Source organism: Nicotiana tomentosiformis, chromosome 11, assembly GCF_000390325.3.
Source record: "Nicotiana tomentosiformis chromosome 11, ASM39032v3, whole genome shotgun sequence".
In the NCBI taxonomy this organism is placed as follows: Eukaryota; Viridiplantae; Streptophyta; class Magnoliopsida; order Solanales; family Solanaceae; genus Nicotiana; species Nicotiana tomentosiformis.
Genome location: NC_090822.1, coordinates 85475442 through 85547530, shown reverse-complemented (window position 1 = coordinate 85547530; position 72089 = coordinate 85475442). Strand labels below are relative to the sequence as shown.

The 72089-nt window shown below is 36.2% G+C and overlaps 3 protein-coding genes across 5 annotated transcripts; 1 reads left to right on the top strand and 2 right to left on the bottom strand.

The window, feature by feature from the left end:
• The first annotated feature begins 30068 nt into the window (after window positions 1-30068).
• Window positions 30069-36073, top strand: LOC104109946 (serine/threonine-protein phosphatase PP2A-2 catalytic subunit). The gene is made up of 6 exons (XM_009619348.4): window positions 30069-30645; window positions 32810-32924; window positions 34238-34346; window positions 34427-34504; window positions 35102-35293; window positions 35423-36073. Exons 1-6 carry the CDS (start codon window positions 30393-30395, stop codon window positions 35594-35596), a joined length of 921 nt encoding a protein of 306 aa, XP_009617643.1. The 5' UTR covers window positions 30069-30392; the 3' UTR covers window positions 35597-36073.
• A 1035-nt stretch (window positions 36074-37108) lies between these two features.
• LOC104109944 (uncharacterized) lies at window positions 37109-49662 on the bottom strand. 3 transcript variants are annotated; one of them, XM_009619346.4, is made up of 9 exons: window positions 49281-49662; window positions 48474-49177; window positions 43936-44035; window positions 43656-43712; window positions 42280-42397; window positions 39900-39979; window positions 37943-38004; window positions 37762-37858; window positions 37109-37533 (listed from the first exon to the last, which is right to left on the bottom strand). In XM_009619346.4, exons 2-9 carry the CDS (start codon window positions 48833-48835, stop codon window positions 37477-37479), a joined length of 933 nt encoding a protein of 310 aa, XP_009617641.1. In that variant the 5' UTR covers window positions 48836-49177; window positions 49281-49662; the 3' UTR covers window positions 37109-37476. The 3 variants fall into 3 exon arrangements, with proteins under 3 accessions (XP_009617641.1, XP_070044724.1, XP_070044725.1); XM_070188623.1 differs by having other exon boundaries at window positions 48474-48859; window positions 49281-49661; XM_070188624.1 differs by having other exon boundaries at window positions 48474-48819; window positions 49281-49659.
• Window positions 49663-59712: 10050 nt separating this feature from the next.
• On the bottom strand, window positions 59713-60174 carry LOC104104395 (uncharacterized). Its single transcript, XM_009612466.2, has one exon. It carries the CDS (start codon window positions 60172-60174, stop codon window positions 59713-59715), a length of 462 nt encoding a protein of 153 aa, XP_009610761.2.
• Between the last annotated feature and the right edge of the window lie 11915 nt (window positions 60175-72089).

The window sequence follows — 72089 nt, the reverse complement described above, 5'->3', positions numbered from 1 at the left end:
ATATACATCTTATATACTATATATAAGATGTATATATAGTATAGTATATATATTAAATGTATATATAGTATATATATATATATAAGTTATATATATATTTTATATATTATATATAAGATGTATATATAGTATAGTATAGTATAGTATAGTATATATATTAAATGTATAAAAAGTTTGGGTATATATATATATATAAGTTATATTCGATAAGCTATATATACATCTTATATACTATATAGATGTATATATAGTATAGTATAGTATATATATATATATAAAAGTTATATTCGATAAGCTATATATACAACTTATATATTATATATAAGATGTATATATAGTATAGTATAGTATATATATTAGTCTAAAGACAAAAGGATGTTAAAAATAATATCTAAGTCTAAAGACAAAAATATTGTAAAGAGATATGCCTTGTAATTTTATTATAGCATTAAAAAATATGGCAATATCTTTCTTAGTCTTCATCCCCCTATGGAATGAGCACAACAAGGTGCTAATACCACTATTGAGAAGAAAAAAAAACTAATCAAGATGTGCCAAAATATAAGTTACATAATACATACTAAATTTTATTTATACAAGTTACATGGTATCTCTTACAAACTTCATAAATCTATCAAGGTCCGGAGAAATTTCCGTTGGTGGTGGCGGAAAAGTTGCTTGGTCATCGCCACTTCCGGGCGAAGCAACATCCTCCGAAAAATGAGCAAACAAATTTGCAAGTTCTGCAATATAAACTAAACAGTTAGAAATAGTAGGATAATATTACCCAGAAAATTCATTTGTAGCAATATGAAATTTTTCTAAAAAATCTACAAGTATTTTAACATTAGCCCAATCCCCATTTGTAAGGTGCTCATCATCATCACTTACATGTGCATTAAATGTTGAGTTTATGGGGTTTCTATATTCATATGCAACAACCAAACTTTCATACATGTAATTCCATCTAGTTGGACAAGGTTTAGGAACCTTTCTTTCTCTTAGGCCAAATTCATCGCATCTTTTAAAATATTCTCTAAGTCTACTTCTACGGTTTGAATAAAAAAGCCAGTTAAGAGCCATTTTAACCTTTTCAATTTCAATATTTAAAATTCTCATACCATCACCCACAATTAAATGGTAAATATGACAAATACATCTAACATGAAAAATATCACTAAATGTAGGATTTAGCGTAGTGGTAAGCAAGGCTATAGCATTTGTGTTACTAGTAGCATTATCCATTGAAATTGACATTATTTTATCACTAATGCAAAAATATCTACAAATATCTGTAACTGTGCTAGCAATAAACTGCCCTGTGTGACGTGAATTAATTATTCTATAAGAAATAATGCGCTTTTGCATTATCCAATCCTCATCAATCCAATGACTGGTAACAGTAAGGTAATCACAGTCGTTACCACTTCTACCAATATCAGTTGTAATAGCAACACGATAATTTATATGAGTAAATAAATAGTGCAAATATTGTTCATATTCATATTTATATTTATAAATATCGCTCTTTACGGTTGTGCGAGGAAAACCTTTATAAGTAGGATTAAAAAAATTCTAATATAATGCACAAAGTTAGGATCAGAAGGAAAACTATAGGGTAAACACATAACAGTTACTATTTTTGCCAATTCTTTCCCATCTTTTTTTGGATCATAATATAAAATACTACCAGTAACAGTGTTAATTCCCGGTTGAAATTGATTTGAACCGGTACTAGAGTCAACCTGACTAGGAGTTGGTAGACTTTTTCCCTCGGCCAAAGCTTTCAGACGAAGATATCTCACTTTATCTTGAGGGTGTTTTATTATGTGTGTAGCCAAAGTCCCCCCCCCCCCCCCCCCCCCCCCCGCGATCCAAAATATTTAAAAACTAACTCCGTGCCACAAGTTTTACACTTAGTCTTATTTTCTGGAATTAGTTGAGTAAAAAATGGTCAAACGGGAGATGTTTCCGTCTGTTTGCTAGGTTATCTAAAAAAAGTAGGGGTAGTAACAGGAGTATCAAATGGGGCATAATTTGGATTAGCAGGGTTACCACTAGTTGGGTTAACATCAGGAGCAGGACTAGTTGATGTATCATCATCTGGTTGAGTTTCATCAAAATCTATTTTCTCGTCATCATTTTCATCAATAGTTGGATTAGAATAAAGAGCATTCATTAATTCATGGTCTAATTGTTCATCAGATCTAATATTATGGCAAAATTGACTTTCAGTAAATTGTAATAAACTATTATCGCTATCAATAATAGCAGGTGTAAGACGTATATGGAGTTTGGTTCGGGGAGCCCGGGGCAGTGGGGGTGGAACAGATTGAGCACTACATTCGTCACTCTTGGATTTTTTCTTATTTTTACCAAACAGTTTTTTTAAGGAAGCCATCTTAATTAATAAAGTAATAAAAAATAAATAAAATAAACAAAATTATAATATTAAAATTTAAGAGTTGGAACGAGTTTACTGAATTGACGAACAACTTGTTGGAAATTGATTATCATTGAAGACTTCAATTTACCAACTTCACAATTGTTTCACAAATTGTAACAATAAAGTAAGCAATAGTAGCAATTATAGAAGAAAATTAGAGAGAGATTGTGATAGATTGATGATTTTGTAAGAAAAAATGAAAGAATGATGGGTATCTATAGTTGAAAATAGGGAAAAAGTATAATTATAAAAAGTTTGGGATTAAAACAAAGTTGGGGGGTATTAAATGGCTATTTTATAAATAGCCAATGGCTATTTTATAAATAGCCAAGGGCTATTTTTGACAGCCCAACGGCTATATTTTTTTTTAAAAAAAAAAAAGCCGTTGGGACCGTTTGGCCCGCTAAGATCCCGGGCCTGACGGGCCTAAATCATAGGACCGGCCTACGAGACCGGCCCAGGCCCGCTAAAATCGGGCCAAACGGTCCTAGCCCGTTTGGCCCGCGGTCCCGGGCCTGGACCGGTTCTCTTGCCACCCTTACTGTGAACCATGCTGATTTGAATAATTATAATTTATTCCAATTATTATTATTGACCCATAGTGAGTGTCAAAGTCGGCTATCTCGTCTCTACCACTTCGAGATTAGGCTTGATACTTACTGGGTACATGTTATTTTCGTACTCATACTGCACTTGATGCACATTTTATATTACGATCCGCAGCTAACAGAGTCTCCTTCATAGTTATTATATTTTCCTGTCTAATTTGTATTCTGGACAGATGCTGTAGTTTATTTTTAATTCCCTAGTAAATGCTCATGCACTTGTGACACCGTATTTTGGGAATGGTTGTGAATTGTTTAAAAATTTAGTTGCTAAAAATATTTATCATTTACTCTATGAGTTTTATCTTTACAATTTCATTGAAGAAATTTTTATTTCAAAAATACTAAAATGGGTAATTAAGTTAATTGATTATGGTTGGCTTGTCTGACAGTGGTGTCCGGCGCCATCACGGCCTTTAATTGAATTTTCGGTCCTGACACCTTGCCTTCTCCACGTGTCCATCCAAAGTCGACCAAAAATAACCTATTTGACTTAAGTTATATCGAACACTTTGGTCTGAAGACAAACCATCTCTATTAGGTCTTCTTCTTCATCTCATCTTCTTCTCTATCGGTAGATGAACCACCATGAAAATCAGAATTATGAGGGGGCTTTTTCTTCTCAACACATTAATATATTGTCGTTCTCTTAGTTAGAATTCAAGATAATTTACCAATAGCGAAAAAAGGATCAAGCCATTTATGGGACCCATGATTTGCACATGATCCAGTAAGTGAATTCTCTTGTTAGAGTAGACAAGATGTATATTGCTTTAAAAATATAAGATCTGTTAATACTTCACCTTATATGTTAGAATTCTTTTATTCCAATTGATAATAGTAAACAACGGATCAGGCCATCTATGGGACACGTGATTCGGCCGTGATTTAATTTGTTTGTATAAGTGGTAATCTTGTTAGATTAGACTGGATTTATATGGCTTTTAAGAACATAAAATCTAAGGATTTTTACCTTCTTACACTACATATGAAATTTATTTACCCTTCCTAATCAAGTTTTAACTTAATTATATAGGCATATATAATTTACCAATTATATACAAATTAGTATTAATGAGTATCCATTTATATTAGGAATTGAATAGGGAATCAGTTATTTTCACATCCCTATGCTCTCTCTCTCTCTCTCCGTCTCTCTCCTTTTCTGTTCTTTCCCCAATTTTTCTTCCTTCGTTTTTTTCTACTTTTTATCCTCTTTTCTTATCAATGAATTTCAAATGTTTTAATATAGATTTTTAACTTAGCAATTTCTTTTATGTTGCATAATTGGTGTTCGAAGTGAAATTATCAATCAATTAATTATGAAGGTATTTGATTCTCCATCATTGACATCGATTAAAAAGCTTCAAAACTTTGAATTCGAATTTGAGTTTTTAAAAACTATTATTTGTTTGGATATGGTGTTGTTGCAAAAAATTAGAAATATTCTTTGGGGTTTGTATCTCAATTTTGAGGGTGTTTAGTGAAGATTAGACTTGATTTTGGCTGAATTTCAGATTAAAACTCGGAGAAGAAGAAGAAGAACACATGACATACAATATACTTACGAATTGTATTAAAATTTTATATAAATTGTATTTAAGTTATATTCTGTTGTAATTATATTTTTTTTTAATTTGAATGTTGTATGTAAGTTAAAAAATAGTTGTATAATATATGAATCATTGTATGAAATTTGTATTTAAGTTATAAATACTATTTTTTACATAAAGTTGTTGATATGTATCAAAATTATTTTAAGAGAGGAAGTTTTGATTGGAATTTCAGAGAGGAAGAAGAACACATCACTTATAAAATATATACAAATCATATACAAAATATATACAAAAGACATATTGTATAAAAATTATATGAAAATTGTATTTAAGTTATATGATGTTGTAGTTGTATTTAGCTGATAGAAATTATGTATGAAAGTTATAGATAAATTGTAAATAAGTTGTATATTATATATCTAGTTGTATGAAATTTATTTTTACTATGTATGTTGTTGTAGATATTCAAATTTGCATTAAATTTGTACGAAATGTGTTTTTAATTTGTATGTTAATGTACCATACATTGTTCATTTCTCAATTGATTTATTAAGGAAAGAAAAGTAGAGAATTAATTCCAAATCGACTCATGCACATTGATTCAGACTGTTTGAACTGAAAAACTTGAATATTGATGGGAACTGAATGATTTGGGTGAAGAAATTCCGAGTTTTACATTAAAAGCGCCATCGCCACCCGTCGGAGAAACTAAGTTTTATGTGAGATTTGAATTTTGTGTGAGAAATTAACTGGGTAGCATAGATTCTTGTTGGAAATACTAATACAAAGTTGAATCTGGAGTTTGGAGGTGATCGAATTTAATTTGAAATCTGCTAAAACTTTGAATCTGCTCAAATTATGCTTTTTGATTCAACTGCGATTGGTGATGTAGTTTGACATTGTTGTTAAGAAATTATTCAGTAAAAGCAGAGTAGAGCAATCGGAGAGATGAAAACAGGGATAAATTTTAGTGACAATTGCGTTCAAAGCCGTTGTCATATTGTAGCGTATCTTTTTTTTGTAACTGAAGTCCCATTTGTTATGGCTTAAAATAGTACTACCTCTGTTCCAATTTATGTGAACCTATTTCCTTTTTGGACCGTTTCAAAAACAATGACCCCTTTCTAAATTTGGTAATAATTTAGCTTAAACTTATAATTGTACCCTTAATGAGAAGCTTTTATAGCCACACAATTATTCTGGGCCCATTTTTGACTTGTTTAGGACCACAAATTCCAAAAGTATTTTTTTTCTTAAACTATGTGCCCAATCAAACAGGTTCACATAAATTGGAACGGAGGGAGTAATACACAACTGGAAGGACTCTTATTAAAAGAGGAGTGGAGAGAAAATAGAAAAAAGATGTAACTAAATTACCTAATTTAAGGCACTAATAATTGAGAAAAAAGATATAACTAAATCCTCTAATTTAAGGCACTAATAATAGATTGTATATAATTTGTAAGTATCCTTGTTTAGGGGGGTAATATATAAAATTAGGACAATTTCGATAAATAAGTTTTAAATATTATATAGGAAGGAAAAAATCTACTACTTCTCCTTATATATTAGCATTCTTTTAGTTACGATTCAAGATCAGTGCAAAAGAAAAAAAAAAAAATCAAAGTCATTTATGAGACGTGATTTGCACGTGATTCAATCTATTTATATGAGAGTGTCAGTCTTGTTAGATTAGAGGATTCAAGATCTATTAAGAAAAGCAAAAGAACAATCATGCCATTTATGGGACATAAGGGTGGTAAGTGGGCCGGTCCGAGACCGGGATCGGCCCGAAACCACGGTTCAAACATGCCAAACGGGTTAAGTGGGACGGGACTGGTAGGACCGGTATATGTGGGCATGTGCCCGTTATTGGCTTTGGAACCGATAGGACCGGGACCGTTTGGCCGGGACCGGACCGGTTCCTTGGCGGGCCAAACGGTCCCAACGGTCAGTTTTGTTTTATTAAAAAAATGGCTATTTAGAAAATAACCGTTGGGCTGCCCAAAAATAGCCGTTGGCTATTTAGAAAATAGCCATTTAAGCCCCCCAACTTTGTTTTAACCCCAAACTTTTTATAATTATATTTTTTTCCTCTTTTCAACTATAAATACCCCTTCATTCTTTTATTTTTCTTACAAAATCAATATCAATCTATCACAATCTCTCTCTAATTTTCTCCTATACTTGCTACTATTGCTTACGTTTTTCCAAAAAATAGTTCAAAAATATTGAGGTTATTACAATTTGTGAAAAATTTGTGAAGTTGGTGAATTGAAGTATTCAAGTCTTCAACGATAATCAATTTTCAACAAGTTGTTCGTCAATTCGGTAAACTCGTTCCAACTCTTAAGTCTAAATATTATAATTTTTGTTTGTTTTATTTATTTGCTATTACTTCATTAATTAAGATGGCTTCCTTAAAAAATTATTTTTCCAAAAATAAGAATAAGAAAAAATGCAAGAGTGTCGAATCTAGTGGAATTGTTGTTCCTCCTTCTCTGCCCCCGGCTCCCCGAACCAAACCCCATATCTGTCCTACACCTGCTATTCTTGATACCGATAATAATTTATTATAATTTATCGATAGTCAATTTTACCATAATATTGCACCCGGTGAACAATTAGACCATGAATTAATGAATGCTCTTTATTCTAAGATGTTATTTCTAACTGTTTAGTTTATATTACAGAACTTGCAAATTTGTTTACTCATTTTTCAGATGGTGGGGAAATTTATAAACTTGCTATTGATTCTATGAGAAAAAAGTTTTAAAAATATTGTTTTCCTATTCCCCCTATGTATGGGGTGTTGCTGCTTTATTAAATCCTTGTATGAAATTAGGAGGTCCTCAATTTTAGTATGAAACTGTTTACAATGGTTTAGCACTTGAAGATGATGAGTTGGTTGAACTTCCGAAAGCAATAGCCTCAATTAGAATAAATGCTCAAACTATTTATAATGCTTATCAAGTTGCATTAAATCATGTTAGATCAAATATTCCAACTCCCTCTTCTTCTGATTCTCAATCATCTAAAAGAACTGCGGAAGTAAGAGCACTTAGTGCTTGGGCCGGGTTTAGGGGTTCTCAAGGTTCTAGTAGTAATGATTTTTCACAACTAAATGAGCTTGAAGTTTATTTGTCGCAGCAAATTTAGGAAGTGAATCTCGGCGGCTCCTTTAATCTTTTGCAATGGTGGAAGGACAAAGAAAAATACTTTCCGGTTCTTTCAAGGATGGCCAGAGATATTTTAACTATTCAAGCTTCAACAGTGGCATCGGAGAGCGCTTTCAGTCAAGCAAGACTTCAACTCAGTGATTATAGAGTGTATGTGAGGGAGAGCTTGCAAAAATTAGTACTTTTCAGAGATTAGATCCGTTCGGAAAGAAGAAATTTTGTACTTGCTGAATCACAACCAGAGGAAGACGAAGCTTACGAAGAACTGCTAGCTGAATTTGCGGAGGATATTGCTTCACCCGACAATGGAAGCGGCAATGACCAAGCTACTTTTCCGCCACCACCAACGAAAATTCTTCCAAACCTTGAAGGATTTATGAAGTTTGTAAGAGATACCGTATAACTTGTATGAACAAAAATTAGTATGTATTATGTAACTTGTATTTTGGCACATCTTGATTAGTTTCTTTTTCTTCTCAATGGTGGTATTAGCACCTTGTTGTGCTCATTCCATAAGGGGGAGGAAGACTAAGAAAGATATTGCCAATGCTATAATAAAATTATAAGATATTGCTTTGAATATCTCTTTACAATATTTTTGTCTTTAAATTTTGAATTAAAAAGTTTAGTTCACAATTCTATAATAAAATTTACAAGGCATTGCCTTAGATATTTTTTTTACATCTTTTTGTCTCTAATTTTAATTCTAATTTTTTTTAAAAAAAATTAATATTTTAGCCGTTGGGCCCACTTAGCCCATTTAGCCTGTGAGCCCGACCCGTTTAGCCCGGAATCATGAGTTTGTGGGCCCGGTTCCGGGATGATTCCTAGAAAAAGACAGTTTAGCCGGGACCGTTTGGCCCGTTTAGTTAGGGACCGGCCAGAAACCGGGACCATGACCGTTTGGACCGGCCCACTTGGCCCGTTTAGGGCCTGGACCGGCCCACATACCACCCCTAATGGGACATGTGATTGTCATGTTAGATTGCATATTATCAATTTTCAAAACAGAAAAATTATTATTAAAAATAAAAAAACAATCAAGTCATTTATGAGACATGTGATTTGCACGTGATTCAATCTATTTATATCAGAGTGTTAGTCTTGTTAGATTAGAGGATTCAAGATCAATTAAGAATATCAAAAGAACAATCATGCCATTTATGGGACATGTGATTGGCAGGTTAGATTGCATTTATCACTTTTCAAAACAGAAAAATTATTACTACTTCACCTTATATGTCATGATCCAATTCTGGGTTAGGCTGTGATGGCGCCCAGCACCGTTGCTAGGCAAGTCGACACTGGACAATCTAGTGGTTTTCATTTTTTTATAAGTTTTTAAAACAACTAACTTTCCTTAAATTTAAAGAATTTAACAAATAACGGAATTTAAAGTGAACAAAACGAAAGCAACTAAATGAAATCATAACCGTAGAAATACAACTCAAAAATCATAAGTCTACTAGTGTGTACCAAGATCCGGTGTTACAAGTATATGGGCTACTAGTAGAATATACAAAAGAATTCTAATCTACTGCCTGAAATTGAATAGACAGAATAAATAAACAAAAGGAAGACTCTGGCTGCTGCAGAACGGCTCGGAAGGGTAGCTCACCGTATAGTCTCGTAGAGGGAATCAAATATGCACACCGAACTGGTAACCAGATGTACCTACCTCAGATCCTACACGGTCAAGTGCAGAAGTGTAGCGTGAGTACATAAACAACATGTACCCAGTAAGTATCCAGTCTAACCTCGAAGAAGTAGTGACGAGGGGTCGACTTTGACACTTACTATGGGCCAACAATGATATATCAAATTTTATACTAAGCATGGATTTCATGAACAATACTGAAAGCTCAAATATCAGGAAATGATAAATTCTTCTTTCGCAAATATTAAATCCCAAGTTTAGTTTCATTATTTAACAGCTCGTATTTCAAGGCATTTTAAGCAATATAAATCATGAATAGTTTCAAAGATTTTCATGCGCATATTATGACGAGGTCGTACGGCCCGATCCAACTTAATATTTAAATTGTGCATTGTCGAGGGTCGAACGACACGAACCATATATGTATTTATCTGCTATCGAGGCATTCAGCCCGCTCCACAAATAGAAAATATTTCAAATAACACACAAATTCTCATTTATAGTCAAGTGTTCCATTCGCAACTTAAGTAAATGAGTTTACCCTTTTACAATTCTTTTATCAACTTCCAATATGACTTAAGAAATTAACTCAACAAGCACGAGTGCAAACATTTCAAGTATGGCATGGTATGGGTCCTAGACTACCCGGACAATAGCATAATTAGTAGCTACATACGGACTCTCGTCACCTCGTACGTACGTAGCCCCCACACATAGGAGCACATATTAGTTATAATTTACCTATGGGATTAATTTCCTCTTACAAGGTTAGAAAAGAGACTTACCTCGTCTCAAGGCCTACTTTCCGGTCTAAGATTTGTGCCCCACCCTCAATTTGGCGGCAAACGACTCAAAACTAGTCAAATATTATATGAAATAATTAATACATGCTTAAAAATTCATACCCTAACTATCAGAAATGACTTCCCAAGCCTATTTGAAAAAAATTCTAAAACTCACCCCCGGGCCCACGTGCCCGGATTCCAAAAATGTTTGAAGAAAGTTGTTACCCATTACCTTATGAACTCAAATATATGATTTTCACTAAATTCTATAACAAATTTCGTAGTTAAATCTCATTTTATCAAAAATCTAGGTTTTCACTTAAACCCATAATTTTTCACTAATTTACATATTATTAGCTACCCTTAATCTATGTCTTTAACTCAAAATTGGTAGAAATCACTTACCTCCAAGTGCTAGGTGAAATCCACTCCTTAAAATCTCTCAAATCGCCCAAGAGTGAAAGAGAAATGTGATAAAAATGCCCTAAGTCCCGTATTAAATGAACCCTCACTGCCTAGCGATTTTCGCACCTGCGATGCCATGGCCGCATCTGCGGTCTTGCACCTGCGGCAATTGCCTCACATGTGCGTTTTTCCCTCACCTGGCCTTACTCCGTATCTGCGGACAGAAGGGGCCGCTTCAGCGAGCCTAGTCGCACTTGCGGTCACGTAGGTGCGCCCAATCATCCGCATCTGCGGTTCCGGGGCTGCCCTCGATATTTCGCTTCTGCGGCTCGAGGCTCGCATATGCAAGCCCGCACCTGCGGCTGGCCAAGCGCAGGTGAGATTATAACAGATCTGGGAGCTTCAGTTGTTTCTCTAAGCTCCCAACTTGGCCCGAGCCTTGTCCGATCGGCACTCGGGGGGCCTGGGGCCCCACCCGAACATACCAGCAAGTTTGAAATCATAAAAGAGACTCGCTTGAACTCTCGAAACGCCCGAAGCAACATTAAAACTAAGAATCGCACCCCAAAACTCATTGAATCAAACTTATAAACTTTAAGTTCTTCAATTTACTCCAAATACGCCAAAACGTACTTAAACTACCTGGATTGACACCAAAGTTTGCGTGCAAGTCTTAAATGATATTACGGAACTATTCCCAATCTCAAAAATTCTATTTGGACCTCGATATCACCAAAATCCGCTCCAGACCAAATTTAAAGAACTTCTAAAACCTGCAAAAGAACCAACCTTCACTATTAGGTGCCAAAACGCTCCCGGGTCATCCTAAATCCGATCAGGACATACGCCCAAGTCTAAAATCATCATACGCACCTATTGGAACCGTCAAATCTTGATTCCGGGGTCTTTTACTCAAAATATTTACCGAAGTCAAACTTGACCTTTTTAGCCAACCTTAAGGAACCAAGTGTTCCGATTTCAACTCGAACTCTTCCAAATCCCGAACTAACCATCCCGCAAGTCATAAAATAGTAAAAGCACATACGGAAGTCTTATTTAGGGGAACGGAGTTCTAGAAAGAAAAATGACCGGTCAGGTCGTTACATTATATGTTAGAATTCTCTTATTTTAATTAATAATAGTAAAAAACGGCCCAGGCCATAAGACACATGATTCGGCTGTGATTGAATCTATTTATATAAGTGGTAATTTTGTAAGATTAGACTGGATTTATATCGCCTTTAAGATCATAAAATCTATTACTTCTTCACCTTATATATTAACATTTTCTTAATTACGATTCAAGATCAATTGAGAATAGCTAAAAAAATCAAATCATTATAGGACACGTGATTTGTACGTGACTCAATCTATTTATATATAAAGGATTTTAATAAGAAGAATGCAGTATATTGTATTCAATCTCAAGGCATGTATATATATACAAGTATAGATGCTGAAAGAATAATATAAAATAAAAATTAAAGAATATTCTCTATACACTTGTCATGTTTTCATTCCCTACTCCTATAACAAGATAACTAATTTTATTCCTCTACTATGTATTCACATGTGTGGGCACGTGTAGAGAAGCTTCCGGGCGTATCATTCTTGTAAGCTTAGTATGCCATATCGACGGCTGAGATTAAGAGCAGCTGAGGGTCAAGATGCTTCCATGTGTCACATTATTTTGATGAAGTTAAAAGACCAAAACTATACACTACATAGACAAATCCTAAATCCCTAATGTTCTTATCTGAAACCCTTCTCTTTCCCTTTCTTTCTTTCATCGATTAAAATCTTGATGCCCTCCTTCTTCTCTACATCACCTCTCAAGTTGGAGGGGAGAAAATAGACCCCCAACTTGTGTAAGAAAAGGTTATGCGAAGCTCACGATAATGGTTTGGTAAAAAGGTCGGTGAACTGCAGCTGCGATGGTACAAAAGAAAGGGTTATCAAACCGGAGAGGTACTGTTGGCGGACGAAGTGACAATCGAGCTCAACGTGCTTCGTTCATTCATGGAAGACATGATTGCGGGCGATGTGTATCGCTTCTTGGCTGTCGGAGTGAATCGGAACAGGAAGAGAAGGTAGAGATGACATATCTGCAAGAAGGCGTACCAACTAGGTAATTTATGCGGTAACTCATCTCATAAACCTATATTCTTCCTCTGCAGATGAAAGTGAGATTGATGCCTGTTTTTTCGATTTCCATGATATCGGAGCACCACCAAGAATGATGAAAAGCCCACTTATGGACCTCCTAGAGTCTTTGCAAGCTACCCAGTCAACGTCACAAAATGCGATCAAATCAAAGGAGGGATCTGAAGATAGGAAGATTCCTTGTGAAGGATTTGCAAATAAGTAGCGTAAAACATACAAGCCAGCTGTGAAATGGGAAAGGCAGGGCCTTTGCATGAATTGAGTGAGGCAAAGCACTGCAAAGGACAAGTTATGGTAGGTGTTTGTGAGGTAATTAATCTTGCCTACCAAATGCCTGTAAAGACTAGGGTCTAAAATAAGAGGCTCATCATCAGCGCAGAGCTTGGAATAAGGATCAAGTGGTGAAGACACAACCGAACAGAGTAATCAAATTCCTTCAAAAGGTCCAAGGTAAATTACCTATGACTAATAATGAACCCCTGTTTGAATTTCCATGCCTAGGAAATAGTGAATATGTCCTAAATGTTTGACCTTGAATTCTGTATTGAGGAAATCTATAATTTGATTGTTTCCTTCAATGCCATTGCCTGTAAGCAAAATATCATCGACATAGACTGCTATGATAAAAATTAAAAGCCCAGATTGCTTATAGAATAATGAATGGTCATTGAAGGAAACTAGAATAACCTTTGTAGCTAAGTGCCCCAGCAAGCCTCGCATACCACTGCCTAGAAGCTTGCTTTAAACTATAAAATGATTTTCTCAATAGACACACTTTAGTAGGATCGGAAGGAGATAGGCCAGTAGGAAATCTCATGTAGACTTCTTCTTGCAAGTCTCCATGTAAAAAGGCATTGTTCACATCAAGTTGTGAAGCAAGCCAACCTTTCTTGACCGCTACTGTTAAGAGGCACCTGATTGTGATCATTTTTACCACAGGGGAAAAGGTCTTTGAATAGTCAATTCATTCTCTTTGTATATCCCCCCCTCTCCCTCTATCCCTTCCACTAATCCGGCCGTCAGCCTTTCTATAGTACCATATGACTTATGTTTTACTTTGTAAACCTACTTGCATGGTAGAGCCTTCTTGCATGGTGGCAAAGCCACCACATTCCAAGTATGATTCAGCTCTAGAGCTGCAATTTCTGCTTGCATTGCACTTCTCCAGCCTGTTTCCCTACAAGCTTCATGATAACTTGTTGGTTCTGAAATATTGGACACACTCTTTAGGACATTATGATTATTCAGTGTTAGTGCTCCAAAAGAAAAAGCGGTAGGTTTAGATGACTGAGTAAAAACATGAGTTAAGGTTAGTGAGAAATATGTTGTTGCACACATAATCATTTAGGTATATTGGTTTTTGACTAATCCTTTCAGATTTTCTGATTGGAGGTGATGGAATAGGAAAAGTGGGAAGAGGAGATGAGATTTTCGGATTTTCTAATTGAGCATGTTAGGGTCATAGGTTGATGGTGAACTAGGTGAGAAATGTGGTGAGTTGTTTAGACTAAAATTTGGTGTGATGACCCGATAGGTCATCTTATATTTTAAAACCTAATTCTATGATCCGAATTCTTAAAAATCATGTTTTACCCTTCCTCGATTTGTGTAAACAGTCCGTGCATCTTCCCGGAAAGCTTTTATGTTAAAAACTGAGAAAAATAAGATTTTTTTTGCCTAAAAACTTCATTTGAGTTGACTTCGGTTAATATTTTGAGCAAACGGACCCGGATTCATATTTTGACGGTCCTAGTTGGTCCATATCATGATTTGAGACTTGAGCGTATGTCCGAAATCGAATTCGAAAGTCCCTAGCCCGAGATATCGGACTTTGTTGAAATTTGAAATCTAAAGGCTTACTGAATTTGAAATGTTTGACCCATAGTTGACTTTTTGGATATCGTATCCGTATTTTAGTTCTGAAACCCGGTATAGGTCCAATACCATATTTATGACTTGTCTGTGAAATTTGGTGAGAAACAGAGTTGGTTTGACGTGATTCGGACATCCGGTTGAGAAAATAGAAGTCTTAAAGTTTTCTTGAAAATGTCCTTTGATTTGGTGTCCGATTCATAGTTCTAGGCGTTATTTTGGTGATTTGATCACACGAACGAGTTTGTATGATATTTTAGAACTTGTGTGCATGTTTGGTTTGGAGGCCCGAGGGATCGGGTGAGCTTCGGATAGTCTACGGAGTGAATTTGGACTTAGAACATTTGCTGGTGTGTTTTAGTTTTTGTTGCAGGCCTCAGATCTCGCAATTGCGAGACCAATCCTCGCATTTGTGACCACTGTTGAGTTCGCATTTGTGATCTACTCATCGCATTTGCGAAAGTAGCTGGGGAGGCCAGAGTTTGCATTTCGAACAATGTTTCGCATTTGCGATCACCGAGTCGCATTTGCGATCTAGCCAGAGTTCGCATTTGCAAACTATTCTTCGCATTTGCGAAGAAAGCGGAGGTGTGATGGTTCTTGCATTTGCGATGAATTCTTCGCATTTGTGGGGCTCGCATTTGCAAACCCCAGGTTGCAAATGTGACATCTGCAGCTGAACAAAGTATGACTTAGGCGGGATTTTTGATTCATTCTTAAAATTTTCAAAACCTATAACCTTAGAGGCGATTTTTCCAAGACTCCTTCTTCCCTAAATCATTGGTAAGTGGTTCTAACCCATTTAATTTCAATCTTCCACTACATTTCATAAGTTTTCAACCTAAAATCTAAGGTTTCCATGGTGGAATTCGGGTTTTTTGGGTAGAAACTAGGGATTTGGTAAATTGGGGATTTAGACCTCAAATTGAGGTTGGATTCCAAAACAAATTACATAACCGGGCTCGAGGGCGAATGGGTAACCGAATTTTGGTCCGAATTTCGGGTTTGGACCAGCGGGCCCGTGAGTTGACTTTTGTTGACTTTTTGAATAATGACCTAAATTGAATTTTTTGCAATCGTGGATAATTACTAAGGCTTATTTTGAATCATTTGATTGGTAATTTGTTAGATATTATTGGTTCGGAGGCTGGTTTGAAAGGCAAAGCTGTGGTTGAGCTTTGAGTGGTCTTTGGAGCGAGGTAAGTATTGTGTCTAACCTTGACTTGAGAGAATTGGGAACCCTCGGACTATTTGCTATGTGAATTTCATGTGAGTAGTGTATATGTGAGGTGACGAGTGCTTATGTGCCGCCGAATTATCTATTTTTTTCATGTTTCCCCGTTCTTTTTATATTATCTCTTTCCCTATCTTAGATGTTATATGCTCTAAATGTGTTTCCATGCCTAATTGCTACTTGTAGTCATTGTTTCCTCCTGTTCATGATATTATTTCTTTCCATAGTTTCATAATCTCCTACTATTTGCTCAAGTTGGTTTTTCTGTACTTTGTAGTTGTAAATTCTGGATTGGTCTCGCTGTGTAGTATTACTTATTCGGATTATCATATTGTACAAGGTTTCCTATTTGTTCAGTTTGGTGTCTTGGAATTTTAAAAGGGTTCTTCTATGATTTGAATTGTGAGTTTTACTGTGCTTATTGAGTACGTGATATTGATATGGTAGGATCGGGTTGCACGCCGCAACAGGTGAAATAAGGGTGATATGTTGAGGTGGAATAAGGGTGAATTTCTACTATACGATGGGATCGGGTTGCACGCCGCAACAGGTGGAATAAGGGTGGATTGACATGGTGAAAAAAGGGTGAATTATGATACTGATATTGACATATATCGGGTTGCGCACTGCAATATATATATATATATATATATATATATATATATATATATATATATATATATAAACTACTGTTGATATCGTTACGGTGAAATAAGGGAGGAATTTCTATTGTCTGGTGGGATCGGGTTGCGCGCCACAACAACCTATATGTTTCCATTTCTTGAGATGTGTTGATTTTTTTCGGTATTTATATCTGAATTTCTATTGTCTGGTGGGATCGGATTGCGCGCCGCAACAACCTATATGTTTCCATTTCTTGAGATGTGTTGATTTTTTCCGGTATTTATATCTGAGTTATTAAAGATTGGTAATTCTGGACGACACTGGTTTATTCTTGAGGCTGTGGTTATTATTTTCAGTTGGCTGTTTAATTCTGTCCAGTAATTCCATTTTCTATCATTATTATATACTGCATTCAGGTTGTAGTGTAGGTGACCCGCCTTAGCCTCGTCACTACTTCATCGAGGTTAGGCTCGACACTTACCAGTACATGAGGTCGGTTGTACTGATACTACACTCTGCACACTGTGTAGATTTTGGAGACGGTCCCAGTGGCGGCTACTAGAGAGCTCGGATTGGATGGCCTGCAGAGACTTGAGGTACAGCTACTCAGCGCCCGCAGCTCTTGAAGTCCCCGTCTTCATTTTTATTTAGCCGTGTATTTTCTTTCAGACAGCTTTGTATTTATTTCAAACCCTTGTATGTATTACTCTAGGAGCTCATGCACTTGTGACACCTGGGTTCAGGGATTTGTAGCAGATGTTTTTACGGTTTTAGCTTCTGCATTTATATTTGGAATATTGCAGTTAAATCAGTTCTTCTTCATTAATTAAATTAAAATTGTTAAAAAGGATAAGTTATTCTAACGTTGGCTTTCCTAGCAAGTTAAATGTTAGGCGTCATCACGATTCTGACGGTGGGAATTTCGGGTCATGATAAGTTGGTATTAGAGCACTAGGTTACATAGGTCTCACGAGTCACGAGCAAACTTAGTAGAGTCTGGAGGATCGGTTCGGAGACGTCTGTACTTATCTTCCGGAGGCTATGGAATTAGAAACAGTTTCACTTGTATTCTTCTCTATCGTGCGATTTTATTCTATCATTGCTTATTGGACCCTTCTATTCTGTTCTCTCGCAGATGGCGAGAATGTGTACCACAGCTTTAGCTGAGTAGCAGCCAGAGCCCCCAGTGGCAGCTCCTACGAGAGGCAGAGGTCGAGGCTGAGGCAGGGGTAGAGCTCAGCCCAGAGCTCGAGCAGCAGCACCAGTAGTGGAGCCTCATGTAGAGTTTGATGAGGAAATTCCAGTCCAGGCTGTGCCTGTCGGACCAGCTCAGGTCCCGAAGGGGTTCATTGCCACCCGAGTGCTTCAGGATGCTTTGGTCCGTTTGGTAGGCCTTATGGAGAGTGTGGCCTAGACTAGCGTATTCTCCATGGCACCAGCCGTCTCTCAGGCTGGAGGAGGAGCACAGACTCCTACTACTCATACTCCAGAGCAGATGGCTCCCCAGTATCAGACTCCAGCAGCTCATCCAGTCGGAGTAGTTCAGCCGGTTATTGCGACACAGGCTGGTGATGGGTCAGCTATGTCTTCCGAGGCTTTCTGGAGATTGGACAGGTTTACCAATCTCTTCCCAGTTCACTTCAGTGGTGCTCCTTCAGAGGATCCCCAGGAGTATATTGACAGTTGTCATGAGGTGCTAAACTTCAGCTACGGAGATCAGGAGTTTCTTGGGTTTGGCGGGCTATTACCGTCAATTTGTGGAGGGGTTTTCATCTATAGCGGCCCCGTTGACTAGGTTGACCTAGAAGGGTGCCCCGTTCAGATGGTCAGACGAGTGTGAGGTGAGCTTTCAGAAGCTCAAGACAGCTTTAACTACAGTATCGTTGTTGGTGTTGCCCACAGGTTCAGGATCTTATACGGTATATTACATGGGTATAGTGGAGAGCAATGGGGTCGATTTTGCTGCATTTCAGATGTCAGGTTCAGCCAAAAAATGGTGGAGAGATTATTTGTTGACCAGACCATATGGATCGCCTGCTCTTACTTGGGAACAATTCTCTCAGCTCTTTTTAGAGAAGTTTCTTCCCATCACATTGAGAGAGGAGCATCGTTGTCAGTTCGAGCGTCTTTAGCAGGGCAGTATGATTGTTACTCAGTATAAGACCTATTTTGAAGATTTAGCCCGTCATGCTCTTCTTCTGCTTTCTACTGATAGAGAAAGGATGAGGAGGTTTATTGACAGACTTTCTCAGCCTATCAGATTGCAGATGACTAAGGAGACTGAGAGTGAGATTTCTTTTCAGGCGGCTACCAATGTTGCCACGCGAGTCGAGATGGTTCTTGCACAGGGAGGTTAGGGGTCTAACAAGAGGCCTCGCCATTCCGGTGGGTTCAGCGGTGCCTCATCTGGAGGCAGGGGTACTTTTGGTAGAGGCCATCCTCCTAGGCTGTTTCATTCAGTGCTCCAGGCATCCCACAGTGCTTCAGGGAGTCGTGGTCCTTATGTGCCTCATTATGGACAGCCAGCTTATAGTGCACCACCATCTCCTACAAGTGCACCCCCTATTCAGAGTTACTACCGTGGTCATCCAGCTCGTTCAAGTCAGTCTCAGTTTCCACTGCCACAGTACCAGGATGGATGTTTCGAGTGTGGTGGTTATAGGCATATCAGGAGGACATGTCCGAGATTATTAGGCATCATGCCACAGCATCAGGGTTCTCGTGCCATGATTCCGGCACCAGTTGCTGCACCACCTGCTCAGCCAGCCAGAGGCAGGGGTCAGGCAGCCAGAGGTAGAGGCCAGACTGTTAGAGGTGGAGCTCAGGCTGTTAGAGGTGGAGGTCAGGCCGTTAAAAGTGGAGGCCAACCAGCTAGAGGCCGTCCCCTGGACGTGGTTCAGGGTGGTAGGGCCCAACTCCGATGTTATGCTTTTCCAGCCAGGCCTGAGTCTGAATCATCTGACGTCGTTATCACAGGTACTGTTTCAGTTTGCAGTAGAGATGCTTCAGTTCTATTTGATCCGGGTTCTACTTACTCCTATGTGTCATCCTATTTTGCTTCATATTTGGTTGTGCCCCGTGATTCTTTGAGTGCTCCTATGTATGTGTCCACACCTGTGGGGGATGGCATTATTGTAGATTGTGTTTATCATTCGTGTGTGGTTACCATTGGGAGTCTTGAGACTAGTGTAGATCTTCTACTTCTCGATATGGTTGATATTGATGTTATCTTGGGTATAGATTGACAGTCACCTTATCATGCTATATTGGATTGTCACGCCAAGACGGTGACCTTAGCCTTGCCGAGGTTACCTCGATTAGAGTGGAGGGGGTCTCCTGGCCATTCTACCAGCAGGGTTATCTCTTATGTGAAGGCTCGACATATGGTCGAGAAGGGGTGTCTAGCTTATTTGGCTTATGTCCGCGATTCTAGTGCGGAGGTTCCTTCCATGGATTTAGTACCAGTTGTTCGTGAGTTTCCAGAGGTGTTTCCTGCAGACCTGCCGGGGATTCCACCCGACAGGGATATTGATTTCTGTATTGACTTGGCTCCGGGCACTCAGCCCATCTCTATTCTACCATACCATATGGCCCCGCAATAGTTGAAAGAATTGAAGGAACAGTTATAAGATTTGCTTAATAAGGGCTTTATTAAACCTAGTGTCTCTCCCTAGGGTGCGCCTGTGTTGTTCGTAAAGAAGAAGGATGGATCGATGAGGATGTGCATAGATTACCGGTAGTTGAACAAAGTCACCATCAAAAATAAGTATCCATTGCCGAGGATTGATGACTTATTTGATCAGCTTCAGTGTGACAAGGTATTTTCGAAAAGTGATTTGAGATCTGGCTACTATCAGTTGAGGAGTAGGGCATCTGATGTCCCTAAGATAGCTTTTCGGACTCGGTACAGGCACTATGAGTTTCAGGTGATGTCCTTTGGTTTGACAAATGCCCCAGCAGCATTCATAGATTTGATGAACCGAGTGTTCAAGCCTTATTTAGAATCCTTTGTGATCGTGTTTATTGATGATATCTTGATCTACTCCCGCAGTTGAGAGGACCATGAGCAGCATATCAGGATTGTACTTCAGACTCTGAGAGCCAGCCAGTTGTATGCTAAATTTTCAAAGTGCGAGTTTTGGTTGGATTCAGTCTCTTTCTTGGGGCATGTTGTATCAGCAGAGGGCATTCAGGTAGATCCTAAGAAGATTGAGGCAGTTTAGAACTGGCCTAGACCTATGCGTCCCGTGTTGGGCTCGGTGCGGTATTGATACATGAGGGTAGGGTGATTGCGTATGTGTCACGGTAGTTGAAGGTTCATGAGAAGAATTACCATGTCCATGACTTAGAGTTGGCAGCCATTGTTCATGCGCTAAAGATTTGGAAGCACTATCTTTATGGCGTGTCGTGTGAGGTCTTCACGGATCATCAGAGCCTTCAATATTTGTTCAAGCAAAAGGATCTCAATTTGAGGCATAGGATGTGGTTGGAGCTATTGAAAGACTATGATATCACCATATTGTATCATCCTGGAAAGGCCAATGTGGTGGCCGACGCCTTGAATAGAAAGGTAGCGAGTATGGGCAGCCTTGCGTTCATTTTAGTCGGTGAGAGGCCGCTTGCATCAGATGCTCATACTTTAGCCAACCAGTTTGTGAGGTTGGATATTTCAGATCCCAGCCGTGTTCTAGCTTGTACAGTCGCTCGACCTTCTTTGTTTGAGCGCATCAGAGATCGGCAATATGACGACCCTCATTTGTTGGTCCTTAGGGACACAGTGCGGCACGGTGGTGCCAAGCAGGTTACTGTTGGAGATGACAGAGTTTTGAGGATGCAGGGTCATGTTTGTGTACCTAATATGGATGGACTTCGTGAGTTGATTCTTGAGGAGGCCCACAGTTCCCAGTATTCTATTCACTCGGGCGTCGCCAAGATGTATCAGGACTTGCGGCAATATTATTGGTGGAGGAGGATGAAGAAGGATATAGTTGCTTATGTAGCTCGGTGTCTAAATTGTCAGCAAGTAAAGTATGAGCATCAGAGACCTGGTGGTTTGCTTCAGAAGATAGAGATTCCTGAGTGGAAGTGGGAGCGTATCACTATGGATTTCGTTGTTGGACTCCCACGGACTCAGAGGAAGTTTGATGTCGTTTGGGTAATTGTGGACAGGCTGACTAAGTCAGCACATTTCATTCCTGTGGCAGTTACCTATTCTTCGGAGCGGTTGGAAGAGATTTACATCCGCGAGATCGTCCGTCTTCACGGTGTGCCCGTGTCTATCATTTCTGATCGAGGTACGTAGTTCACCTCGCACTTCTGGAGGGCAGTACAGCGTAAGTTGGGCACACACTTTGAGTTGAGCACAACGTTTCATCCTCAGACAGACGGATAGTCCGAGCGCACTATTCAGATATTGGAGGATATACTCCGTGCATGTGTTATAGACTTCGGAGGATCGTGGGATCAGTTCTTGTCCCTTGCTGAGTTTGCCTACAACAACAACCAGTCGAGCATTCAGGTGGCTCTCTATGAGGCATTATATGGTAGACGGTGTCGATCGCCGGTTGGGTGGTTTGAGCCGAAGGAGGCTCGCTTATTGGGTACAGATTTAGTGCAGGATGCCTTGGATAAGGTCAAGATTATTCAGGATAGACTTCGCACAGCTCAGTCTAGGCAGAAAAGTTATGCCGACCGTAGAGTTCGTGATGTTGCATTCATGGTCGAGGAGAGAGTGTTGCTCCGGGTGTTACCCATGAAGGGTGTAATGAGGTTCAAAAAGAAGGGCAAGTTTAGCCCTAGGTATATCAGGACCTTTGAGATTCTGGAGAGAGTGGGAGAGGTGGCTTACGGGCTTGCGTTTCCACCGGGGTTATCATCAGTTCATCCGGTGTTCCATATGTCCATGCTTTGAAAGTATCACGGCGATCCGTCACATATGTTAGATTTTATCTCTGTCCAGTTGGACAAGGATTTGACTTATGAGGAGGAGTCGGTGGCTATTCTAGTTCGGTGGATTCGTCAGTTGAGGTCGAAGAGTTATCCTTCAGTCCGAGTGCAGTGGAGAAGTCAGCCAGTTGAGGAAGCTACTTGGGAGTCTGAGTCGGACATGCGGAGTAGATATCCCCATATTTTTACCAGTTTAGGTACTTTTCTATGTTCGTTCGAGGACTAACGGTTATTTTAGAGGTGGAGAATGTTATGACCCGATAGGTCATCTTATGTTTTAAAACCTAATTCTATGATCCAAAGCCTTAAAAATCATGTTTTAGCCTTCTTCAATTTGCGTGCGTAGTCCGGGCGTCTTCCCGGAATGCTTTTATGTTAAAAATTGAGAAAAATAAATATTTTTGCCTAAAAACTTCATTTGAGTTGACTTTGGTCAACATTTTGAGCAAACAGATCCGGATTCGTATTTTGACGGTCCTGGTGGGTATGTATCATGATTTTGGACTTGGGCGTATGCCCGGAATCAAATTCGGAAGTCCCTAACCCGAGACATCGGACTTTGTTGAAATTTGAAAGCTAAAGGCATAATGAATTTGAAATATTTGATCCCTAGTTGACTTTTTGGATATCGAATCCGTATTTTAGTTTCGGAACCCGGTATAGGTCCAATACCATATTTATGACTTGTCTGTGAAATTTGGTGAGAAACGAAGTTGGTTTGACGTGATTCGGATGTCCGGTTGAGAAAATAGAAGTTTTAAAGTTTTCTTAAAACTTTCCTTTGATTTGGTATACGATTCGTAGTTTTAGGCATTATTTTGGTAATTTTATCACGCGAGCGAGTTCGTATGATATTTTAGAACTTGTGTGCATGTTTGTTTTGGAGCCCCGAGGACTCGGGTGAGTTTCGGATAGGTTACGGAGTGATTTTGGACTTAGAACATTTGCTCGTGTGATTTAGTTTTTGTTGCAGGCCTCAAATATCGCAATTGCGAGATCAATCCTCGCATTTGCGACCACTGTTGAGTTCGCATTTGTGATCTACTCATCGCATTTGCGAAGAGTAGCTAGGGAGGCCAGAGTTCGCATTTGCGAACAATGTTTCGCATTTGCGATGGGAGCTGGGAGGGGGATTCTTCGCATTTGCGATCACTGAGTCGCATTTGCGATCCAGCCAGAGTTCGCATTTGCGAATTATTCTTCACATTTGCGAAGAAAGCAGAGGTGTGATGGTTCTTGCATTTGCGATGAATTCTTCGCATTTGCGAGGATCGCATTTGCGAATCCCAGGTCGCAAATACGACATTTGCAGCTGAACAAAATATGACTTAGACGAGATTTTTGGTTCATTCTTCAAATTTTCAAAACCTAAAACCTTATAGGCGATTTTTCCAAGACTCCTTCTTCCCCAATCTCCCACTACATTTCACAAGTTTTCAACCTAAAATCTAAGGTTTTCATGGTGGAATTGGGGGGGTGGGGGGGTTTGGGTAGAAACTAGGGATTTGATAAATTGGGGATTTAGACCTCAAATTGAGGTCGTATACCAAAACAAATTACATAATCGGGTTCGGGTTGAATGGTTAATCGGATTTTGGTCCGAATTTCAGGTTTGGACCAAGCGGGCCCGGGAGTTGACTTTTGTTGACTTTCTCCATAATGACCTAAATTGAATCTTTTGCAATCGTGGGTGATTCGTAAGGCTTATTTTGAATCATTTGGTTGGTAATTTGCTAGATATTATTGGTTCAGATTCTGGTTTGAAAGGCAAAGTTGTGGTTGAGCTTTGAGTGGTCTTTGGAGTGAGGTAAGTGTTGTGTCTAACCTTGACTTAAGGGAATTAGAAACCCTTGGACTATTTGCTACGTGAATTTCATGTGAGCGGCATATATGTGAGGTGACGAGTGCTTATGTACCACCGAATTATCTGTTTTTTTCTTGTTTCCCCGTTCTTCTTATATTATCTTTTTCCCTGTCTTAGTTGTTATATGCTCTAAATGTGTTTCCATGCCTAATTGCTACTTGTAGTCATTGTTCCCTCCCGTTCATGATATTAGTTCTTTCCATAGTTTCATAATCTCCTACTATTTGATCAAGTTGGTTTATCTGTACTTTGTAGTTGTAAATTCTGGATTGGTCTCGCTGTGTAGTATTACTTATTCGGATTATCATATTGTACAAGGTTTCCTATTTGTTCAGTATTTTAAAGGGTTCTTCTATGATTTGAATTGTGAGTTTTACTGTGCTTATTGAGAACGTGATATTAATATTGTGGGATCGGGTTGCACGCCGCAACAGGTGAAATAAGGGTGATATATTGAGGTGAAATAAGGGTGAATTTGTACTATACGGTGGGATCGGGTTGCACGCCGCAACAAGTGGAATAAGGGTAGATTGACATGGTGAAAAAAGGGTGAATTATGATACTGATATTGACATATGGTAGGATCGGGATATATATATTGTTGTTGATATCGTTACGGTGAAATAAGGAAGGAATTTGTGTTGTCTGGTGGGATCGGGTTACGCGTCGCAACAACTTATATGTTTCCATTTCTTGAGTTGTGTTGGGTTTTTTTCGTGGTAATTATATCTGAATTATTAAAGATTGGTAATTCTGGACGACACTAGTTTATTCTTGAGGCTGTGGTTATTATTTTCAGTTGGCTGTTTAATTCTGTCCAGTATTCCCATTTTCTATCATTATTATATACTGCGTTCAGGTTGTAGTATAGGTGACCCGCCTTAGCCTCGTCACTACTTCGTCGAGGTTAGGCTCAACACTTACCAGTACATGAGGTCGGTTGTACTGATACTACACTCTGCACACTGTCTAGATTTTGGAGACAGTCCCAGTGGCGGCTACTAGAGAGCTCGGATTGGACGGCCTGCAGAGACTTGAGGTACAGTTGCTCAGCGCCCGCAGCTCTTGAAGTCCCCGTCTTTATTTTTATTTAGCTGTGTATTTTCATTCAGACAACTTTGTATTTATTTCAGACCCTTGTATGTATTACTCTAGCAGCTCGTGCACTTGTGACACCGAGTTCAGGGATTTGTAGCAGATGTTTTTTCGATTTTAGCTTCCGTATTTATATTTGAATTATTGCAGTTAAATCAGTTTTTCTTCATTAATTGAATTTAAATTGTTAAAAAAGATAAATTATTCTAACGTTGGCTTGCCTAGTAAGTGAAATGTTAGACGCCATCACAGTCCCGACGGTAGAAATTTCCGGTCGTGACACTTGGCAAGGGGGAAGAGACATCAGAATGGTTGGTGGTCTAATTTACTGTCGTAATTATCCTTCTAGGTGTAGAAAAGGAAAGAGATTCAGTTGAATATGCTCCAGGTGTAGAGATAGTGCTGATGGGTGGTTGAACATATGGTGGATTGTCAGAGGATATGGTAGAAAGGAAAAACAAAGGCTGAGGTGTTGTGGTTGTCAAAGTGAATGGAAAATGATCCTCATGGAACTTTACGGACCCGTTTGGCCATAGATTTTGCCAAATATTTTCCAATTCTTTTTGGCAAATACATATTTGTTCATAAATTTTATCCATATGTTGATAAATTCCCAAATTTCAAAACCATTGGCCCAAAATTTTACTATTATATTTTAAAAATATTTTAGAAATTGCACCAAACTTTTGTATTTTATAAAAGAGCCCACCATTTATTATTTTTTAATAATGTTGCTTCGTCTTCTCGGTCATCTGATAGTGTATTATGTAGTTCATTACAAATGATAATTTTGTACCAAATTTATTTATGTTCAAGACTATGGTTTGTGATAATGATAATGAATGTTATTGATGAAGGTACTGTTGGGTATTTGTGATTGTTATTAAAACTTGCGGGTATAAGTCATATTTCATATTTATTTATTTTTTAAAAGTGAAAAATATTTTAAAAACTGATGTTCAAATACATTTTCATCTTCAAACCAAACTTCACCCAAATCAGATTTTTCAAAACAAATTTGGGAATCTATGGCCAAACGTTAGCTACATCCCTGAAAATAGACACCTTTCTTGTCTCAATTTCTAGAACTTTATAACCTTTTTGACCTTGTGCATAGCCCAAGAATACACAACTCTTAGCTCTTGGCTCTAACTTACTCCTGTTATGAGCCAAAGTAGATGCATAACATATACATCCAAAAGATCTAAGAGATTCATAGTCAGGTGATTTCCCAAAATAGAACCTCATAAGGTGTTTTCCCTTTCAAAACTCTATAAGGTATTATGTTGATGAGGTGAGTGGCTGTCAGTGCACATTCTCCCCAATATTGAATAGGGATCTTAGACTGAAAAAATAGACCTCTTGCAACCTCTAAAAGATGCCTATACTTTCTCTCAACCACCCCATTCTGCTGGGGTGTTTCCACACAAAATGTTTCATGCAATATCCCTTGTGATTCAAGAAAAGCAGCTTCATGTGATCCTTTGCCTAATTCGCATGCATTATCAGACCTTATCCCTTTTACCATCATGTCAAATTGCCTCTCTACCATGCTCAAGAAGGATTTTAGAACTGTAAAGGCATTACTCTTGCAACTCAACAGAAAAGTCCATGTAGCTCTACTGTAATCATCTACAATAGTTAGGAAGTATTTATAACCATTGTATGTCACAGTCTTGAATGGTCCCCAAGTATCAATGTGAATTAAATCAAAAATTCCCTTTGTTTTAATATGACTTAAAGGAAAAGAAAGTCTAGTTTGTTTGGCTTGAGGACAAACGTTACACACATAATCAAAATTTGAAGGAAAATTAATGAAACTAAGATTCTTCATTACTGAAAATGGAAGATGACCCAATCTGACATTCCATTGGCTTACATTAGAAATAACATTAGCCACTGATCGTGTTTAAAAAGAAATAGAACTAGAACAATGATTGAAATTTCTTCCTTTTAGAATTGAAACTACATCTTGACAGGGCAGAATGCCAGAAACTACACTAGTGGCCCTGAGTAGATATAAACTATCTCTTACTTTACAAAAAACATGTCTCCTCCTCATTAAAGGGACCTGCATTAGGCAACCATCAGAAGTTAGATTTAAAAAATATTTGAATTGACTACATAACTTATGAACATATAATAAGTTATATCTAAAAGAAGGCACATGAAAAACTCTTTTAAGGATCATATATGGTTGAATGGAAACACTACCTATGTGTGAAAGGAGTTAGGTAGACTAATATGTAAAGGGACAGGTAGGGGAGTTAAATTGATAAAAGAACTTGAATCAAAACACAGGCTCCTAAGTCAATGATCCAAGTCCTAGTATTAAAAGCTGAAAGACAAGTTCAATATATTTAAGAATTGTACCAGCCACAACATTGGCATTGATTTCTAAACTTGCATGTGCTGAGCTTCCAATCTGAACCTGTTTGATCAAGTTAACTAGCTCAGAGACTTGCTCCTTGCTGAACATTTATGGATGATTGTTCATGTTTTCCTCATTTTTAACAGCTGCTGCAACCTCCTCATGTCTTGTTACCACTGCATTTCCGTTCACTGTTTCCTGATAATTGTTTGGTTGTTTGGTGAACTAAAAATCTTCTAAAAACCCTATTAGTCTGTAACAATCTACTCTCACATGTCATATCCTCATGCAATGAGAGCATGTCACATTAGGGTTGTATTTAGACTTCTTTCCTTTGAACTTTTGTGGACTGTTTCCAAACTTTTGAGTGGTAGTCCAGAGTTTCTGAGTCTGATTGTTGTTCCTCTGTTGAAACTTTGTCTGAGCTCCTACCATAAAGGATGCTCCATCAGAAGGGTATTGAGGGCTCATGTATACCTCTCTTTGACTCTCACCCTGAAGTAACAAAGAGTAGGTATGGTCTAAGCTAGGTAGAGGATTCATCATAAGAATATTTCCTCTTGCTTGGCTATAGACATCATTAAGTCCCATAAGAAATTGAATAACTCTTAGATCTACCAAAAACTTAGCTACCTTCTTCTTTCCATCACACACACAATCACAGATGCATCCTAAGTGTGTGCTCAGAGAGTCCAACTCATCCCACAGTCTCTTTAGAGTTATGAAATAACCTGCTACACTGCTATTTCCTTGAACTGACTTTGATATCTCCTTTTGCAGGTGTTATAATTTGGCCCCATTGGATTGGCTAGATCTGTGCTCAAGACTGTTCCATAATTTTATTGCAGACTTAGAGTATATGACATTGTCTCCTATTTCTTTAGACAGAGAATTCAGTAACCAGGAGGTTACCATGTCATTGCACCTGCTCCATTGAGGAAGGTCATTGGAATCCAGACTTGGTTTTCCACAGCTTCCATTGATGAAACCAAGTTTATTCTTGCTAGAGAGTGCAACTAAGATTGATCTCCTCCAACTTGGAAAGCCTCTTCCATCGAATGGTGTGTTCACGAGAGTCATACCAGGTGCATCAGAGGAGTGAAGAAAATAGGGGTGCTTACAGTCCTGATTGACTGTAGTAGATGAAGAACCAGTGCTAGAAACCACTAGAGTAAAGATGACTGGAGTTTTTTTTGTTACTGCCATGGTTGATCTTGAAGTTTATGAAACTTTGAGATTAAGTTTATGAAGGATCGAGCTATAAGAGCTCTGATACCATGAAGGATTTTAACAAGAAAAATGCATAAATTTTTTCTGTATATTGTATTCAATCTCAATGCATGTATATATACAAGTATAGATCCTGAAAGAAATAATGTAAAATAAAAATTAAAGAATATTCTCTATACACTTGTCATGTTTTCATTCTCTACTCCTATAACAAGATAACTAATTTTATTCCTCTACTATGTATTCACATGTGTGGGCACGTGTAGAGAAGTTTCCGGGCGTATCATTCTTGTAAGCTTAGTGTGCCATATCGACGGCTGAGATTAAGAGCAGCTGAGGGTCAAGATGCTTCCACGTGTCACATTATTTTGATGAAGTTAAAAGACCAAAACTATACACTACATAGACAAATCCGAAATCCCTAATGTTCTTGTCTGAAACCCTTCTCTTTCCCTTTCTTCTCTTTCCCTTTCTTTCTTTCATCGATTAAAATCTCGATGTCTTCCTTCTTCTCTACACTATAAGAGATTATTCTTGTTAGATTAGAGGATTCAAGATTATTAAGAATAGCAAAAGAACAATCATGCATTATGGGATATGTGATTTGCACGTAATTCAATATATTTGCATAAATGGCTAATCTTGTCAATTTAGATTGCATATTATCGCTTTTCAAAACAGAAAAATTATTACTACTTCACTTTATATATATTATAGCCATTATTTTAAAATTATTTTGGTTTTTTTCTCATATTTAGTGTGGGAGGATAACAAAATTTCACAAGCTACAAAACAAAGATACAATATAATATTGTCGTCAAGCCTTATAATGAGTTCACAATAGGTGCAGGTTCGATTCCTACTTTTCCCATTGCCTTTTCATTCCCCACCCCCTATGTAATTGGAAAAAAGTAAAAACTTAAAATAAAATAAAAAATTTTAAAAAATAAGAGAAGAAAAGCACATACAAATCCAAATACAAAACCCAAGTTATCTTGTCTGATATATATATATATATATATATATATATATATATATATATATATATACAGCTATTATTGTATTTAAAAAAGTTTTTGCTTCATTTTCAGAGAGAGAGAGAGAGGAGGAAATGGAGACCAATATCAGAATTAGCAGATGATTTGGAGATTCAAACCCTAGTTATTTCCACTTTTATCGATATTCAATCTCTTTGTATTTTAAATTTTTTCCTGCTTAATTTTAATTTTCGCTACGTATATTTTCATTTGATTGATATCAGCTGGATATTCAATCTTCGATTCTCTGATCGGTCGGCGTGAGAATTTCAGATCGGAGACGAAAGCTCTGTATAAATCTCTAGAAAATTCTAGAGAAAAAAATGCCGTCGCATGGAGATCTAGATCGGCAAATCGCACAATTGATGGAGTGCAAGCCGCTATCAGAAGCGGAGGTGAAAACGCTGTGTGATCAAGCGAGGGCTATACTTGTGGAGGAATGGAATGTTCAGCCGGTGAAATGTCCGGTGACTGTTTGCGGCGATATTCATGGACAGTTTTACGATCTCATTGAGCTCTTTCGGATTGGCGGCAACGCTCCTGATACTAATTATCTCTTCATGGGCGATTATGTTGGTATGTTTTTCCTTTCGATATAGATTTTAGTTATATGCGTTGACAACGTAATGAATGTTTTACACTTTATGTGTAATTTAACATGTTATAATACGTTACTTACAATTTATTACAGATTACCTATCAATGTTATTAAATAAAGTTACCTGCAAATGCCTTTTAATTGACTCGATTATGTAAATATTTTTTACGGCTCTTTGGATATATGTTTCTGTATTGGGGGATTTTGTGGTTTGTTGCATTTATTCGGGCTTTGGATTCTCTAGATGTGAATTGAATTGTTTAAGTAATTTTTTGTGGTCTAATTTTTTTTTAAATTGCAGTTGCTAATCGTGCCTTAGATTTCCTATTGAAATTTTCATGTTTGTATGTCTCTAGAAAATTAGAGAACCTTAAGTGATAGAGCTCATAATTGAAATTAAAGTTTGAAACACGTATTGGAATGAAATGAGTCCAAATAGAGCGGAATAGATATTGTGGATTCATATAACTGATAGTTTGGGACTGAGGTGTCATTGTTGTTGTGTTATCATCTGGTATGGACAGAGATGAGATGTATGGTAACAAGTACTAATGAGAATGCCACTAATGTGAAGGCTGGTTAGTCTTGTAACATTATATATGAGATTGTGAACGATAACTTTTATGCTGAACACCTATGGTTTGTTGCCAGCTCTAATAGTCATGTGAGTGGTTTTGCAAAGAGTAAGGTTGCCTCAAAGGCAGCCACGTGGGGGCTGTTCATTTGTTGTTTCAGGAAGTGGACGACACATGATTGTCCATTCATTAATGTGGTGGAGTTATTATGGTGGTCCATTTTTTATTTTGGCAATTTACATTGAAAACATCTTTGCTATGACAGGCTTTAGTTTGAACTGTTCATTGTTTAGCTTCGAAGTGATGAATTATTGTTGCGATGCAAAGTTGAAATGTTCTTTTGGTTGGGATTGGCCAAAAGTGAGATAATGGCCTTGATGGCCACAGGTGGTACAGAAGTTCATTTGGCAAACTTCGTTGGCCAAGATATTTGTACTTGTCAAACATTGCTTGGTTAAATATCCTGTTAACACATGCAGGGTGCTAATTTACGAACAGTAGTTTAGCCAACCAAAATGATGAGTGACTAAACTTAGTTTGTAGTTATGATTTACTTTATCAGATAATACTGTTGCTTGTCGTCCATGTGTATTGTCCTTTTGTTAAGCTTGCTCAAGTGCGAGAGGACAGGGCTGGATGGTGAGTGTTGGGTTGTTGGATTTACTTTCGCTTGTTGTCCACGTAGATTGTCCTTTAGTTAAAGCTAATTGAAGTGTGAGAAGACAGGGCTTTCAGGAAAGTGAGTGCTGGCGCGTTTGATTTTATTTCCTGACTCATAAATTCGGTAAAAAAGGTGCTAAGGTTTATTACCTGTGACAAAGTGTTCTGTTCTGGCTTTTCTTTTACAAAAAAAAATTGTAAGTAGAAGTGTCTCTCATCCTATGTTGCTCGGACTCGGGTGCGGTTATCCGATCTAGGTGCGGATCTAGAGGTCGAATCCTTCATAATCTAAATTTTAAGATTCGGGGGTGCGGATCCAGGTGCGGGTGCGGGAATTCGGCTAAAAATAATTCAAAATTCTAAAAATAGATCTATAAAAATATCCTAAATTATGTGGAAAACTAATAGGTAATGGAGATCAACCAATAATTCAATCTTTCATTTTGAGAAATAGAATTTCTCAAGTTGTAGGCAGTTAGGCACTACGCATAGCAGGCAGCAGCTAAAATTCAATCTTTCATTTTTCATTTTTCCTCAAATTTATCCATGGATTGTGGTCAAAGTACCCGATCTCGATTGACCACACCATGTACGAATCCATTCCCCTACCAGTACAAGTGTTGTGTCGACACGGGTGCGTAGGCTAAAATGAAGAGTCCACGCAACACAGCTCTCGTCACCGCTTTGTACTCTTTATGTAAAAAAGATTCATTTTAGCCTAGTGGAATACAACAGAGGAAGTGTTATCACGCTGTCAACTGACACCGACTCATCCCAAACTTTCTTGAAAACTTTTGCTTGCCCAAGGTTGTCTTTTGTTTTTTTAATAACTTGCACTTTATCAGTTCTCTTGTTGGTTAAGTATTTTATAGTTGTTTATCGTTGTATAATTGTTTAATCAATGCAGACCGTGGATACTATTCGGTGGAGACTGTCACACTTTTGGTTGCTCTCAAAGTCCGTTATAGAGATAGAATCACAATTCTTAGGGGAAATCATGAAAGCCGGCAAATCACTCAAGTGTAAGTCTTTTTAATATTTCTTCAAGTAATATTGTTATTTTAATATGGGGTGCTTAGAAATGGTTCATCTTTCGCAGAGGTTAGATTCAAAGAGCTATCCTTTTCATAGTTCGATCATTTGGTTTATAGATGAGCATGTGGACTTTTTACTGCGTCTGTTATGATATTTTTCTCGACTCTTTGTATTTAGCTATCTGAGATTATATGGCAGTAGAAAAATATGGAGAAGGTCTAGTACTTCCTATTTTTTATTACTTCCTATTATTTTTATTGTACAATATGGGCTTTGAACTTAATTGGAGGTCAGTGAGGATTCATATAGTCAACCCCAACTTACTTGGGATCGAGGCATAGTTGTTTGTTGTTGTAGTCTCTTTTGTGTTTAGTTTTTAAATGTAGCTCGGCTGCTGTATGCTCTGATTTTGTTTTCTAACATGCCCAGAGTTAATGCAAACAGAGTTACAAGAATGTTTAAAACCTACATAATCTACTCTGCCATGAAGTCCATAGAAAATATTTCACGAACTGACCAAAGAGTCTTAACCTGCCACTTGGCAAAGAAATTATTTCCATTCTAGTTTTGCTTCAAAAGCTGTTGTTTTCTCTTTATTAAGTTATTGATACGCAATCAGCCAATATCCCTTTGCTCTTCTCGTCATTCCAGTTTTAGAAAATGATCTTGAAATAAATTAATTACTGGCTCTCTACCTTATTCTATTTTTGTCTTTATATTAAGGTAGCATTCAGGATAGACTATGTAGCATGATACACTTGTGTGTGTGTGTGTATTATCATTTACTTTATCAGGTTAATGAACGACATTGTGCTTGTTTTTGGACTCACTTTATTGTCTTCTCACATCAGAAATGCCAAAAGAAAAAAGAGGTGGGAGTAAAAATTCTATAGGAAAAGGTGGAAGATCTCTATTTTCTCTGGACGGTTGGAGTTTAAAGTGAAAGAATATGAAAATCTGCATGCAGTTTATTGGTATATATTCTACTATTAATAGTTTGTGAACATGGTTTTTATATCCAGAAATTGTATTAGTACCGGAGGGAGGATGAACGTTGTTCCTGAGGCTAAGGAGAAAAAGGAGTTTTTTCATTTTTTTTCATTTTTTCGGGGGGTTGGGTGGGAATGGTTCCCAAAATTTATGAATGATGAGGAACTTCAGGACAATGCAAATAAGGATGTCCCACAGTTTTTTCTTCTTTTGGAGTAATAAGGCGGCCAAATATAATTTGATGTTATAGAGGACCATATGACTGATCAAGTCATGGATGGAGTAATTGATATACCTCTTTTCCTGCCAGGTATGGTTTTTATGATGAATGCTTGAGGAAATATGGCAATGCGAACATTTGGAAGTATTTCACTGATCTTTTTGATTATCTACCACTGACAGCACTTATAGAGAGTCAGGTTTGAGCTCTTATTGTACTGATTTTTCATTTGAACAGAACTGCTGGCTAATATTATGTGCGTTTATCAATTTGTTGTAGATATTCTGTTTGCATGGAGGACTCTCGCCTTCTCTGGATACACTGGATAATATCCGAGCGCTGGACCGCATACAAGAGGTACATAAATGGTTGTGAGATTTAAGTATTTGTATTTCGATGATATGTAACATAGTCTCTTTAGTATTTTGTCACTAGTGGCTCCCCTCCTGCTTGATCAATCTTGACTCCTGCAGTTTTTATCCCTCCCAAATTTAGTGGCTGTCCTCTCAGAGAAATCCTACAGAAACAAAGTTTGATTTCCTGTTTTATCTTCCAAAAAGTTTACCTCTTTGGTGCAACGGCTTTCTTCCCATGACAGTTTCTGTTAACAGTAGTTCTGCAGAAATATCCAGCAGGACTACAAAGTCAGATCTGGAGATAGCAGTTATGATAGCATTATTAACCTTTTGCTGCTCTGCTATGCGTTGGTATCTCTATTCTGCTTAGAGACTTAGAGACGGCAATTATTACCTTTTATCATCTGATATCTCCCTGTTTCTTATTCTGATGAAGTCTGATATCTCTGTTTTCTTATATCTGCCCTGTTAACTTTTTGCTGAATCTTGCACATTTGCATCAGTGGTCTCCGTTCTCTCTGATGTCTCATGATATCAATTCTATGCATGTTAATGTTGCTGCCCTCATTGCTTATGCCTCTTATTTGGTGGTTATTAGGTTCCACATGAAGGGCCAATGTGTGATCTCTTGTGGTCTGATCCAGATGATCGGTGTGGTTGGGGAATATCACCTCGAGGGGCTGGTTACACCTTTGGACAGGATATAGCATCTCAATTCAATCACACCAATGGTCTCACTCTGATTTCTAGAGCTCATCAGCTAGTCATGGAGGGTTTTAATTGGTGTCAGGTTTGTGGACCTAAATTGAGGCACCGCCTCCCATCTCCCCCTTTTGTTAATTCTGTGGAACTTGATTTTAGCAAGCAGTTTGTGTTTTTTTATTTTTTAACATGCTCTTTGGTGGTGTAACTTTGGCAGGATAAGAATGTTGTGACAGTTTTTAGTGCTCCAAACTATTGTTACCGGTGTGGTAATATGGCTGCCATCCTAGAAATAGGCGAAAACATGGAGCAGAATTTCCTTCAGTTTGACCCAGCTCCTCGGCAGATAGAGCCTGACACCACGAGGAAGACTCCAGATTACTTTTTGTGATCCCAATACTTGCACTGATTGCCTGCAGGTATGTTTTACAAGAGGAGTTTTGCTGGTTGAGTGTTCTCGGCATCATTCTTTTGTTTGGAGCTTGACTACCTATGCCAGATGCTCCCCAGAGTTGTCGAAATGCCTTAATTGGTTTTCATGTATATTTCCAAAAAGGAAGCAACATGGTACATTCTGCTCTGTAATTTTGAAATTTACCGTAAAAAGCAGGGTTTTTTTTCTTCCAAAGTCCAATTACCAATTCGTGGCAGCCAAATGCTGTCATTCCAAATTGCGTCTAGATCTCTTGATTTTAGACAGGACATACTAGTTTTCAGAAGAGATGAATTGGTAGTAATAGACTAATAGGTATTTGTTCGTATCTTTAGTCTTCTGTAGTTGTTTTAGACACGAGATACTTTTCATTTGGTCTCTGGCATTGCTGTTATGGGATCATGTTTTTAAATTTATTCTAATGATTCTTCCAAACGAAGGTCTAATTTTTGCAATATCCGAGGTTAATATTAGTTTCAAGTGAGATGAATTAAAAAAAATTCCCAGACAGTTCAGGAAATGTTTAAAGACCTTTCTGAAGTTCTCAAATAGATTTATTCATTGTCTTCTGATGAGTCCTTTATTCTTTCTTTTCATTATCGAATTTGAAGGAATTTAAGGTAATTGTTTTACATCCCTCGTTGAGAGGAAGATGCTGTTTTCTTGTTTTCTTTTCTTCCTATAGCTTTCGAGTTTGGAGGTGGAGATTTTCACTCCGAATGATATAGCGGAATAAATCACCAAATCTGATTCGAAACACAACACTATAAGATTGGTCGAATCCTTTTTGTTTTTTTCTTTCTTTGATGTTACAAGTCTCATTTTATACTGGAAAAGTGCTTATATATGGTAAACCCGAGATTGGTTCATGTCACTGTTCCTTTAATTTGGAGAATGATAAGGGTAGTAGGTATTATGTGATGTGGTAGAAATAGTATTTAAGAAAGTAAACATTATGTGATGATGGTCCAAAAGGCAACATTGACATTTGACAGTAACCAAGAGATGATAACAAATTTTATTTTTCGTCTGTCTTAATCAATATTCTTAAAATTTAGACCGGTACCATTTTGCTATTATTTGTTATGTATCTTGCTAATGTCCATATTACTTTTCTAAGTCGTATTAAATTTTTTATTCCATAACATAAATTCCAGTGCGTCTGGTATGACCGAACATATCTATATAAAATTAAAAAATTACACGAGAGCTAATATTTTTTCTAGAATTCAAACAATATCCCCAATTCAAAATGGGTGGAGATTTACAGTACTAAAATGGAACCAACTCTTAACACAAATGATATGAGAACAGCAAAGAAATAGCTAACTGGTCTCAATCTTCTCTTCTTACATCTCGTTTCTTTCCTTAATATTCATACCAAATCAAGACAGGGTATTCAGTAGGAAATCAAGTATTATTTGCCCTATGAAATATACACCTAAAGTGGAACAAACTCAACACAACATGAGAATCGCAAATGATAAGGCATTATAAAGCTAATAGTTAATCAAGCACCACGGAATTGATTTTGAAGATCGATTTATCCCCTAAATTTACACACAGAAGGCTGAAACAAGAAGAAGAAAAATGCTTGTAAGTGCAGTATCAAGATAACAGTTTTTCCCCTGATATGCAATAACACGAGGCTGCTATTTCCTGGTGCTTGTGTTCAGATGTTCAGCTTCCAAAAAACAGGTTCTCATAAATGTTCTTCCCGAGGAACCCAGTCGTATACCCAAGCTGCAAAGACCTGCCAGCTTTTTATGCATTTACAGCAAAAAATTTGGTGTACTTACACAAGCTAGTAATCCAAATTTAACACCAAGCGTTTTGCATCAGCAGCCTGGCTCTTGTTTCAGCTGGATTCCACTTGTGGAGCCAAACATCATCGGCTAGAAAAACAAAACAAACCATAAGCATTACGACATGTTTGGAAGAAACATAGTTTCAGCAAAAACAGAGATCAACTTTTGTTAGTTGCTGAGGTAGTCGCAGAGAAATTATTTCATTAAGGTTACAAGTGGGCAACTCCTGTTACATGGTGAAATTCGTATTGGGTGAGAGATTTAATAAGATTAGGGAACTACGCCTAAAATAGCATGCAAAAAGCCTGATTTTACCTGAGTCATACTAGGCAAAACACTACTAGCAAGTTCCTCATTCAACAAAACTGGAAGGGGTGGCATTTGGCTCATAATCCCTGGCATATTTCTCATGCTGCAGCATAAACAACACTATCACTACATGAATTGTATTGACATCTAAATTCAACCTGTCAAATATTAAGAATGACAACATTACTCGTTTAAAACTGCCGTTATATTATTTCTCGTTCGGATGAAGAGATCAATGTTGTCCTGCAACTGCCCATTAACACATGTTGATGTCAGATATCAGCTGATATGCTTAACTGAATACTGTAAAGTATTGACAAACCCCTCTGCGTACCCAAAAGTTGCAACCAGAAATAAGACATAAAAATGAAGAAAAAAACTACGCAGTATAACATGCAGAATCAATTTGATGCAGTCTTTTTCCCCCCCTTTTCAGGGAAATGGGCATACAGTACTTTTGCTTTGATATTTCACTGTTCTTTTTCCCCTTTCACCGGCTGAGGTGTAGGCAGGAGGAGGGCAATAAGCTGATTCTCATTTATTGTTTTACCTGTTACGATAAAGGGATGAAAGAACTGAAAAGAAAAGACACGAAATAGAGATCAGATTAGAGGGGGCAGGGGTAGATAGACTGAAGGAGCATCACCAGTCAGTTCTATTATACAATACAAATTACATATAGGTAAGGTAGCAAATATCTGTATTCTCTCGGTAGAAAAAGTACCATACAAATAACTAATCCCTTATCATGAGCTAATCTTGAAATTCCCAACTGTCTTTTGTTAGAATGCATTCCTCGATAATCCTTTCATTTGAAAGGAACATAGTAAGTTGTTACACCCCACACAATTAGCAGGATTGCTAAACTTAACACAGCAGCTTAGGCTCAAACAAACAGAGAGGCAGGTGGTTTCCCTACATCTTTTATGCATTCTGGACTTCTATTATTGCAAAAGACCAAGAATTTACATGCGAACTTGCAAAGACAGAGCCGGGGTTTTCTTATATCTCTTGTGGACTACATAAAAAGGAGGGATTACGAGACATTATATTTCCACTGGAATAGTAAAAGTCTCGCAAATTATGGCGAATATCTTCAAGGAAACCAAATTCTTATTAGAAAATTTAGGAAACAACTTTTTTCCAAATCTTTAATGGGGACTTGGACCTCTCCTGATTCACCAATTCAGACTTTTACCACTTCACAGAGACCAGCTTCAGTGAAAATCCCAAGAGGAGACAACCAGTAACAGTTAAGCACTTTCACAATTACTTTATTAAGAGTCACAAAGTTTTTTTTAATGAAGTTCAGTAAGAGTCGCAAAGTTAAGACTGTCTTGACTGAAAGACAAAAAGAAAGCAAGTTTAAATCCCACAACTTTTTAGAAGCTGTTGATATGCTTCCTAAATACTGGGTTCTGGGTGATCAACGCTCCAACTCATGACTTATCTATGAGAATAAATAAAGGCAACCATTGTAAAATGAAATAAAATAAATAGAGGCAGGGTAATGAATATGTTATCTTTTTACTAGTTTCAGACTAAGTTGCACCGACACGGCAGTTTAGATGCCGCACCCGTGTCGACACGACACTAGTATGGGCGTGGGTATGAGATCCGTACCGGATCTGGTCAAATAATTTTGAGTACTTTGACCGCGACGGACGGAAAAATTCGAGACGAGATACAATTTGATTCCCGAAATCATAACCAAAACTAGGGTAAATTTGAAGAAAATAGCATGCCTTATCTAGGAAATCAATCCTTTACTTATCTACAACTTGAGAATAAAAAAGAAATCCACACTTTACAAGCTATACGTAAGTATTCCACAAAATTTCTCGTAATTTAGAGATATTTTTATATTTTTATATTTTTGTATTATTTTTAGCCGGATCTCCGCACCTATATCCGTACTAAGATCCGTATCCCCGAGTCTTAGAATTTACATCTCGAAGGATCCGACCTCTAGATCCGTACCCGTGTCGGACACCCGCACCCGTGTCCGAGCAACTTAGGTTTCAGATGCAAGGACCCAAGTACTAAAGTAGAAATATATGTAGTACTCCAACATTTTAGCATCTTACTTTTCTTTTTCCCTTTCAATCATCAAGACTCCTACTACAAGAGGTTGAGATTAATACCTTGACTGTTGAAAGGTTGGCCGAAATCTGATTGAGAGCCTGATTGTTTTCTTCCAGTAGATGTCTCGTTCCAAGTAATGCTGTAAGCAACAAAAACCAGGTAAGTTTGTGAATTGGAGCCAATTGAAAAAATGAGACACACAAGATGAACAAAGAATCACACAGGAAGAAAAGGGAAACCATACACATACAGTGGCAAGAAAAAAGAAGATTTGACGGCAATCTATTATCAGCAAAAATTTTACCACATAATTCCTGGTACTCTCTCGATAGCTTCAATAGTTCACTGAAAGCCTTTGGTGTAATAAACCGCAAGCCCTTCAGAAAGAAAGACATAATATAATAATGAATTAATTATAGGCGGCTTCGCCTTCAAGCCGTCAATAAAATCGAGCTAATATGTGATCATGACAGTACACTGATGCATAGGTCTCTCCCTCCCACCAAGACAGGAAAATAACAAATGAGAAAGAGGATGATTCCTATAATACATTACTCCAGTCGAGTCCAATGGAATTTCAAAATGAAGATATTTTTATTTTGTTCAAAATGTGCAGTTCCTCTTTCTCGCTCCGAGAAATGCATTGTTGGAACTGGGTTGGAACGACAAGCAGCTCTAGATTCGGGGGCTATATTAGACTATTATATTAGATTAGTATTAGTTAGTGATCCCGATTTAGGAACTAAGACTCGCATCTTTGACACATGAAGATGCCCTAATCTACGATGCCTCACTTGGTGACTTCTTTTACATGTCAAATAATATTTATTGAACACTGTACCTTACGACATTGTACTAATCAACTTTTTAGCTTTGACACAAATAAATTTGTTGAATAGCTCTAGATTAGCCAATACATCTATGTAAGTGTCAATGAATCTTGTTGACTGATATAAAGTTGGGTTCAGTGCATTGATTACATTTTCACTCCCCGCTTCTATTAAGTCTGATATACAATTCCTGCTTTGCAGCACTTGAGTTAAATGTACAAGGAACCCACACATAGGTGGCGGGACAGTTTTAAGAAAGTTATGGGGGCCACATTTAGCTGGGTTTTGGCCCAAATACAAAGTAGTTTGAATGTGAAACAAGCTTTTGTTTGTTTTTGGATTTTGCTGAAAACCAAACTTAGTTTTCATAATAGCCCGCGAGGTTTTACAGGGTATCACTTACACACGTCTCTTTTCCAGAATTGTCTATATAAAATTAAAAATTTAACTTTTTCGCCTCATTATTATGTTTCAAAAACAACTTGTGTTTTTATTTCAATCTATACTTTTTTTTCCAAAATGTTGTGGGACCACACACCACGTGGATCCCACCACAGGGAAAACTTTCTTCCAGATCAAGTCAAGTTGTAAGCACACAAATTCTTCTGATTTCAAATTTTGAACATTCCTTTTCCATCCATTTGGAACAGAACTGAGAAAATCTTTAACCTGCTCCTCACTTTTATCAAGAAACTAATGATATCCAAATAAAACGCATAGTGACTCTTGTATAAGAAAATAAGCTAGTAATGGTTAGCTTTAGCAGCTAAATAAATAAGTGGATTCTGAACAAACTTTTCCAAAAGTGTCACTAATTAGACACATATTATTACATTATTTTTAATTAGAAAAAGAACAGTCATCATTGAAGTTTTATCTCCAAGTGTACCACAGGTATCGACAGATGGTTACTTTTCTTTCGCTTGCCTAACTCCCATGAATTAACAGACATTAGCATTAGTATTCTTCCAAGGTTTGCCCAAAATCAATTTTTGGCAAAGCAACTTTACCATCACTTCTATTTCTTTCCCTGCTTAAAGACAAATTATAAATTACTCCCTCCGTTTTAGTTCGTTCCAAAACGAATGACAATTTTTTTAATGATAAAGTTTATATTTGGAAATAATTTAACCTTAAACTTTTCATGTTACCCATTTTACCCTTAATGAGAAGCTTTTATAGCCACATAAATGTCACGGACCCACAAAACTTTTACCCTTTAAGCTTTTAAGACCACAAGTTTCAAAAGTCTTCTTTTTTTTTTCTTCCTTAAATTTCGTGCCGAGCCAAGCTACCTCACATAAATTGAAACAGAGGGAGTAACTTATTTCTCAAATTTCATCAATTGCATACACAAGAAGCTTAATGAAATCTCGTTAGTATACTGTCACTATATGATGGTACTTTTCTGTACCATGTGAACCATAGATAAATTAAAAATGGTATTTTTTTTTCAATTCATATAGTATTGAGCCATCATGAATGAAAGTTCTTTTACTCCAAGAAAAATCAGAAAGCAGTTTGTTCAAATTGCATGTTAATACAATTTATTTCTGTCAAAGAAAAAGCAGAACACATTGATCCCTACAGCTAAACAGATGACACTAACCTGCAGAAGGGATATTTTCACCATGGTTACGATGATTTGAGGAGAGTGAATATGGAATGAAGCTCAATGGCGAAGCTGAGGATGTACCAGTTTTCATGGATGCTTCTGCTGATTTATCCTGAAGAAAAATGAACTTCGTAACGTTATCTTCTCAGTTAATGTAACACATACATGTGTGTGGTAACATATCCACCTACACAGACATAAATAAATGAACACGAGTACAGACAATTAGTGACAAGTATTGTGAAATATTTAAAAAGGACAGTAAAACAAGAACTTACAAACTATTCCAAAGAACTGCATTCAGTACGCATTGAAGCATTACCAGCATAAATCTACCAGCAGGGGGTGTAAAACTAACTCCACATTCTACAGATTTAAACAATTCTATTGCTCTTTTTCATATGACGGAAATTGTAATGTTTTACTAAAAGGACAAAGAGAAAATTTCGTCTAACAAATCCTTGCCTGACACACACCAACACCAGTCTTGCTTCTAATATTAGGTAGATGATGTAATAGGTACTATGACGAGCCATCTACTTTCAGGGTATTAGATGCACCTATCTTGCTCTTATCAACAAATTTATTCACCAATTGAGAAAGATGTTTGAAAGCTTAATAACTGATATGATTGTATGAGCAAGTAGGCAGATTAATGCAACTGGTTGATAAAGACAAAAAGTAAGTCCAGGAAAAAAATATATAAACATTTAAGAAAGACATCAGATCTACTGATTTCACTTTAGACGCCACATTAAGTTATAAGGTCAACGCTTCAGAAAGGCCACAAGCAGAAAGGAAAACACTTGGTCTTGAGAATCCATGAGATTTTCCATAGAATCCAACACTAAAATCTCAAGTCTATTTGGCTTTTTATAGATGGAAATGACGGCAAAGCTGGAATACCCGAAGCCCATTGGATTAACCGTGCAAGAACTATATAACTCCACAAATTTGCTAGCACTACCTCGGACCTCGCATCTTTAAAATTTAAAAATACAAAATGTTTAACACAATCAATTGTTCAATTCTCTAAATATTAATCATATCACGTCGAACTGGACAGAAAGGTAATAAGATAAAACAGCATGTCGCGATTTCTTCACTAAGACAAGGACAAATGACCAATGTAACGCCTTAAGTCCTAACTGATGATATGAACTGCAAAAACCTCCAAACAATGATTTCAGATTCAAAGAACTTAAAGCCTAAGCAATTGACTTTCAATAGTTAAGTGTTTCTTTTTGCCCTTGGATAAGCTAGTCAAAGTCAACTACTAAATACTAGACCAAACGAATAAAAAAGTCACTTCATAAGACAATACCAGGAAAGGAAGAAAAGATGAAAAGAGAAAGTAGTTGCTGGCACACCTTCCTGTCTTTCACTTTCTTCCCCAAACTATAGTCCTCCTGTTTTCTGCGCTTTCTCTGACAAACAATCAGTCAATAGGTAAGCAAGTCTTGTTCAAAAAGCATAAGCTATCAACTAAAATATATTTAGAGAAATTAAAAGAAAAACATTCTTCAGATATTAATTACTACAATATTTAGAGAAACTCGCCAAATTAAACTGCTATTTCTATGGAAAGATACCACTAAAAGTTTACTTGTTCAAAATAATAATAATAATAATACAGGTCCAGTAGCTCACCGTCATCCACCTACATCTTAATGCAACATCACGTACAGTTTTGTCACGGAGCGCGGCTGCAATCTTAATATACTTCATTATACTGGGTTCATTCGCGAACCTATCATCAAAACACTGTGACAGTCATACATACACATAGAAGGGGAGAAGAGATGAAATGAAACAACATCAGAGATCAAAACAGATTCTAATTCAAAGAAAGTTCTGATCAGTCCAAGGAGTATCAGGCTCATGAAAAAGCATTTTCAAATTCATTTCCTTAATAAATTTTACAATTTTTCATTTACTGTTTTCAGTTATTCATCAAACTAGCTTGGATATATATATATATATATATATATATATATATATGAAATTTCCAATTGGGTAAGCAGAACAAACCCCAGTAGTGAACACTGAACACTACGTGCCAGCCCATCATCAACTTACAGCTACTGAAGTCCTAATTAAAAGGCAAATGTAACATAGTTAAACAACCAACTAATTTGTTAACAAATGATCTTGATTTGGCAAATTCCAATTAGTTAACAATCAAGTCCCGAACAAGACAAGATAAGTAGCAGTCTCTGATGCTTCCACAAAAAGTGAGAATCTTTTGCTGCTCTTTGCTGGGTTAGGGAAAGTGATCATTTCATTGTTTTCATTTCACCATGCGCCAGCCCATCATTTCACTGTTTTCATCCCCCCCACCCCCCCACCCCCCAAAATCCAAATAACTTGAGAGATAGATGAAAGAAATGTTCATTAAGGAGGAGAGTTACAGACAGCGCATTAGTGAAACAATACTCATAATGGAGGAAAGGAAAAAGTTTTTTGACAATTAGGAGGAACGGGATAATGTTGTCAAGAAGATTGGAAGGGCTAAACAACTTTGCAAGGATGTTCTCTTTATATGGTTAAACATGGAAAGCATCAAATTCAAGTGTTTTCACTTGGCTCACTTTTGAAAAGCAACCTCAGAAAGAAGGGATGCTTCCTCCACCGAAAAATTAAAAAGAAAAAGAAAAAAAAAGGACCAAGTAACCTACTTTCCATCATCTGGAAATATAAAATTTACAGTTGAATCTATGGCATTAAGAAGTAAAATTTGAAACTATGCAGAAAATATGAATCACAAACAAAATAGGATTATCCGTTACCTAAGCCTAGACTCGTACTCCGAGTGCACTTGATCATAAAACAACTGATGGGCATTATAGATTGTGTTTGATCTTAAATTAATTCCATTCTCGTGCATGTTATATTTCCAGGGAAATACAGATTCTTTAATTTCTACAATACACTAAAAGAAAGTGTCTGTGTGTGTGTGAGAGCAGGTGAGAGAGAGCGAAGACTTTATACGTGATTGAACCATAAAATAATTTGTTAAGAGATCTCTGTTCCCAAAGCTTCTACAATAATTCTATAACCACTTTGACAAATTTTCCGTCGCACTAAATATGTTCACACAAAAAGAAGAAGAGAACCACACTAATTGATACCTCAGACGCTGACAGGAAGTTTTTACCAAGAATAACCCTAACCACCCAACCCAGACCAGCGGTCTTGGACGTGAAGTGAAAGAGAGTAGGAAAAGAAAGGGGTTGGAGTTTGAAAACACGTCCGCAGTCACAAGAAGGAATTTTTCCAGAACACATCCTTCAAAGTTGGCAATGGTCTCTACATATTAAATACCGGAAAGACAAATGGATTGGCAGCACAATCCTACAGGAATCCTACCCAGGGTTATATCAGCTTGCATGTAACAAGGATGCTTTTATTGCCCAATTTAGAGAAAACAATAGCTGGAACCCCACATTCAGGAGAAATCTCCAAGATTGGGAAATCAATGAACTACTCACACTCCTTGCAGCCTTGGAAGACTATAGCTTTAATTCACATCAACCTAACAGAATCTTGGAGGGAAGCTCTAAAGAAGGGAGGTACACAGTCAGAGCTGGTTATCATCACTTGTGCTATCAGAATGGTATCCTTGAGGATTGGCCATGGAAGCACGTGTGGATGATTAGACAACCTCTCTAAGTCTCATGCTTTTCTTGGATAGCACTTAATGGAGCATGCCTAACACAGGACAACCTCAACAAAAGAGGCATAACCTTAGCAAACAGATGCTATTTGTGCCACCAAAGTTCAGAGAATGTCAGCCACCTATTTCTACACCTATGTTGCTCGGACTCTCCAAAAATGTTCCTGGGTGCGTGTTGGATCCTCCAAAAATAGATTATTTTTGGAGGATCCAACACAGGTGCGGCATTATTTTGGAGAGTTTGGGCAACATAGTTCTACACTGCCCACGCACAGCTGATCTCTGGAACTTCTTCCATTCTATTTTTGGTTTACATTGGGGTCATGCCTCATACCATCAAGGAAGCATTTATTAGTAGGCATTTTTGGAGAGTTGATAAAACCATCAAAAGGATCTGTAGGATGATCCCAGCCGTAATTTTTTGGTGTGTCTGACTGAAAGGAATAGCAGGTGCTTTGATGGGATCTCAACTACAACTTACACTCGTAAGGCCAAATGCTTAGTTAGATTGTTTAGCTGGCATTTTCATTCCCCTATAAACAATGTTGATAATTTTTTGAATTTTTTTAGCTCCCTGATTCTAGCATAGACATTGTTCTGGAGCTAACTTTTTGCTACCTTGTATTCTGCATCTTCCAGATGCCTTTTATTAATGATAATTACTTACTTCATAAAAAAAAGAGTAAGAAAAGAAAGGTCGCATGGAACAAGAATTTGATGGTAGACACTAACATGCACAAACCAAATAAGCATTCAAGGACAAGCTTGTACATGTATTATTCACGGGGATGGATTTTATATGGATGTGGTCCATGAAGAAAGCAAGGGAAGTCTTGTAACTAGGGACCTTTTCTCTCAGCACTATCTTGGCGCTGAGATTTTATTTATATATCAATGAAATCTGTTACCATTTCATAAAAAAAAAAGAAAAAAAAAGAAGGGATGTAAATTAAAAGAAATCAAATGTTTAAAAAATTGATCAGTTATAGGAGTAGTATAAAAGGTGGAGTTATTCATATAGTTTTCACATGCCCTTACATACTTTTGCAACTTTTTCAGAATAATGTGCTTCAAGATTTTGTTAAAGGTATTTTCATTAATTTTTGACTCCTCTACCGTGCAGAATTTACTGGAATAGTATTTCAAACTCTTTATGGTAAAACTCATAGTTCTACTAATTTGGATTTGTTTAGTCAAAGCACTAGAGGTATATTATTATATATTCTTCATTGTACTTCAGAATCCTTGTTTTTCTTTTGATAAGTTGATTTATAGATTTCTTTTTTTTTTATATCGGTGTAAATAAGCCACCAAAACTTAGACAGAGCAGAACCTAGTGCATTTTTCTTTTGTCTTGCTAGAATTTGAACCCTGATCTTATAGATTCCTTTTCTATGCACTATCAGCCTTAGTCAATTAGAAAAAACTATATATTTACTTCATGCGTCGGCTAATAGAGAATTTGAATACACAATTATGTTTATTCTGATTTATATGAGGCAAGTCTAATCTTATCGTATAATGCCTAAAGAGAATCTTCTAAAGCCCAAAGCTTACATTTTTTGCCTTATCATTTCTTTCTCAATTTATTGTTTCCCAACTTCTGTTATGCTTCAACTTTCCCTAAGCCATTAGCTCTGTAATTATCTTTTGCTATGAATACATGAAGCGTTTATTATTTCTGATTCCTTTGAGTGTTTATATTTTATCTTTCTCCCTTTTCCCAAGCTATCAGGGTCTACCACACGCAGCATTCTCTTTCTTTTTCACTGTAGCTTGGCCTAGACACGACCAAAACCTTAGCAGCACCAACAACTTTCAGCCTTAGTTTTATTCAATTGTTCATCTTCATACCCTGCAATTCAAGGGCATAGCAACTTTTCAGATCTGTCAAGATTTAGGAGACTTGCCTGCTTCCTTCATAACTAGGATTGTCCCTTGTTTCCTTACTAGGAACCACTTTCTTCTGTTACCATTGCATACTTTTTTTTTTATAAGTACAATTGACATACTTTCTTATCTCTCCCCTCCCCCTTCAAAAGTATTTTAATCAGGTTATAATTTTCTTTTAACTATGTTACTTTCACATGTCAATACTTTTCCCAACCACTTAAACATAATCATAGCGCTAAAATCCAACAAAATGAAGTGACTGAAAACTGCAATAAAAAAAGAATGTTGTTTCAACAGAGGACCACTATATCCGCTCCAGTTGTTTCCCCTTAGATGATTATGGTATGTGCAGTCTAAGAGTAAAACAAATGAAAGGAATGGAAGGAAGGAAGACAAGGAAAAGAATGGTTTCCACTATCACTAATATCTATATATACAAATCAAATTAACATGTAAACGCCATGCACAATAGAATGGTGTCAAACAAAATGGAACGATGGATTACCAAATATATACAGAGATGAAAATATTTGCAGTAAAATGTAACAAATATGGATAAAAGAAAATGCACATCTCAGCATACATACACACATCCAGAGACCTGGAAGAAACTACCTACTTGATAAGTCCTTCATCCAGTTTGTACTGTTCCTCAAGGGTCCACTCTACCGCCAGCCCAGTATCATGCTTGAGCCCCGGCACTGAATCGATAAAAAAAGAACTCGAACAACCTCCAGACTGACTCATTACTGAATTATTGTTGCTACTCCGTCCACTGTTTGTCATCGCACTTGGATTCCCAGAAAACAACATCCCTCCTCCTCCGCCGCCATTATTATTTACATTGAAATTCATTCCAAGGTTATTGTAGTAATTGCCCATCAACATCATCTCGGACGATGAGCTCCCTAACGCCCCCGATTGAAACGATAAAGCTTGGTGATGAAACCCTGTATTAGAAGACTCTGCAGCCATTCCCATACATATACACCTGTTACCTAACTCCTAAATCCACCCAGAATCTACTATTGCGTACAATAATAACATTCTAACAGAATAAAACATCCGATCATAGCTCCAAAACCCCTCAAATAAATAAAACCCTAATTCATCAAAAAGTGTTTCCGGTACACAAAATTGGACAATATAATTCAACTACAAAATAGGGGAAATAAGTTTAATCAATCCGTCCCACGACGCGATTGTTCCCAAAACCTTCCGTTTAAAATCTCAACTTTTCAATATAGCGAAGGCAAACTTAAAGTTGAGAAAGTTAACCCATCACTGAATGCAGAAGACTCAGTGAAAAAATGAAACCCTAACCTAAACAGAATGAAGAAAATAGCAAATGTTTTAGTGGATGTACAATGAGAAAGAGATTTAGAATTGACATAAGGGAAAAGAAAAAAAAAAAAAAAGAATATACCTTTTTCTGAGTGCAGAATTTTATCTTCTTTGTTTAAGCCTTGTTAATATTTTCAACCACAAATAATAGTAAAAATATAAAGTTGGGTGGGTGTGAAGTGTGTAATGTTAGTGGTACTCTTTACAACTTTCAGCTCAAATGGGTTCTCTCTCTCAACTGTTTCAATATCCAATGGGGAAGAAGAAGAAGAAGAAGATAATTGTGGGAGGGACGTGCAAAGATAAATAATTGAAGGGGATAATACCCTTTAGGGGTTTTGGTATTTTGTGGCAGATCTTGAAATGTTAGCAGCAACAAAGTGCGAATCCCAATAAGCAGTTGATGCAATTATTGTGACAGTTCACTCTACCATTCCCACTTTTGATATTTTTGTTTTTCTCCCCTCTTTTCTGTTTGTTGTTGTTGGTAGATGGATTAGTACTACGCCATTTTCACCTTGTTACCTGTCTGCTATAGAAATGCATGGATTATAGCCCGTTTGGTCAAAGTTGAAAAAATATAACTTATTTTGAGAATTGTTTTTTTTTTTTTAAATATACTTTTGGTAAGGTTTGACTAATTAATTTGAAAAGTATTTCTAAATAACATTTAGTGTTTGGTCAAATTTTTAAAAAGTATTTTTAATTGTATTTTTCTTAAAAGTGCTTGCGGGAAAAAATTATTTTTTTCTGCTTCTCCAAAACTGTTTCTAATTCTATTCAAAAGCACATTTTTTTTCTTCTAAAAACTTGGTCATAAACACTTCAACTTTAGAAAAAAAATTGAAAAAAAAAGTGCTTCTCAATTTTGAAGAAACTTGGCCAAACAGGCTATTTAGTACCGCTAAAGGGTCGTTTGGTGGGAGGTATTAGAAAAAATAATATAAGTAATATTAGTTTTATTCATTATTAATACTTTGTGTGATATAATTTTTTAATCTTTGTACAACTAATACTACTTGTATTAGTTATACATGCTCTTTGATATTATCCTATGTCAATAAAATAATTTTTAATACTTACATAAACATGATTAAAGATGTAATCGTTCCTCAAAACCTATTCCAAATACTTTTCGTCATATTTTATTGAAACATCGCTGCTCTCTCTTCTCTCAAATGCTTATGATGAGGATAAAAAATAGTAGCCAGTCAAAAATCAGTGATTCAGAGTATGACAACTATTTTTGAATGCTACCTAAGTTTCTGCTAAGTTCAACTTAGCAAATAATTGAGAAAAAACGGTGCCTTCAAACTCAATATGTTTGATGATGAAATTTAGGTTTAGCCTCTTTTTGAAAATTTATATGTATTCATTCTTTCCATTTTTTATGGCAAAATAAAGGGTGTTATTATGGATCTTCAACCACTGTCAAAGTAATAAAACAATTTCAATAAAAATAGCGTACAAAGTTAAAGAATATAGAGGGTATTTTTATAAACAACTAATTTTTTAAAAAATTTATGTAATATTTTAATACATCAAACTAAGCAGTGGATAAGAAATAATCTCAGCATAACTAATGCTAGCCAGTGTTTTAAAAGGCGTGGGCGTAAGGCGAGGCATTTTACATGTGCCTTAGCGAGGCGTAAACCCCAAGGGTATTTAATTTTTAATATTTTATAAAATAATATAATTACAATAAATATTTATAAATAGGTAAAATTGCATAAATATTGAAGAAAACTATAAATATGTGAACAATATATATATATATATATATGCTCCATCCCCCCAAAAAAATTAGTCAAAATAATCTATTATACGTTACTTACATACACAAGTAATTTGAGTGGAAAAGAGTAAAGTTTTCTACATGAATGAACAAAAAGTATGACTAACCTGCAATTTGAACTTTGAACTTGCTACTATGAAAGAGAATGAAGTTCTATTTGTATTTGTAAAAAAAAAAAAAATATTTGTTACTTTTGGGAGATATTAGCAGACTAGCGGATAAAATAAAGAATTGGGAAAGACCATAAATTAGGGCTTCAATAAATAAATAAGGTCTTGACTTTTAAATTTAATACATTTCAGTTCATTTTTAATTTTTTTGAGTAATTACAAGCTGACTTTTGAGAATTTGGGTATTATATGAAGGACTTATTCAACAAATTTTATTTTAATTTGAAAAAATCTTTGAGCTTATGCCTCACTACAAAAATGCACCTCAAACGCCGGGCGTACGCCCCGAATTGTTGGGCATACGCCTCTTAAGACTTTCGCCCCACACCATCACCTCGGGGCATTTTTGGTGCGCCTCGCCCCAAGCTCGCCCCAAAAATACTTTTTAAAATACTGATAATAGCATAATTAATCCCAACATAACTAATACCAACATTATTAATACATTTTATTAAGCACTATTCTTATTAATCATACCAAAACGACCTCTTAAAGGTTGTAACGGGTATGGTAAGTACTTTTTATTTTTAATTAGAAGTTCTGAATTTGTGTGTCGAGAAAAAAGTGACATTTTAGTACATGATGTTTAGCTCTAAAGTGGAAATTTTCAGCGTGAAATCCAAATTATTTGAATACCAAAACGGATATATAACACTTTGTAAGAAGAAAAATTTATGATAGTATTTTCTCGAAACTTGAAAATTTTGGTATTAGATGTGGCACAGACGTTAGACAAGAAGATTAGGTCGCTTTTAAAGTTTAAAGTGTGTAACATGCACTTATTTATGATAGTTCCTCCGTTCACTTTTATTTGATATATATACTAAAATTAAATTTTTATTTTTATTTGTCACTTTACGCATACTAAGAGAAGATAATTTTTTTTCCTCTTATACCCACCGTATTTATTACTCATTTCAAATCATTTTCTCAAATCCAATAAAATATACATCAATTAATATGGGTATCATGATAAATTATACACTTCATTTATTATTTCTTAAGGGGCATGAAAAGTTAAAACGTGTCAAGTAAAAGTGAATGGAGAGGAAGTAGTTATTTTCGAAAAAAGAAATGAAAGTACATTTGACCTCATTTAATATATTAGAATTTAGTGGACGTAAATGCAAAACAAAATATTCCCTCCACTTAGCCATTTGTATTAGGAATATGCCTCTTGAGAAAATACTACTAACTCCTAAATAAAAACAGGTAATTTGACTAAACTGTCCCTAATTAAATATATTGAGATTTGGTCACTTAACACTTCGTTTGGACATAAGAAATTTTTTCCTTTTTCTAAAAAAAATTCACTTTTTTCGAAATTAGCATTTCTTCATAAAATTTCCAATTTTCATTTGAAGATGCATTTTGAAAATTTTCGGTAATTTGAAAAACTCCAAAAAACTGTATGTCAAAATTTTCACTCAAATTACTCACAAAACTTCAAAAACAATCCAAAATTATATTCATGTCCAAACACAACTCTAAATTTCAAATACCATTTTTACTTGAAATTTTTTTTCCCCCTATTTTAGAATTTTACAATTCTTATGTCCAAATGCCCACTTTAATAAGAGCAAATCCGAAGAAGAAAAAAAGGTTAATTCTCTCTTGATTTGATAAGTAGACACTTTTTTGAACCAAGAAAAAAGCTAAGTACCGAGGAAGTACTTACTACTCCCCTGTCTCATATTAATAATCGTGGTTATTAAAAATAGTTGTCTCAAGTTATTTGTCATTTTAGAAGTTCAAGACAAAACTGATTATTTTTTTTCTTTTTTACCCTTAGTAATAATTATTTTTGAAGATGGAGATAACACATAAATAGAATAAATATTTAATGAAGAGAGATTATATCTTATGTCATAAATAAGAATAGAATAGTCTAATCCCTTTTTTAATTAATATTTCTTAAAGGGTGTGTAAAAAAGAAACGCGACACATAATATGAGAAGGAAGAAGTAGAAAATATTTAGAAGTAATAAATACAAGATCTGTAAAATTCATAAACTTGCGAGGATAAGAAGCAAAAAAATGAAAACTTTATACTAATATTGTGTCGCTTTAGATGGAGTATAACTTTTCATAGACCAATCACAAGGATATCAAAGAAAACGACATCAAACGCACCTAACAAAGATGAGTTCTCCTTTTAAAGCACTATATAATAATTCTATTTTAAGGGCTGTAAGTATCCTAATTCCTAGGTCCCATTGAAAGTGACGAAAATTCTGTTCATATCAATTTTATTTTACAAGTTTTGTAGGATAAACTTTTAGCATTTAATTGAGTACAAAATAAGTAATATACGGTACTATTATATATAGTACAGAGGATATGCAGGCTGGAGAATAATTATTTGAGTATCTAAGGTTGACAATAATATTGTTGCAGCGTAGCTTAAAATAAGTGACGCGGAGTACGGACTATGAGAATTGTTCTCTCTTTTTGATTAAAAAATACTTTTAAAATAAAATATTTTCCGTCAATTCAATGTAAATGGAAGATAATTTCAGTAAGGAATTAATAATTCTTTTTGGGATAACGTATTCCGGTCATACCCTTCACAATTCACACCAACATAAAATATGGCTTATGGATTTGCTAGATGAAGATGCAATTATGAGCATTAATGGAATGTTTGGTTTCTGCGCAACATTATTTTTGGGCGAACAAACATTTTTAGTCCGCGGCCGAAACTATTGATATTTAACAGGCGTAAGAGTATTGATAAAATTTGTATATTTTTTTTGTATATAACATATAGAAATAAAAATAAAAATAAATAAATAAATAAATAAATATATATAACGACTATATAATGTCATTTTTCTAAAAATAAAATTGGTTGGATTTATTCACCGGTGTCTGGTATACATATTGAAACCTGACTATATCCGAATCCGTGATCGTGTAAGGCCCATTTAATGGGAAAGCACTCTCTAATAGATTTTTTTATACCCAAGGCTTAAACCACATACCTTCGATTAAGAGTGGATGATTCTATCCATCCCACCATAATCCGTGTTTGTTGCTCAAATAACATTGACTTATGTAATATATGATGATTTGCTACTTATTACTTTGAAGAATCTAATAATGCGCAATTTAAGAATATTGCATTGTTGTTTATTCCGAATGCAAGGCTGTTTGCACCCTAGGAAAAACATAGATACTACGAACCATCATAGGGGTCGTCTGCAGCACCTTATAATAACCAAATAATCTCAACATAAAATTTTACAAACTTTTGCATACTTTTTATGCTTCGTCTAAAAAACATAGGGTTCAGCTAAACAATATAACTATACTCTCCATATACCATTGCTATCTACGATATAACATGAAATAAGAATACGCGAATAGAATCATCTACGGACAAAAAAGAACCTTTAATTTAAAATAAGGAATTCCCGCATAAATACACACATACTATTTTTTTTTTATACGTGACGCTTCTTCATACCAGAAGTCAGCTATAGCTTAGCTTGTCGTTCTCATCATGTCCCGACACCCGTATATTAGTTATTTTTCGAAATAATAATAATTGTTGTATTGTGAGTCCTTGCATAATAAGCAGGTCAACCAAATAATACTTCAGATAAACGGTGCTTGGGACTTTTAAAGTCACTAGTCTTAGTGTACGCGTTTTACGCGTGTACCCATATTAATGAATATAAATATTTTTGAAAATTATGTAAATATTATTAGTTATTTATATAAAATTATAAAATAAAAGTTAAAGATTTTTTTTTGAAAATAATAGATTTTTTTGTATTTGGCTAGCTAAAATAGATGATGGAATCATGTCCAATTGAAGTTTTCAAATGCCTTATTGTGAAGGATTTATGTGGAAATATCTTATGAAAATTATTGTTATTTCTGTGATAATACTAAAACAAAATACAAAATTTATTTTTGCACGATTCTTAGATTGAATATTTTGGTCTTTTAATTTGATAATGAATAGATTGGCCTTGTACCTCCTAAATATTAATAATGAAAATGTAAAATTTTAAAATTTGACTAATGTTGAGTTAATATTTTGCGATAAATAACTTAAAATATGAAGAATATAGGGTGTTGTCCTTCGTCGGAATAAATTCAAAAAAGAATAATAATGAAGGACAACTCATTTAGAATAAATATTTTAAAATAAAAAATAATTAATGATAATTCATTTAGAATACATTTGTACTTAGAATTAATGAGCTCAAAATTTTGAATATCACTTAAATATTATTAAAAATATATTTTGAGTTATAAATTAAAAATTAAGAAAAACAATTTAAGTTTATAAAAAATATTTATCCAATTTAGCTAATTCAATAAAAAAGTAGATAAGTTTTCAAGTGAATTGCAAGCCTCTTGCAAATAAAATTCTTTTACTTACCAAAAAGAATATTAATTGTAAGAAGAAAAAAAGTTAAAAAATAGATATCTTCCACCACCTATCCATCACGTTATTTTCAATATCTAAAAAGTTGTGGTAAGGTTTTAATTAATTTTAACCTAAATATTAGAATTTATTACTTAGTTCCATAAGTAAAGATATAATAATCAAACTTTTAGTTGATTTTATTGTCCTAGATATTAGGAAAATAATTTAAATTACAATTTTGACCAATATAATATTTATTTTAAAGGGTAAAAAAGGCAAATAATATTTTATTAAGGGCCTTCGTACCTTTAATATAGTACTAGTTTTAGGGTACACGCTTTGCGCGTGTACCCAGATCGTTGAATACATAATTTTAAAAATTAATATAAATATTATTAAATAATATTTGACTTATAAAATTAAAATTAAATAAAAATTGCAAGTTCTTGAAAATGATGACGAATGATCCTATTTTATTAGCTCAGTAAGGAAGAAATTTTGCCAATATAAGTCCTCATATACCTTATTGTGATTTGAGGAATTCTATAGAAGTATCTTATGAAAATTATTATTATTTCTATAGCCTAATATTGAAAATAAACAAATAATAGAAAATACTTTTATTAACAAAGATAAATCAAATAATTTAAAAATTGAATCTTTTGGTCTTTAGGAATGATGGGGTTGGTTTATAGCTCATAGAAAAATAATAATAAGTGACAATGTGAAGTCTAAAAATAACTGATGTTGAGTTAATATTTTACAACTATTAACCTAATATATAAAAACTATAGGAGTTGCCTTTTTTGGAATAAATAATAATAATAATAATAATAATAATAACAATAATAATAATAATAATAACAATAATTCGTGACAACTTATTTATAATATATTTTGTCTTCCATTATTTCATCCTCGTTATTTTAGTATTTTTACTAATTTGATTCTTAATACTAATTTCAACTAATTTTGGTTCATTTTTTCATCACTAATGCTCTTTCTATGGAGATAATTTATATATTCTAAGATTTTTGTTAACCTGAAAACTAATTTACTTATATGATGAAATTAAAAATAATTAAATTGAATTCTTTTGCTAATTAGTAATTCAAAGATTTAATTATTATTCTTAGCATTAAAAAATAGTTTGTTCTTTATTCATTCAAATTCTTCAATATATTAGCTCATTCATAGTTTAAATATTTAACTGTAATTATAGTTTTATCCAATAAAAATTTTGCATTGTTGAAGTCAAAAACTAATCCAATATTTCACTTTTGAATTTTTGTTTTGATAGAACTATCTACCATTTTTTTTTTCTCTCTCTCTCTCTCTCTCTTTGTCTTTTATAATTCGTAAATACCTTTTTAGTAATTTGTCTTATTATTGGTCAGAACTTTTCAAATATTATACAAAAATAATATTTAGAAAGATAGAACTTAATTGCAATTAGAATTTCAAAAGTAGGTTGTATTCTCATTGAATAATATGAGAAATTAGAAAATGAAGTCCACTCAAATTCATTTACTTCTCTAGTGTTATATCGTTAGCTTTGGTTAGGTTTTCATGCTTAGTATCCTAATAAAACATATATAAATATATTGTTATAAAATATTATTTATAATTATAATTTTACTTAACTATTTTTACACTAATTGTAATTAAAGAATATTAATTGTCTGAGCTTTTGTTTTTTTTACCAATTATAAGCCTTAAGCTTTCCTTTTCTCAAAAAAGGAAAAATTTTGTTTAGTTTTTCATGCGTATTTCACACGTTAGGCCTCATCACAGAAGTTCAAACAAGGAATATTTAATATGCAATATTGCAGTTGATTTGGAACTCCTATATATTAGGGAAATAAAATGCAAGTTGATTTACAACTCCTAAATATTAGAAAAATAATTAAATGACTATTTTGTCTGGCGTAAAATTTATTTTTAAAGGGTAAAAAAGGCGAACGACATTTTGCTAAGGGCCTTCGTACTTTTAATATAGTATAGATATATATATCTAAATTAAAGGTTGGTCCACGATTATCAGGTTATATGGCTCTTCAATGTGTTTTATTAGAAATATAACAGAAATGTTTCTTACAGTGAGAGATGATCGTCCATACCAATACATTAACAGAACTACTGAAGAAATCCATTTAATTCAATTCAAAGGATGTAAGATTTTCTACCAAGAAAAAGAATATTTCAGTTAATATAATAGCGAATGACTTGATCAAAGTGTGTTGCTTTGTTCGTTTGAAAAAGTAAGAATTTTGAGTTATCATTGTATAGAAAACTCTGAGTTTATTACGTCGCTGGGTCAAAATATTCCTGGTATAAATCCTAGGTGAAGAAATGGAAAAAATTGGACAGACACAGAGGTTTTATGTTGCCCACTTGAATAGGATATCCATCGAAGGGTATACTAGGATGGATGAATCTCTTCGTCTTTAATCAGAGGTCAAGCTCGAAGAATTAAGAAATTCCTAGTTGATAAGGAGCGTTTCCCTTTTAATAGACTCTGCACAAATTTGGATTAATCGTTGGTGATACAACGCTAATACATACTATTATTAAAAAAAAAGTTTGAATATGATACATTCTATCCGTCTTCTTTTTTCATCATTCCACCATTATAAATAGTTAACTTTAATATTTAAAATATTCATTTGAAGAGTAATTTCAAAAGAAGTAATAATAGTTTCTAATCACAAACATTCGACTTATTTTTCTAAGTGCAATTCAACGTCTAAACATAAAATTCTATATTCAAATACTCTTTTTCATAGTAGTTCCTAAATTTTGAATTCAACCAAATATTATCCAAAGCCTAGTAAAATTTCTAAACAGCTTAAGCGGAGTTGTTGGACACGAAATCTAGCTAGATTAAAGTCAGGGCAGTTATAGGAAGATTTTAAAATCGGATTAGAAAGTGGTCAACTAAAGAAGAACTCATTACTTTAGAAATGTATATGACTTTTTCAAAGCAAAAATATTAACATTAGATGGTTGGATATATAAAGGAGATGCATGTTAACTAAAGTATGTATGGAAATTACATATGATAAAGAAGAACGATGGGGAATGAGTTGAGTGAGACAGGAAATTAAAATTTTCTTGTTAGTTTTGTCTCACTTTTTAGCTCCTAGACGTGTCAGTCAAGAACTGGTGACATCTAAAGTACAAATATTTCACCCTCAATTAAATGATGGACCTTTCGAAAATGAAATGTTCATTATATTGAGGGAGAAAGATTTGTTTGAAGTTTAGAGACAAAAACAATAGAAAGTGAATTCGTAATAGACGAAAAAGAAACAGAGGATAATATGTGCATATACAAAGGGTTGGTAAGGATTTTTCTTATGGTAAATTTATATTTTACCCTCAGGCTAAATGGAGTTAGTTGTATGATTAATAAATTAACTGAGAGAAGGTCATTGCTATGTTGACGAGTTAGAATAAACAACTATAAACTTATGAGTGTCATTTAGTACTATATAAGAAGACCATTCAACATTTAAAGATGTTGTAATTTTTTGTGTGATCAATATAAGTACTACCCCTTCTAACACCGTAAATTGTATAATCAACATTTAAAGAGGTCTAGAGCCTTACTATAAGAATTTGCCAAAAAAAAAAATGTATCTTAAATTCAGATATTTTGCGCATAAGATTTTGAAGCTTCATATAAATAGATATAGATAAAATCAAATCATGAAGATCGAAGGAAACAAAGAGAGTTTTAAAAGTGAAAGTGAATGGTAAAAAATATCAAGAAATTAGATTTACAGTAAATCATAAGAGTATATAATTTTTATCTAATTATTTTATACATGTCATCATTACAGTAACATACTTCACATGATATTTGTTGTGTAACAAAACACCTTTAATTTCTAACCATTATTCAACCAAATAGATTTCTCGTGACGAGCGTGATGAGTTCCATTGCCTTCTTTAAATTCTTCTATGTACCTCAGCCATTGTCGCTAATTTACTCGTGGCTATGACATATTGAGCCGAAAGTAATAAATTTACTTGAACCCATACACCCCTCTCTGATTGCGGGTGTAGACATTTGCGTGTATATATATATATATATATATATATATATATATATATATATATATATATATATTGCCCTTATAAAAATAGCAACATAACGTACTCATTCATGTTTTGTTACGTTGGTTGGAATTTTCAATTTGGAATAATTAGGAGGAGATGATGGCAATCTAGCTGTAAAATTCCTCGGAGGAAAGTCCTCAGTATCATCAAAACTTGTTTCATTATTGTCCTCAAAATTCTTGGCATAACTGAGTTGATCGTAGCTAAAATCTGCAGAGGAATGGCGACGATGTCGACCAAATCGATTCATAATATTCTTACATTTCCCTTTTATCTGATCTGGAAAATGATCATGATGATTTTTCGAACGAATCCACGATTGATTAGGAGATTTCTTTAATTTTGGCACCTCATGTGTAGAAGATGTTGATGAGGAGTCACGAGAAATATGATCTGAAGTACTATTATAGTTGCTCGAGAAAAAACATGAAACACTTGATGATCTTCTGTGTCTAGTAATACTCCTAAATGATGAGCTCTCTTTCTCATTCTCATTCTCCATTGACATGGACAAAGAGAAATGGTAACTTTTCTAGTCAAGCAATCAATTAAAGTGTAACCTAGGCAACGAAAAAAGAGCCCGATACTTTAACTAGAGGAGCGACCAGCTAGTTCACCAAATCCCAACAAAATATCTAATCCTCCTTTTCTCTATTTGGTGTGGCTTTAAATTCTGTTGTACCTTTCCGCTTTATGCAATAGCATGCTCCGAAGCAATTAGCGGGCTTTGCCCGTAGTCTCTTGAATTAGTCGACTAGGTTCTTTCCGGCGAAGTATAAACTGATTTAATAAATTACAGAGTGATTGCAGAAATTATTAGCAAGCTTGCACACACGTGAGAAAGTTGAAGCTTTCTGATAATGGAGAACCTCGGAATCGTTTCAATACCTAATATATTTGGTGTAGTTGAATTCTTTATATTCGAGTTGATGTTATTTTTTGGAAAAAGGCCGGGAAGATCGAGCTTTTTCAGATGAAGAGGAAGGGGATAAAAAGTTTAGAAGAAATTAAGGAGTTTGAGATGATTGGAGATGAATGCATATATGGGCATGTGACCTGCTTGCAAGGTTAATATTGAATGTAGAATGTGTCAAATTGCTAACATAAAATATGTTGCTTTAAACATCCTCAACACTTGGATGGTTATACGTAAATTAAGGATAGAGCTGAAAGGTGGGAAAATATATTGGTATAATTAGTCTTAGATCTATCAAAGTAATTATATTGCACATAATTTCTAAGAATAACTTAATTAGTTGACGGTGATTGTTACGATGTATTGGAGCAATGTCCTGAACAACATCCTAATTAACCCAAGCTTGTATGCAAAAGAGAAGAGATCACATAGATATATATTGTCTTTCGTATATTTTAATTGTACACCGTATATTGTACTTATATAGGATCAACTAGTTAACAGTAATTTACTAATTTATCCTAGTGGGTCTTAGGAGCACCTCTTATATGAGTGGACTCTTTTACCAACATTTCTTTTAACACATTTGGTTACTTGGTAAAAATATTTACAGCGGCTAACCAATTTTACTATATAGACTTGTCTGGACTAATCAAACCCCAAACTGCACATTAAAAAACCAATTTTACTATATAGACTTTAACACTTATGCTTAAAACTCATAGGCTTATTATCTAAGTGCAAGGTCTTTCAATTTAACGAGTACCACAAAATTTCTCAAATGGAAAGAAATTAAACTTTCTACAAGACTAATTTTTCTACATAACTATGAACGCCTATAATGTATAATTGGAATTAGGAAACCCCTTTCTGATTTTCTCCAACTCTTTCTTCTAATATCATAATATAAACATAAATTACATGATCCTAATTTCACAATGAATATAATCTCTTCATCATGGGACGTGCAAAATGATATGATTCCAGATTGTATGTTGTTCCTATTTGAAGGAAAGGATGATATATGACACTCCCATTCTTCTTTCCATCCTTTTTCTCATTCTTCTAAAATCCACAAGTGGATATATATATATGGACTTTTTCATTTTTCATAATTCGTGATTGCTATTTTGCCCTTCACCTCTGTCAACTTGTTATCATGCAACCAGTGAGAACGTGATGTTCCACAATGCAATAATTTTGATTTTTTTTAGATTTAACATTAAATCCAGCTATAGCAAGTTCATGATAATGATAAACAAGCCGATAGATAACTCCACTAATGCAAACTCAGGGCATATATATATACTTAATATCAGGAAATGCTTGTCTCTCACCATGATTTGTCTACTCCTAGCCAGTATCTTCTATGCTCCTTTTGAACATGCGATTGCAAAAGAACTTTGTACTTCTTTTCTTCTGGTTCAAAACCTAACGAATAGTTAGTTACACCCAGAGAAAACTCCATTTAGGTAGGGAAGAAATCTCACTTCTCTTGTACCGGGATTGAAATTAAATTGCAGCAGGTTGCACAAATATTGGTATCCAAAAGTAAAATAAACCATTAGCGCAATCCGAATAATTAAGGATATACAGGAGCAAGGTCATAGAGTGCATCAGATCTCTCAGTTTGAAGAAGGGAGACTTTACCATATTCCTCCTTTTGCTCAAAAGTGTAAAAACTCCCCCGCCGTGTAGAGAGAACTTTGTTCCAACAGGACGAGTCCTAGAGTGACATTTATGAATAATATTCACAAAATCTGATTCTGATATCTGGTAACGCACTTTGTAGGAATAGGGTTTCATGAAGAAGAAAAAAATAGGGTAAGGTTTTGCCTCTCACTTCCTTCCAAACTTTTATTTCCTTTTAGTTTCTTTATAAAAGACAAAAGAAGTTGTAAAACAACAAAAAGAACGTTGACGCCTTTTTTCTGTAGGGTCTAAAACCCTCCCCTTATGGAGCACTTATTTATCAGACGCATGCAATGCACATTGTAAAAATTTATTCGTATGCGGTATTTATACCAATTCAATAAATACATGATACATGTCTTTGCATATAACTCCTATCACTACATCATAATCAATTAATACACATTCTCCTCCTAATGTATAACTTATTAACCATGATAACTAGTATGGTTTGATTTAAACGCCGAATGCAAATTTTAAGTGTTCATCTTATAAGTGGGGAAGGGTAGAGCGCAAACCTATAACCAGAACCATGTGAGCTTCAAACCTTGCGCTAGCTGACCATCAGGGAATTTCTTGGTTTTAAAAAAAGAGTTTAAGTTCTATGACACTGTAATCAATGCTTATACAATCAGGTCACTTTGCATAGCATTGATAATATCCCGAAAACTATGATATTATCTTCATGTTTTGCCACCTCTGTTGAGTTTTTTGTTTTTAAGATGAAATAGTCTTAAAATGAGGGTGAATGGAAAATGGAGGGAAAATGAAATTTTGAGTAAAATTTTAAGTTTCCCCTCTTGACAATGAGACATTGTCCCATATTGGAAGAGGAAAAGATTTTTGGTGGGTATATATATAATTGCTCTTCTTGTAGCTCTTAAAGAGTTAAGAAGAAAGAAAGCCTCGCGCCGTCGTCGTCGTCGCTCGCTCGGCTTCGGCTTCGGATTGACCATTTATAACGGATATTTTCCAATCCGTGTATTGACCATTTGGCAGCCGCCTAATGCTCTTCCCACCATGAATGTGCTTGCTCCATAAATAAGCTAATGCTTGCTCCACCATGGAGGGTGGACGTTTGGTCTTCTTCAACACTGGCTGCTATATATATGTGAAGCAGATGTTGAAGAAAGACACTCAACACACAAACTGAAATCCTGAAATCGCTTAACAGATTTGGCTATACATTGCACTCCTTCCTCTCAGCATTTTTATACGATTTTCTGAGTTTCTACTCCTTCGTTCTGCATTGTTTTAACTTCAAACAAAGCAATTGTAAGTGTGATTTGCTACCGAACTTTGTGTTCGCTGAAACACTGAGGTTTGAAGTACCGCTACACCAGTGTACGATTCGTTCTATCCTGAGAGGAAATAATCCATTACCTTGGGTACTAGGAGGGGATTAAATTCCTTAAGGAAACACTGTGAATTCAGTGGGCTCGAATTAATTACTGTTTCAATACGCTAACTTATATTTTACAGAATTATTATTTATAAATACAGCAATATTGGCGGGAATAACAACCTCATCTTCCTCATTTTTGTTCCCTGTGTCCTGGAAATCTTGTGCATGCTATAAGATACAATTTCATGCAATATTACTTGATCACATGAAAGAAAAATTAGCAACAGAGAAATGCAACACAGTCATAAGTTCAGACTGAAGTAGGGATGATATTTTCTCCAGAATATTTGAAGATTTTCATAACAACTGAGTGCTTGAGGAAAATCAGGGGACTATGTTAATAATGATTAATGCTTTATGATATGCGGATGGCACAGTGGTAATTGGTTATGTGCGAAACAGATGAGTTGCAAGATGAGGTATTTGAGGGAGATTAATAATACTTAGTTGTGTGTACTGTTTGCATACCGGTTTTTACACCAGCAGGAAAAGTTGGCCTATAAAAATAACTTAATAAGTATCACAAATTACATGGCACTAATAGTGTAAAAATGCTTTATGCTTTCAATCTATTTAACCTTAAATCTTAATACTTAACGTTTAGTTTTCTGTAGTCCTGCTTATTAAAAAAAAGAAGAAAGAAAAGCAAATTCAAGAGAACACATAAGTATTATTGCGGAACTGCTCAAGTGGAAAGAAACTTAATTTCCATATAACTATTCTATCTACATAACTATAAATTCTTTAGATGTTGCTGAAGCCCCTTGATTTATAATTCCCTCCAACTCTTTCTTATGACATCTGTATATGGGTAGAACCGAGTTCGATGCTTGATCGAGCATCTGGAACAATAGACCAGGCTCGGCACATCTGTAAGAGATCGAAGTTACAGATGAAATCGAGCTCGATATCGAGGTTCAACGTTCGACAAGACCATCAAATTTGCCCTCGAGTTTGCCGAAGGCACGACCGATCCTGCTTCTAACGGCCTCGAAGAAGAGCTTTGCCAACTCATCCAACAAGGATCCGTGATTCTCGCAATTAACCAATCATTATGGCGAAAATCACGAGATTAAGTCAAAAAGGGAGCTAACGGTCTACATAATATCATATAAAATAATGTCTTAAAAGCTTTATCTCCCTAAATATATAGAGGGGACTCGGTAACTCAGAGAAAGGGGATAACATACTTCAAAGAACAAGATACTATTTTTTTCCAGTTTTGTTCATATTATTCTAGCTTCAATAATATCACATCTAAATTTAAAGGAAGTTAACTTCGAGAGGCTTAAGTTGTTCAAACTGCATGGTTTGCATTTATATTTCTACTTATTCTTCCATATTAAATCTGATTTCTCACCTTGTATTAAATTAGATCACATATCCTTAAAACTGTGTATAAATTCAATTGTTATCCGATTTTGGGGGGTAAACAGTTTGGTGCCTACCATGGGGCTAAGGATAATAGTGGTTATTTAATACAAATCTCCATAACACACACTGTTTTATACTTGTTCTTTGAAGTGTCTTTGATTTCAGGCTAAAAATGACAAACTCTCAATTAGCACCTCTACATATCGACAACGAGTCCGGTCATCAAGGTGAGAATAACAGCATGTCGCCCGGTAACACTGGGCCACCCGCTGATGTCATTGAATTTGGACCGCGGATCCGATTGATGTAAATTCGCATGTGGCCATCGAAGCAAACTTGTCTACCCACCCTCAAAATAGCGTCTGTGGTGGAGCCCGATCGACACAAAACATTGAAGAAGACGGGATCAGCATACGCATGATCTTCGAAATGCTGCAAGCTCAACAAGTGGCGATAGCTCAGTTGCAGAACCAAACCCAAGCACCGAGAAGGGTTGAACACGATCCGCCCCAAGAAGTCACTCACAGAACGGAACCGGCCGTGATAAGATCGAATGAACGAGAGTCAGGGACTAATCCCGAAATTATAAAAATGCTAGAGGAGGTGACAAAGCGAGTAGAAATTAGGGGAAAAGAAGATTGAAGCGAACGATAAAAATGTCAAAACATATAATTCCAGGGTAAATCAAATCCTAGGAGCACCCCCGATATTGAAGGGACTGGATTCCAGGAAGTTCGTGCAAAAACCTTTTCCTCCAAGCGCGGCCCCAAAACCGATCCCCAAGAAATTTCTTATGCCCGAAATACCTATGTACAATGGAACGATCGATCCAAATGAGCATGCGATCTCTTATACATGTGCCATCAAAGGAAATGACATTGAAGACGACTAAATCGAGTCTGTTTTGTTGAAAACATTTGGGGAGACCCTGTCGAAGGGAGCCATGATATGGTATCATAACTTACCTCCTAATTCTATTGACTCATTTGCTTTGCTTGCAAAATCTTTGGTAAAAGCACATGCCGGTGCCATCAAGGTCGAAAGCAGGAAATTGGACCTTTTCAAAGTCAAACATATGGAGAACGATATGCTCAGGGAGTTTGTGTCCCGTTTTCAAATGGAACGAATGGATCTGCCGCCAGTTGCTGATGATTGGGTTGTTCAGGATTTCACTCAGGGACTCAATATTCAAAGCTCGGTGGCTTCGCAACAATTAAAGCAAAACATAATAGAATACCCTGCCGTTACCTGGGCCGATGTACACAATCAATATCAATCGAAAATTAGAGTGATGATCAACTCGGGGCACCTTCGGAGTCTATATATTCCGCCAGGACTCTCAATAGATCCAAGAGGGACATCGATCGTGAACCGGGATCAAACAGGGATTGATATCGGCCCTATAATGGAGAGTGGTAGAATAGTATGTCCGGGCGGAACCCCATAAGAAACGAAAGAAGAAATGATCAAGGTTGAAACAACCAGGGGCTAATGACCAAAAACAGTTTTGACAGGCCTACCGAGCCTAAAGAAGCGTCGAGGCTATCAGAGTACAACTTTAATATCGACGCATTTGTCATCGTATTATCCATCGGGCGAATCAAGGATACCAAATGGCCTTGACCTCTGCAATCCGATCCAGCTTAAAGAGATCCCAACCAAGTATGCAAATATCATGGAACTCACGGTCATAGAATGGAAGATTGTCGACAACTGAGAGAAGAAGTATCCCGACTATTCAACAACGGGCACCTTCGAGAGTTGTTGAGCGACCGGGCCAAGAATCATTTCAAGAACATGGATTCTAACCAACAAATGGAACAAGAAGATACCAAACCTCAACACGTAATTAATATGATCATCGGTGGAGTCGATATCCCACATGAGCCAATGTTGAAACGCACCAGAATCTCCATCACCAGGGAGAAACAAACTCAAGACTACATACCGGAAGGAGTCTTATCCTTCATCGACGGTGATGCAAAAGGGATCATACAACCTCACAACGATGCATTGGTAATATCTATACTCGTAAATAAAACTAGAATTAAACGTGTGTTAATTGATCCAGGTAGCTCGGCCAACATTATTCGGTCGAAGGTCGTAGAATAACTCGGTCTACAATACAGGATCGTGCCAGCAGTTTGAGTCCTAAACGAGTTCAACATGGCATGTGAAACCACCGAGGGAGAGATAACGTTACCGGTCAATACCATCGGAATAATATGAGAGGCCAAGTTTTATGTAATCGAAGCGGACATGAGGTACAACGCCCTTCTCGGGAGGCCGTAGATCCACCACATGAGGGAAGTACCCTTAACTCTTCACCAACTACTAAAATTTCCAGTCCCGGGGGGGATCAAGACAATCTATGGGGAACAACCGGCCACAAAAGAGATGTTTGCCATTGAAGAAGTGGTTCCGATATCAACGCTCACAACACCAAAGGAACCGAATTCTAGCGCCGACCCAGAGGCCAAATAGCAATTACTGATTATGGTCACAATCCAATTAGATAAGCAAAAGACTTACGAAGATGATGATTACGGGGTTCCCCGATCTTTTATAATCCCCGATGACTCCGACAGAACCAAATCTAAAGTCGAGTCATATTTTACAAAGGTATGTGTCATTATATTCATTTTGTTTATGACAGTACATATCATATGATTACTTATGCTCTTGGACATCTTAAATAATTTAAGTACACTGCAATGATAAAATAACTATTAGATGGCATCAAAGTCATTAAACTAGCTACACACTAATGAAGCTACTTATAATATTCATGGACTTCTTGAATCAACAAAACAGTAATTAGAAAAGTTAAGAGAACTGTAACTGTAACAGTAATTAGGAAATTAATTTGAACACTGTCTTATCCTAATTTAAGGTTTGATGTTGTTTAAGGTTTCCATTGATATTATGATTATTCTTGTTTGTATTAATTATTATTCTATTGAGAGGGTGTTTTGTCATTCATACTAGTACTATTCCATATGTACTAACGTCCCTTTTGCCAGGGGCGCTGCATCTTCAATGGATGCAGGTGGTTCTACAGCAGGAGACACTAATCAGTGATAGTGGTACACACACTTCCCAGCAAACTTCATAGTTAACATAGATTGTTTTGCTTGGTCCCATCTTGATATGACAGGGATCTCACCAAAAATAACCACTCACAAACTAAGCATGGACCCAAATATTAAGGTCAAGTAGAAGAGAAGTCCCCAGTCCGAGGTCAAACATGCTTTCATCAAGTACGAGGTATCTAAACTCTTAAAAATAGGGTCCATTCGAGATTTTAAATACTCGGATTGGTTAGCAAACGTAGTGGTAGTCCCTAAAAAGGGAATAAACTAAGAATGTGTGTAGATTACAAAGATTTGAATAAAGCATGCTCCAAAGACTCTTTTCCTTTGTCCAACATCAATCGTATGATTAATGCCATGGCCAACCACGAGATCCTCAGTTTTCTCGATGCCCATTCCGGGTACAACCAAATATGGATGGACCCGGGTGATCAGAAAAAAAACCTCTTTCATCACTAAAAATGGCACATACTGTTATAATGTAATGCCGTTTGGATTAAAAAATGATGGCGCCACATGCCAACACCTAGTAAATTGAATGTTCGAAGAACAAATAGGAAAATCGATGAAAGTTTACATTGACGATATGTTGGTTAAATCCCTGCGAGTAGAGGACCATTTAAAGCATTTGCAAGAAACCTTCAGTATATTGAAGAAGTACAACATGAAGCTTAATCCGAAAAAATATGCATTCGGAGTCGGATCAGGTAAATTTCTCAGGTTCATGGTATCCAACCGGGGAATTGAGATCAACCCCGACAAGATCAAAGTTATCCAAGATATCACGGTAGTGGACAATGTGAAGGCCGTGCAAAGCCTAACTGGGCGCATTGCCGCCCTGGAGCGATTCATCTCGAGGTCCTCCGATAAGAGTCATTGATTTTTCTCGTTGCTGAAGAAAAAGAACAACTTCACATGGACCCCGGAATGCCAATGGGCCTTGGAAGAACTTAAGCGACATTTATCGAGCCCGCCACTGCTTCACACACCGAGGACAGATGAACCACTATACTTGTATTTGACAGTATCGGAGATAGCGGTAAGTGGTGTCCTAGTTCAGAAAGAACAAGATACACTCGATTTATTATGTTAGCCGGACCTTGGGTGAGGCCGAAACTAAATACCCCCACCTAGAAAAATTGGCGCTCACTTTGCTAAGTGCCTCTAGGAAGATAAAATCATACTTCCAATGTCACCCCATATGTGTCATAACTACTTACCCGTTAAGGAACGTTATGCATGAACCCGAACTCTTGGGCCTATTGGCCAAATAGGCCGTGGAAGTAAGTGGGTACGATATTGAATATCGACCTCGGACTGCCATTAATTCCAAAATATTGGCAGACGTCGTGGATGACTTTACACCGGCCCCGATACCTGAGGTCGAAAGAGAGTTATTGGTTAACTCAGGGACATCTTTGAAAATCTGGACCCTCTTTACAGACGGGGCCTCGAACGCCAAAGGGTCTAGACTTGGTATCGTACTAAAGCCACCAACAAGTAATATAATTAGACAATCTATTAAGACTGTGAAATTGACTAACAACGAGGCCGAATATAAGGCCATGATTGCAGGCCTATAATTAGCCAAAAGCTTGGGAGCAGAGGTGATTTAAGCCAAGTGCGACTCCCTCCTTGTGGTAAACCAAGTTAATAGAACATTCGAGGTCAGAGAAGAACGAATGTAGAGATACTTAGATAAGTTGCATGTGACATTACATCGGTTCAAAGAATGGAGTTTGCAACATGTACCTCGGGATCAAAACAGCAAAGTCGATGCCCTCGCTAACTTGGGATCATCGGTTGAAGATAACGAGTTCAATTCAGGAGAAGTCGTGCAGCTTATGAGATTGGTGGTGGAAGAAAGCCACGCCGAGATCAACTCGACGAGCCTAACTTGGGACTGGAGGAACAAGTACGTAGAGTATCTCAGGACCGGAAATTTGCCCTCAAACCCAAAAGAATCGAGGGCCCTACGTACAAAAGCAGCCCGATTTAGCCTGGCTGAAGACGGAACCTTGTTTAGAAGAACATTCGATGGTCCACTTGCAAAATGTCTAGGGGGATACTGAGTACGTTCTGAGAGAAATCCACGAGGGTACTTGTGGAAATTATTCGGGCGTCGAATCACTAGTTCAAAAAATAATCAAAGTTGGTTACTACTGGATCGACATGGAAAAAGATGCAAGGAGTCGTTCAAAAATGTGATGAATGCCAAAGGAATGCTCCAATGATCCATCGACTTGGGGAGCCGCTCCATTCGGTTTTGTCTCCATGGCCTTCTAATGAAATAGGGGATGGATATCGTCGGTCCCCTCCCCCGGGCATCCGGTAAGGCTTACTTTATTTTATTTATGACTGACTATTTCTCTAAATAGGTGGAAGCACGGGCGTATGAGAAGATCAAGGAAAAAGAAGTCATTGATTTTATCTGGGACCACATTGTATGCCGATTTGGGATACCGGCCGAGATTGTGTACGACAACGGGAAATAATTTATTGGCAGCAAAGTAAGTAAGTTTCTCGAAGACCATAAGATCAAAAGGATATTATCCACTCCCTATTACCCTAGTGGGAATGGACAAGTTGAGTCTACTAATAAAACCATATTCCAAAGCCTTAAAAGGAGGTTAACCAATGCTATTGGATGGATAAAAGGCGTGAAGCTGCCCTTGTTTGATTGGCTGCCCAGAAGCAGCGGATCGAGAGGTATTACAATCGAAGCGCTAACCTTAGATACTTCAATGTGAGGTACTTGGTACTAAGAAAAGTCATGCTAAGCACCCTAACCCCGAACGAAAGGAAGTTGGGAAGGACCGTACCAAATTATCAAAATCACCAGAAAGGGATCCTACAAGCTCAGAGCAATGAACGGCAAGCAACTACAGAACAACTGGAATATAACTCACTTAAATCGATATTATTGCTAAGGTACAGCCCCAGTTCTTTCATTTATTTTGTTTACATTTCAAACTGACACTTGTATGCAACCTACAAAGGATAATACGAGATTCTAGGTCTGAAAGCACGCATTGCACTCTTTTTTCCTTGGACCGATTTTGTCCCAAATGGGTTTTTCGGCAAGGTTTTTAATGAGGCAACAAGTAAATCGTGCTAACATAGAATCGAAGGTCGGCTACGAACCGGTTGCAATGATCACAACAACATTCGAGTCCTCTTTTCGGTCAACCTCAAACACTGGGGGGAAAGATCCTCGGGGATATCGAATTTAACAAGGCATTTCGACTTCGAGATTAAAGGACCTCGATCAACAAGATTTATTGTAAGGGCCAAACGGTCAAATGAACCGTGCCCGCTCAAATCAATCGAGCCTTGGAACTAAACATGTATGCATATACAACTATTATGTACAAGAATAAAAGAGTCTCCTTTGCATATAAACATCTCGTTCTCAAAAACGTTTCTTGTATTTCTCAAGGAATTCCCTAAACCTAAAGATATCAAGCCTAAAGGCAACCTTAATCCGAGTTCGAACATTCACTCGGGGACTAGGCATCGAGCCTAAGGGCAATCTTAAAATCCGAGTTCGAACATTAACTCGGGGACTGCCAATCAAAAAACAATCTCGGACATTCCGAGCTATCAGATTACAAGGGCAAAAGACCTATTAGGCAACGCCGCAATTTCAAAGGCCACAGCCATCCCTACTCGGGAACAGTTATCTCAGGCATGCCCGGATAACTCGGGATGACAAGCCCATCTGGAAACACCCTAACTGAAAAGGCTATGACCATATTAACACAACTCGGAGACGTCTGAGGCTCGTAAAACAAAGCCTTCGAAAAACTCTTATAACCGATTCTAAAGGCTGCCCTCGACAAGGATATAAACCTAAGATATTTCAGGGAAAAATTATTGGTAACATCGAACCTCTGCAATGCCTTAACCCAAAAAGGCGATAAAGGTAAGGTTTGTTT

What these genes read in the sequence shown, in the direction of transcription:
- LOC104104395 (XM_009612466.2), bottom strand. Translation starts at nt 60,174, where the DNA reads ATGGAGAATGAGAATGAGAAAGAGAGCTCATCATTTAGGAGTATTACT.
- LOC104109944 (XM_009619346.4), bottom strand. Translation starts at nt 48,835, where the DNA reads ATGGGAATGGCTGCAGAGTCTTCTAATACAGGGTTTCATCACCAAGCT. An exon ending in CCAACCTTTCAACAGTCAAG is followed by an intron (nt 38,005 to 39,899) that starts GTATTAATCTCA and finishes GTTAATGGGCAG; the next exon opens with TTGCAGGACAACATTGATCT. An exon ending in TTTTGCCTAGTATGACTCAG is followed by an intron (nt 37,534 to 37,761) that starts GTAAAATCAGGC and finishes TTGTTTTTCTAG; the next exon opens with CCGATGATGTTTGGCTCCAC.
- LOC104109946 (XM_009619348.4), top strand. Translation starts at nt 30,393, where the DNA reads ATGCCGTCGCATGGAGATCTAGATCGGCAAATCGCACAATTGATGGAG. An exon ending in CGCTGGACCGCATACAAGAG is followed by an intron (nt 34,505 to 35,101) that starts GTACATAAATGG and finishes GGTGGTTATTAG; the next exon opens with GTTCCACATGAAGGGCCAAT. An exon ending in AGGGTTTTAATTGGTGTCAG is followed by an intron (nt 35,294 to 35,422) that starts GTTTGTGGACCT and finishes TAACTTTGGCAG; the next exon opens with GATAAGAATGTTGTGACAGT.